Here is a 72089-nt window from a genome sequence, read left to right on the forward strand (position 1 = left end):
TGACTTGATCAAGCAAGAAAGAGGCTTTGTGTTTGTATGCCAAAGACATGAACAGTAAAGAGAAAAAATAATGAGCCCCAAGTTGAAAGAAAAGGAAATTGGATTCTGTAATTTCTTTAACTCATTATTAGCATTTACATGACAGTTATACATATCTCAGAGTAGAATCCTTACATTTTCTGAATATAGTATCTATCCAGAAAAAATTATTATTTTACATTTCTTCCCATGATATCATGCTTAAAGGTATTAAAATCTCTCAAGAGACTGATTTCTGAGAATCCTGGCTCAAAGCTCACCCAGTCAGACAGATCTAAGAGACTCTAGCAAAAATCGTGACTATGGAGGTATAGCTTAAATGGTAGAATGCTGTCCCTGGGTGGAAAAAGCCAGGCAAGATCACAAGGCCATGAATTCGAGCTCCCTCTCCAATCTAGTGTTTCAGATACAATTAGCTTTTCAGATATAACCTAAACTCAGTTCATCTTTGTTTCCTTACCATTGACTCATAATGGCACACGGGATGCTGAGCTTACTTGTGATATTATTTGGCTTGTAAAACATCTTTAATCAGATAAAAACTGACCAATCTTTCACCTGAGCTTTTATGATGTTTTATTTCCTGTCTCATAAGTATCTGGGACATTTGTCTGATGATTCAGGCTGAGAGCCAGAGTTTGTCTTAATAGCCCAAGTCTATAGTGCTTCATATAGACCTGTTAGTGCCAACTCATTGATAAATGGTTAAATATGTTATATAGTGGAGGAAATATACAATAAAAACCTGTAGGAAGGCTACCGTTAAAAAAGAGAGAAATGTGGTGGAAATGCAGAGCTTAAAGCTTCTATATCAATAATAATTACATATTAAAATCATTCAGGGAACAGTTAAAAACATGACTCCTGGATTTCATCTTACAAATTCCAATTTAAGTGGATATGAGGAGACAGCATGAGTTTTTAAAAGCATAGTCAGAGACTTTAGGTGGGTCTGTCTTCATTGAGAAGATTTGCAAGATTGATTCTCTGGGAGAAAAACTGACTAGTTTCACTGAAGTAATAAAACATTTGGTCTCTCCTAAGCACCTTAACACTTTGATCAACTTAGACTTCATAAGTAGAGTAACAAGAGTTTGGATGTGTATATTTGGAAAGTTGCTGTTGAATTTTATTTATTCACTCATCCATTCATTCATTTCCTGGTCCTGAGACTTGAATTCAGGGCCTGGGCACTGTCACTGAGCCTCTTTGTGCTCAGAGTTAGTATTCTACATTTGAGCCATAGCTCTGCTTTGGTTTTCTGGTAATTAATTGGAGATATGAGTCTGATGGACTTTCCTGCCTGCTGGCTTTGAAACACAATCCTCAAGTCTCAGCCTCCTGAGTATCTGGGATTACAGGCATGATCCACCAGAATCCTGCCCACACCAACTTTTTGTTTTATTTTAATCAACTATTTAACGGACCACGTAATGCCCCACTTGCATTCATGAAGGTGGCTACAGCTTCTGTACTCAATCTACTTCTCTCTATCACACAGAGATCTTGGAAATATGATTTGATTGCTTTGAGCTTCAGTATTCTCATAAAATGGAGATTATATTAATAATGCCTATCCTACATGATTACTGATGAGTTTACATATATGGGTACTACTATTTGCTGTATTGTTTACACTTAGAAAAGTTTCTGAGTAAGATTATACAAAAACCAATTTTATTGTAGTTATGCTAATGAAAAGAGGAGGAATTATTTTGTTGCTGGTAAGTTATTTTAAGTTCAGGGTTTATTTATTATAGCAATTCTGCATCAAGCACTGTATTTGGCTTCACTCACATGTCTCCATGGTTTTTCTTGGCATGTAATGAGTCCACTTCTGGTGTGTGAGAGATCTAGCTTTCATTGATTCAGGAGGAAAAACATTAATAAATGCTAGTAAAGGCCAAAGGCTAGTTCCAATTTTAGGCTACCAGTGGCTTTACTTGATCTCAAACTCCTTATTTTATCCTTGATAATAGCTCAGTGCTCTTGGAAAGTAGTTGAGAGGGTCCAGGTTTAATGAACTTGTATTGGAAGCCCCTTGGCCCGGTAATGGGTCGTGCATACACCCCATCAGCAAACATCTAATCTCATGCCACTTGTTGGAATATAAGCTGTTCTCTCCACAGTCACAGACAACCAGTGGTAAGGCAGCCAGGCCCAGACCAGAGGGCCTGGAGGCCAATGCTGGGCCCTTTGCAGCTCTGCTGAATGTGTTCTTGAGTGCATTTGCCAAGCAAATGTTTCCTCTTTTCATCTATAAAGTGAACTGTGATTATTTTCTACATTAAGTTAAACATGGATTAAGTTAATGCAACAGGATCTAGCATCTACATGGATTACTAGACTAATAGCAGGTTCTTAATCACAGTAGTACTGTTGTCTTGCTAGTCCTGCATCCCATATCATGTCTGGGTGGGAAGGTGAATGATGCTAGACAGGGTTTCAGGGGTGGTGAGGATACTACATGCCAGAAATTGAAAAAGGATGAAATGCTGAGTGTGGGGGACAGCAGGTGAACCCTCACATGAGGTTTCAGCTGGAGCCACCCGCTGCCATGCCTATTTCAATGTGACATGCTTCAGTCTTACTACCAAGGAACTATGGTTTCAAAGAGTAAGGGGTATTGTCTCAGTGGTGAGCAAAAAGGGTATGCGAGGTTGCTCTGACCCTGAGTTCAAGCCCCAGTACTGGCACAAAATAAGTAAATGAAAGATAAACAGATATAGACATACATAAATAAAGCTATATTTGTATAATTATACATTTTTACCATATTTATATACAAAACTACAGAATATAATGAATATATTATATTATGTCATATTTTCTATTATGATGTCTATTATATTATAATAGATGTAATATTATAATAGATGTAAAATATATTCTATTATTATGAATATTATATGAATACATTCTATAATATATTCTGTTAAATAATGTACATTTATATTGTATGATATATGTCATGTTATATGAAAGTATACATTTTATACAATATGTACTTATATATCTATTATACAATATAATACAGATATATGTGTTTTGCCTTTATATACTTACAGATCATAGCATATATTATATATTACATAGTATATGCTATATTAATTCTTACCTAATATACAAAAGGCATATTATATACATATATTACATATAATGCATAATAAATTTAAGCAATTTTGAATATGGCTGTTAGAGTAGAAAGGGTAACATCTTTGGTCTATGGATTTATTTCCATGAGCCCACATACATCAGATGGGATAAAATCCTTCTATGTAGAAATGGTCTAGTTTTCTGCCTCTTTGCCATTATTCCAACACCAATCAACAGACGAACTACTTAAGCCCGACTTGGTAACCAATGCTTCTGTGTCTCCCCATTTCTCCTGATGGAGCCATATCACCAGTGACAGCTGTGGTCTCTGCGGAGCATTGGAGAAAAAGTCCATTTCTTTCTCATCTTCATGCCCAATGCTTCTTTCTGTGCAGCCTTGAAAATAACTGCCTATTTGGGTACTGGATTACATTGTGTGTGTGATTCTAATTTGTCCTCGATTTTCAGCCATTTGTCTCCTTTGGTGAGATTGATTCTTAGAGCAATTCTGCTCATTTATGTCAGACTATTTTCTTGAAGTCTACTCTCATTTGTTCTCTTGGACATGCATGGGGTATTTTGGCTAGATTCCCTCCTATTCTTACATAAATACTTCTAGGGTAAATTTCACATCTTTGAAGTAATGCTTCGCATTTCTCAAATGGGTGTGAATAAATTATGAGGGGTTAAAAAAACTTTTCACATGTGAGTGATTTGAGAAGCAAGATTAGGAAAGTTCAGATTGTGATTACAAAGAGAATTCTCCTGCTTTCTTTGGGACCCTGAGTAAGTCAATTAATATGGTCAACCCTCAGTTTATAAATAAGTCTCAAAATTAGAAGAAAACACGGAAGAAAATTTTTCTTTATTTCCTTTTCAACACCCTGTATCACAGTTATAAGGACTGTTTGAAAGGCTGGGCCTAATAGTTCACAGAGTTCAGAAAGTGGGTTTAACTGGAGAGAAAGAAAAAAAATGATGAATTTAAATCAAATGCAGACACAAAGGGTTAACAATGAGGGCCGGGAGTTTGGCCTAGTGGTAGAGTGCTTGCCTAGCATGAACAACGACCCGGGTTCGATTCCTTGGTACCACATACATAGAAAAAAGCGGGAAGTGGTGCTGAGGCTCAAGCGGTAGAGCTCTAGCCTTGAGAAAGTCCAAGGACAGTGCTCAGGCCCTGAGCTCAAGCCCAGGACTGGCAAAAAAAAAAAAAAAAAAAAAAAGGTTAACAATGAAATAACTACTGATGTTGACTGCTGGTAATTTTGATTTCCTTCCAGTTTGGCCAGTGTGAATCAGAATCACCACTGTGATTATTTGAAATTGGATAAGGAAGGGGGGAAAACAAGATGAGGGGTGGGGGTGGGGGGGAATGGAGACCAAGACACGAGAAAGAGTATCAATGTATGTGAAGTAATGTAATTCTATCTGGTGAATATAATGTAACCCTTCTATTAATTACAATAAAAACATATTAAAAAAGAATTAAAAACTCAAAAAAACAAAAAAAAGAAAAAAATAGGTGGGACTTATTGATTTAAGTAAAATTCCTCTTAGATTTTTCCTATTTCCTAAATGTTATAAATACCTATGAGAATTTAAACGTATTAAATCTGACAAATCCAATTTGAATCTTAGCTCTACTATTTACTAGTTATTTAACCTTGAATTATTTAACTTCCACACCTAGTTTTTTTTTTAATTATAACATGGTGACAATGTCTCTTCTTTGGTTTGAATATTAAATAAATATAGGACAAGCACTGAATATATATATATAAGCGTTGAATACACTTATGCATATATAAAAACACTGAATATATATACATATATATCATACATATACTCATTTCAATAACTAGGTGCTAACTTATGCATATATAAAAGCACTGAATATATATACATATATATCATACATATACTCATTTCAATAAATAGGTGCTAACATTAATTTCCATTTTAGATATGTCTGACAATCAGTGGTCTTCTACTTATCCCTTTTGTATAGGTAAAGGCCTATACTATAGATTCCTTTCTTTACCAAATGAGCTTCCATGTTACAGGCCAGGACTACAAAGATAAATTCAGCCTGTTGTACACTGACCAACTAGAGGTAAACTTGTACATCGATGCTTCTCCCTTTCACTGTACCTGGTATGCAGTCTATACTCAACAGTTTTTAAAGTAAGAGGGTTAATGTATTATGTAGATTTCAGCTGAGCAGTGGAGATGATTGAATAAACAAGTTTGCAAAGTGCACTGTAGTGTTACGACTTAAGAGCCATTGTCTCAATTCAGTTTCATCTCATCATACTATTTTGTTGCTGTATAGCTGAATTTCATTTTATTTCTTTATTCTTCATTTTTCCATGATGGCTTTATTACTATTTGCTCTTAAGCTTCCCCAATATTTTCCATGTCTCCAAATGTTTTATCATGTAAAATTTTTATTATTTTGTACTTGTTTTCTTTGCTTGAGGTTGAGGAGAAATGATTTTTATGCCACAGCTAATAACTAACCTTAATTGGTGTCTGCTGCTTTTTAGATTTTCAGCAAATTTTAATGTTATGTATTTATTGTATCTTTTTCTGGTCATAGTGCCAGGGCTTGAACTTAGTGCCTAGGCGCTATCCCTGAGCTTCTTTTGCTCAATGCTGGTGCTCTACCACTTGAGCCACAGCTCCATTTCCAGCTTTTTTTCTTGTAATTAATGAAAATAAGAGTCTCAGAAAGAATTTCCTGCCCAGACTGGCTTTGAACTGTGTTGCCCACCAAGACTGCAGCCTCCTGAGTAGGTAGTACTCCAGAGCCACAGGCTCAAATTTGAATCTTTACAGCCATGATTTTACCAAAAGCAATATAATACCATTCATGAAAGAATAGTACATAACCTGTGTTTTGTTTTTGTATCTGTGGGCATGTGTGAAAGAAGAAATGACAGATAGATGGTAGATAATAGATCAGTAGGTAGATAGGTAGATGGATTTATAGATCAACAGATTGATAGATAGCAAGAGACAAACACACAGAGAAAATAAACACACACATACACTGAATAACATATTAAAAGCCAATTATGTGATATGGTCACAAGGGAAATTATGTTTATATATGTACATTATGTTTATGTATATATTCAATCATAAGTGAATACCTTTAGTCACATATAAAATAATATTAGGTATTAATTTTGAATGTGGAAATAATGGCAGGTACTGATTCAACTGTTTTTATGAAATAGATAAACATTTTTATGAGGTAATTCCAGAATATCTTCCATTTGCCCATGAAAATTCTCAAATATAGTTTAAACAACTTGTGCAAAATTCTAGATCTCATACAGACTTGGTAGATTTAGGGTTCTAATTTCTGCACATTGACTAATGGGCTCATTTTCTTTGTGTAGAAGTTTTAGCTTTCACATTTTTCCTTCCGTTTTTGTTAAAGACAACTTGATCTATCTGTCGTCACCTTCCCATACCCGCTGACAAGAAACATAGGAGAAATGTATCTCAAGTTCTCTGACCTCTCTTCATAAAGATATTCATTCCTATACCCTAGAGAAATTAAATGAACCCAGACCCCTTCTAGTGTTTAAAATTAACTTTTTGCTTTGATACCATTCAAAGATATAATATGTGTCAGGCCAATTAGTATCTTGTATATGGATGGACAAAAAAAATACCATTAGAGGAGACATGAATCCCCAATACTAAAATCTTTTGGGAGTGGAGAGATGAGCCAAGCATGACAACATAATCACAAGGCATGTTTTTTCTGACAATCATGACTAACTCTGCTGTATGTCTACAACACTTATGAGATGAAGAAAGGAAGCCATCAATAAAATTGCAAGCGCCTAGAACATGGAAAATCAGAACTTGAACTTGCTGGCTCATAGACAACTTTGAATGAGAACCCTCACCTGTCTGCCATTCTGTATGTACCTTGGCAGCAAGAAGTAAGACTTACTCTCTCATTCTAGTTGGTAGGCTTGTTCTGTGGATATATTTCTTTTTTTTTTTCTGGGCAACACAAGACTGACAATAGAGTTTCAATTCTGACTAGTTCAATGATTTTGTTTAACTTGGTACAGTGTAGAATGAAGCAATTATTTGCTTTAAGTTCTTAAAAGTTCATTTAGGGGAGTAAATTAAGGCAGAGAATGTAGGCTGTACTTACCAAGAAAAACATATGCTTTGCTATTAAACAATTTATTTGTTCATTTAGAGCAAAACCACATTTTAGATTTAAAAAGATTACATATATATGTGTATATATATAAATATAACTACTTGGAAAATTACTTGCAATCCATAAGGAAAATTGACTCAGCTTTTAAGAGATCAAATGTCTAGCTACAGTATAACTAATAATGTGAAGAGATCAAATTTAAAAGGAACATTTGCAAACAGGAATGCAAATTCCCTCTCAGAGATATTTGTCCATCTTTCTCACAGCAGTGATCTCAATACTCAGAACATTGTACGATAATATTTTAGACGCTCAATCTATATTTGTTAACCAGGTATTTTGGTACCCACCTGTAATCCAACCATTTAACAAGCAGAAGCAAGATCATGAGTCTGAGGCTATCCTAGTCTATAATAGTGAGTTCCAGTTTAGCCTGGGCTATAAACACTCTGTCATGAGAAGAAAAACAATGTTGAGTGAATAAATACACTCTTGAAATGGTATTAGTTCTTATAGAGTTAGGACATAAGTAGTCCACTATAAAATAATGATGTATAGGAGATAAATTATTCATATTATGATAGATATTGCTCCTCAGATTCTATTTTATTTTTGATGGAATTCAGTAAGTCCTATGTATTTTTGTCAGTCCTGGGCTTGAACTAAGGGCCTGAGCACTGTCCTTGGGCTTTCTCAAAGCTAGAGCTCTACTACTGGAGCCACAGCACCACTTTCACCTTCCACCTCTTTTTCTTTCCTTTTTTTTCTTTATTTTTTGTGGGTGTGGCGCTTGCCTGGGTACTGTCCCTAAGCTCTTCAGCTTAAGGCTATGGGCCCTAATTCTGGGCCTTGGGCAGTATCCCTGAGCACTTCAGCTCAAGGTTAGCACCCTACCCTTGAGCCAAGCCCCACTTCCCATTTTCTAGGGGATAGTTGGAGAAAAGAGTCTCATGTCCTTTTGTGTCCAGGCTGGCTTTGAACCTTGATCCTCAGATCTCAGCCTCCTGAGTAGCTAGGATAACAGGCATGAGCCATGGCACCTGGCTTCCACCTTTTTCTATGTATGTGGTACCGAGGAATTCAATGTGGATCTTTGTGCATGCTAGGCAAGCACTCTACCACTAGGCCAAATTCCTGCCCCACCTCCCATGTAGTTGTTTTTGAAGTAACCAAATTTCCATTTCCCCAACACTGCTGAGATGCTAGGAATCCATTTTAAGTATTTTTTTAGTGGTTTTTTTCTTCCAGTTCAGACTTATGGTTCCCAATTTTAAACAGGCTTTGAAGAAAGCATCTCTAATTAATACTGAGTGTTGCAGACATAACCTGATTCAAAGCAAATATTTTGATAGGGATTGACCCACAGTCTCAATTCAAGAAGGTGAAACATAATATACAAGTAATCCTCATAATAATATTTCAGGTAAAAAGCATGAAAGTCTCTGGTGGAACACTCAAATATGTGGTCGCCTCTTTCACTGCCAGGAGAGAATACCTATTACATAGACCCACGTGACTCGACATGGAATTGATGTGTGGTCACTCAGATGTGTTTAGTTAATATTCTTGTTCAATGTTTACTTCTATTGAGACGAGTCTGTCTGGTCAAAAGGAATTACACAATATGAGTTTGAAATAAAAGCAAAATTCACAAATGTAACTGCTTCAATTGTACTTTAGTTTCAACTAAGAACCTTGAGACAAAGAGAGAAGAAACCAACATCATTGTGATATAATTTTTTTTTTACTTTTTAAGAAATATAACTAGCAATGAACAGATTAATCACAGGAGAGAGCAACAGAGATAGCCATCCAAGGACTCATGCCATAGGACACAGGGAACATGAGTCAAATATGCCTGTAATGTAACGAATGTGCACGTGAATCTAAATCTTTTTGAGATTTATAAACACTAGTACATCACTGAGGAAAACAGATTTGTTGCTTTAAATATGATATTTATACATATGATATGTATTCTATGCAGCTGTCAGAAAGAACAACATTGTCCCATTTGTAAGGAAATGGAAAGACTTAGAAAAAATCATATTAAATGTAGTAAGCCAGACTCAAAGGAACATAGGCTCAATGGTTTCCCTCATTTGTATAATCAGTAGAAACGTTGGGCTCTCCCAGCAGAGATTTACAACAGAACAAAACCTAGATACATAAGGCCATATAGGATGACATTAAATGAAAGGATCTCCAGGATATAGAAACAAAAAGCCATATAACGAGTGATTGTTGTCCTTAATGTACTATGTTATCTCTCATCTCTTTTGCTGTCCCTTGGTTATCTCATATTGTTACAATATTTCACCTTGTTATCTGATACATTTTGTATACGCTTAATAGATTATTTGAAATTGGATAAGGAAGGGGGTAAATCAAGATGAGGGGGGGAGGGGGAGGGGAAGAGAAATGGGGACCAAGACATGAGCAAGGGTATCAATGTTTGTGAAGTAATGCACCTTCTATCTGGTGAATATAATGTAACCCTTCTATTAATTACAATAAAAATATATGGAAAATATATAATAAACTTGGGAAATCAAATTTATGAAGAAATAATTAAAATGAGCCATTTTCATGTTACTTGACTTACCTTAGGTTAAACTGTAATTTTCAAGTGTCCAATATGAAGAGCATGGAAGAAATGTGAACATGATCCTAAGTCATTTTAAGGATGTGATGTCAGTAAGCAATAGATGAAGGATCTACTGAAAGAAACTTCTCTCATCTTCTATAATACAAATTGTAACACCGAGTATCCAGAAGGTGCTCAATGCACAGAACTGATGGTAAGAATCAAGATCCTTACTCTAGCCGGGTAGTGGATTACACCTGTAAGCCTATCTAATCAGGAGTCTGAGGTCTCAGGATGGTGGTTTGAAGACAAGGTGGCCCTGGGTGCCTGCTTAACCAATGAAAATATTGGAGTAGAAATTGCCTATGCCACCAATTGGTCAGCACAAAGCCTGGGAGGAGCAAGGAAGGAGCTTCCTGCTGTAATACAGTGCTCAGAGGATGCCCCCACATCGGAGACCCTCTCTTGGAGAATCCCCCTACTTTCCTCTCTGCTATTGCTTCACTTTTCAATAACCTTCCTCTGCTTTAAACACTTCTCTGCAGTTTACTTCTCTCGTAGATGACATCAGTGCCCAATTATTAGAATCCATTCGGTGATTTCCAGTACCTGGAGGCTCATAGCACTTGATAGGAGAAGATGAGATGCAAAAATGACCAGACATGTAAACGAAGGGCACAAGAAACAATCCTTTTCAAATCCGTAAGAACTATTAATGGCTAGGAAGGCAGTGGAATTTAGGTAGGAAAAATGCTAGATCTCCAGTAAGATTATGTGGGTTTGGAGTCTGCCTCTGCTGGTGATTAGCTCTTAGGAAGATGGGTTCCACTTCCCTAAGTCTCACTTTTGCTGGAATGACTCCTATTTCAAAAAGTAAGGATTGTGATTTCACGTAGGACAGTATATGGAAAGTACAAATAGGTAGAAAGAAATTAAAGGCAATCGTGCATATCTGTGGTGCCAGAACGTTTTATGCTAGAGCAAGGGAATTGCCATTTCATGGCCAACCTGGGCTACCAAGGGAGGATCTATTTAAAAACAAAACAAAACATAAAGTTAAAGATAAAAAGGGAAGAAGTTGTCTTACTTTTCGTGGTTTTCACCATTTGCAAAATAAATGCTCATGTATCCAGGCTTAGTACTTGCTGAGTCCGAATAATATGTCTTCTGATTATGCAAAGAAGTTGAGAGTCTCTAATCACAGAACCCAAATATGATTTTCATTATTCCATGGAAATGATAGTAGGTAAAAGATGTACCTAAACGCTTGTAAGCCCTTCTTGTGGTTTCATGACCCCTGAAAAAAGAAGACAAAGACAGATGTGTGAACACACATTGTTCTCTTCCCTCCTCCTAGACTTTTAGAAGCTACAAAATACTATCTGTCTGTAAGAGCCCCACTTTCAGTTCCTCTTTTCCCTGAAGACTCTGTTTCCAATTGTTTGTTAAGATGTCCACTCTCCCTTGGAAGAGTACAGAACGCCAGCCACACTGCTGTCTCCAAAGTAAGGCACAGACAGAAAAGAAATGGCCTTGAACACTTCACGAGTTCAGCGGTCTGAATGTGCTGAAAGAACTCTCCCCTCCCCCCCGAGAAGGCTTCTGAAATGGCTCGTTGGCAAGACATGAAAGAATAAAACTTTGCTCTGGCTGTCTTTAAATATGATCTTTGAAGTAGTGGGTGCTCAAAAGGTGGCCTAACCCTTTGGTTGTTGTTGCAAATCAAAACAAACGGCATTAACAAAAGAAAAACAAAACAGAGAAGGTCAAGAAGAAAAGAGGACACCTTCACATCGCTGAGCAACCAGTGCAGCAACTATCGTAAAGCGCATGCATGACATTCACTTCTGCATCATGACAGAAGCCATCCTGACTTCCACACTGGAGCAGCTGGCTTCCCAATCTTCCTGCCGGCCTTGGCGTACACTGCCTTGGCTGTACATCTTCCTCTGTTGTGGTTATGTCCCACAGTCCCCAGGATTCCTGTTTCCAGGACCCTAGAACGAGTCAATCTCAAAAATTAACTCCCTTTCCAAGATGGTGCCTTCTCTATCTCCAAGATGGAGAAGTGAGATAAAGAGCTCACATCATGCAGGAGGAGTCACTGTCACATCAAGTCACCACCCTGAGATTTAGCCTTGTGACGTCTGGGGGTTGCTCTCCTGGCTAGGACAGCCAGCCAGTTGTCACCGGCACTGCCTGATGATTTCCTGGTTATAGCGTGGTCTCCCTGGATCCCAGCCTTGCCTCAGGAAAGGGAGTTGGAGCTGTGGAATTTTCTGCTTTTCCTTCCATGATACTTTTCTGCTTTTCTGTGCATTATTCCCCTGACGGTTGTCCCCTGAATTTCTGGCTATAAGCAGTTCCCACCATCCACAACACTGCATACTTTACCAATGATCAGAGCCCCTGTCATAGTTGTACAAAGTGACATCAGTTCAGCATATCAGCTCATAAAAGCAATGCCTCTTGATTAATGTCCCCTTCATCATTCTCTCCTATGTGTCCCAAACCTATCTATCATCTGCAGTGACCTGGTTCCATGTTCACATATGGACATTGAATATTATGACCATCTGCCTACCCTTCTTTTTCCCCATTTATCTGTTTCCTCCTACCATCAAATATAAAAGAAAAGGTTTAACTTCCTAGTATTCATTTTGTTCTTCAATATATACTTTTAAATGTATGTAATGTAGCATTTCTGCGTCTCTTCTGCTTTGTAGTCCATTGAGTTTTTTAAACATTTTAATAGAAAACAACCTCAGGAACCCATAACTGCTGCAACAATGATCAATTCTTGGTCAATCTCTACACACCCCAATTTTTAATCTCTATACACCCCAAATTTCTCTTCCTCACTCTGCCTCTTCCCTGCACATGGTTTTGAAGTAGTCATGTAAATTATGCCCAGCCTAACTTCAAACCATGATCTTCTGGACTTAGTCTTCTGAATAACTAGGATTGCAAGCATGAGTACCAATGTTCAGTTATAAATACATTTTACATATTTGTATGTATATACATATATATTTCTAATACATCTTTATTACTTCTCATAGTTGTATATATATATTTCTAATATGTAGGCACTTAATTTGTTTTAACAAAGTCATAAAGTAAGTCATCATATTAAAATTTAAAAAATAAGTAATTTCTTCATTTCCATGTCCATTTCTATTCAATATACCATATTTTTCTTTTTGTTTGAACAAAGGTATGAATAAGTTACTCCTATTGACGTTGAATAATGCAATCTATAATTTCTTCAGCAGGAAATATTCCTACTCCTGTAATTTTCCCATGTAATACTTTGTTCTGCAGAACTTCATAAAGTTCACATTTTGCTGTTTTAACCCTTTAGTCTTATATCATGTGTTTTCCATCTTATACATTTCTCATAAATTGGTGGTTGGATCAAACATAGCAATAGGATTTATGTTCCATTGTTTTGTTAAGGGTTTTTTTTTGGAAAAATAATGGCTTGATTTTCCATTTTGTAAAAAGCAACATTTGGTTATCTTAATGATTGTCAACTTAGTTTCAGAATCCACTCATTTATTACTAGTGTAAACAGATAATAATCTAAAACTGGGTTTATCTCGTTTGTTACTTGAAATATTTCTGTAGAAAGCAATTTTCTGTCCTTTGATGTTTACCAAATGACAAAATTGTTATAGAGACATCAGTACAAATGACTAATTCTTATCCTTTAAATGACAGTTGTCAAATTTGTTTATTAATATCCGCTACCAGTGACCTTTTCTCTTGATATTATGATAAATAAATATGCTTAATCATATTTGATATTTAATATTTTAACACCCTGTATTTATTACTTTTATTGCTCAATAAAACCCCGGTTTGACCAGCAGAACAGCTTCCAATTATCTTTGAGTCCCTTAGCTATAAATGTCTGACTGATGGTTTCCTTGTTGCTTTAGATCTGAGAAGGTTTTTGACTCTGGTTGGGACTTTCCTGTTATTCCAAACAGCACTTTTTTTTTAGTGGGAAATGATATTTGACAAACTTAATCCACGCTCTTGGGGTATGTTTGTCCATTTTTAGTTTCAAGCAGCCTATGTGGACAGGGAAAGAAAAAGAATGCAATATGTGGGGTCTTCTTGAGGAAAAATTACTGAAGAATAAATGGTGAAGTTTTCAACTAAAATATAGCCACTAGAGTTTTATGTAGTGTCTTGGTCTGTCCATACTATCGTAACAAACTTTCACAGGGTGCTTCATACATAAGATTGCTTTTTACACACATCTCGGGAGGGTGAGAGGTCCAAGGTGTGGCGGGGGGGGGTGGAGCGGCACATTTGGGGACTGTTGCCAGCTTGCTCTTGTCTCACAACCAAGCACCCCCTCCCCATCTTGCATTCTTCTACACAAAGACTAAGGCTCTAAGAGAAGATGAGGTCATGGGAGAATGGAGATTCAACACATGTGGAGGGCTCACCTCACTTCCAGAGAGGCTGCCTTTCTGATTCTTCTCAACAAGTGAAGAACTCGAGTTTTTGCCTTTGTTTTTTTCTTTTCTTTTCTTTTCTTTTTTGTACTGGTCCTGGAACTTGAACTCAGGTCTGAGAGTTGTCACTGAGCACTTTTGCACCGAGCTAAAACCCTACCACTTGAGCCACATCTCTGTTTCTGTCTTCTTGGTAGTCAATTGGGGGGAAAAAAGCATCTCACAGGCTTTCTTGCCCAGGTTATTATTGAACTGTGACCCTCAGATCTCGGTCTCCTAAGTAGCTAGGACTACACTAATGAGCCAGTGCTACCTGGCTCAAATCTTTTTTCATAAGTATACAATCTCTTTCAAAATGCTCCATCACTTACTACTAGGACTTTAGCTGTTCCATTTCAACATATGGATTTTCTTGGATAAATTCTCAAGCATAATTATTTTCATGAGGTAAACATTTATATCAAAGCATTTATTTTCTTCGTTAACATGTGTCTTCCTTTCCCTCATAACAAAAATCCTGGTACCCACTATGATGGGATTTGAACAATACACCTTCATTTACTTTGCTGCCTATTGTACATACTCCAGAAAATAAAGGTTAGTGGAGAGAGGAAGAGTGGTTGAATACAGGCATGATATTCATTGTACATCTGTGAATATATAACAAGATAACTCCAGGGCATACATGGGATTGGGAGAGATTTGGGGGGATGATAGAAGGAATGACATTGATCAAAGTGAATTATATTAATAAACCAACATGATGGAAACCCCTTTTATCATGAATTAAAGACTATTGAAGACAGAAAATAAAGTTAAGGCACAACCAGTTTCCATTTCTCATTATCTGAGTGGCCTTTACATCCTCTTTGTTAAATAAACTCTTTATCACCCTAAAATTAAAGTTAAAAGAACATTTTAAATTATATAGCTTATGGTTTATCCCTTATTTATAAATATTAGCATGTATATATTCCTAGATAAATACAGTTTTCCCTAGATTTTTAAATGACTTGCTCTTTCTCTAGTTAATTTTCTTAACATTGTTTCTCATCTTTAAGTACTTATACAAAGGAGGTGCCACATAATAAAGCGGTTTATGAATTCAGTGTGTCTTGATCAGTGTCTCTCCATCAATATTCTTACTCCCTCTTTAACCCACCCCTTCCCTTTTCTTAATTTTGAGGTATATATAATGGATTCTTCATTTCTTCTTCCCTTCCCATTTCACTTCTCTCCTATTAGCTCCACATTCTTCTTAGATACCCCCATTTTTAATGTTGATTTTGTGCTTTTTTCATTGAGATAGAATTATGTCTTTCAGTGGTGAGCTCTAGGACAGCTTCTTAAAGTATGTACAACCTGTTTCTTAGTTTTTATCAGTTCACCATATTGATCAATATTAAAATTAATGTGTCCTATTTTTCCAAACTTTTAAATGGCTTTCTTGTCACTTAGTAGCATCTCGCTATGTCATTGTCTCTTTAGTCTGTCTGCTTACTGAGGGACTCTGTAGAATGAAGAACTCCACAGCACTCTCCTCATAATATTTGTCCTAATATGTAACTTACCTTGCTGTCTCCACTAAAAGACAACATTGAGAATTAATTGGAAAAGGAAGACAGGCCCACCTTGTTCTTTTGCTTTCTTTCATAACATTTTCAATTAAAATAGAAATAATTAATAAATATGCTATACTCAGAAGCATAAATGAGGTAGCTGGCAGAGTTTAGATGACCGAAAAGCATATGTTCATTAAAGTTGAATCTGTATTGCAAACTGATCTTTTGTAACATTAACATATTGTGAAAAGTTTTACATTTCTGTGATCTTATTTTCAAATGTAGTCCAGATTAAATCTTTGTTCTTTTTATTTTCCTAAAAGTTAATCTGATGATTAACGGAAAGCAATTATAAAGTACCTTGTAACTTATGAGAGTTAGAGAGATAATGAGTAATAGCGATGAACTCTGTATGCCTTTTGTAATTTATAAGGTACTATAGTGGGTGAAAAAGAGTTACCCTAAAAGATAATTTGTAGCTCTACTTTGATGAGTTCAATTGCTGTGCATTAGGTCTGGGCTTTCGTGGAGGAAAGTATAAACAAATAGTGTATAAGCCATTGCTATAGAAACCGCTTGGGTATTTTTCAGCCCAATCCTTTTTGACCAAGAATATCATTCACATTGGCTGTTACTCCTTCTTCGGCACTTTGCAGCATTTGTGCCATGGAAAAGATCCAGAAAAAGCCTTCCTCCTCCTCAATTCTGATTCTGGCATTGAATTTGTGCCCCAGACTGAGTCACAGTAATTTGCTTCCAGAAGTGTGATTCCTTTATTAGAAAAGCAAAAAAGAGAACAACAAATTCATATGGCCAACACACTCAAAAATGAGTCTGCATTATAAAGTAAGAAAATATTCTCTTCATACTGTTTACTTTTAATATAAATAGAAGGTAACCAAAGTGAAAGGTATCTGTAAAGATAAATTGTGTGTGTATGTGTGTGTGTGTGTGTGTGTTTGCTTGTGGGATTTTATCCTAACAAATATACTGTTTACAGAATGTTTTGTGCTACAGATAGAGATAGATGATAGATAGAAAAAGATACAGAAATGATGATATCATAGACCATAGATAGATACAGATGGATAATGTTTGTTAGATAGATGATTGATGATAGATAGATAGATAGATAGATAGATAGATAGATAGATAGATAGATAGATGGATAACACTCACAAGAAGAAAAATGAGTATGACAGAAGTTTGTCTCTACCTCATTTCTGCCCTGGCTGCTGTCTTAAGAATTTGACCAGGAGAAAAATTATTATTCTGAACACTTTGTATAACACTGTCTGTCCTCATCTCTTTCTCCAATGCCACCAAAGAAACATTTGCTAATGCTGCTCAAAGGGAAGGTAACTCATACTTTGACTCCTGAACAGGTATTTCTGTCCCCAGAGCCCAGCAAGGCCTTCTGGATGTCTGGTGTCACACTGGAGTGCCAGGCATTACAGCTACTGGGATTGGGTTTTGTCTGAGCATCAGCAGTGAGGAAAACAGCCCAGGCTCCTTTCCTCCTCCCTCCTTTTGCTTTTGTTAAAAAAAAATGTCCCAGACTCTGTACTTAGGTGCCTTTTGGTGATAATTTTTCTTTCATAAAGGCTGACATGCTGCCACTGCCACCTCCTCACAATGCGGGGATAATGAAGGAGAGCTTGCCACAGAACAACAAATTCTGCAGCTAGGAAATTCAGCAGAGGTAGAGAAGGCAGCGCCACCTCTGAGCACGCTGATGCACACTGATAAAACGCAGCCAGACTTGAGTGACTTGCTTCCGGACTTGCACTTGGAAGACCTGAGTAATTACCTCTTATCTCCTCTTCCAACCAGCCTTCAAACATCCAATTTCAGCTGGTCATCTAATTTCAGCCGATTGCTGCAGCTCTCCTGGCCTTCTTTTATTGACTTAATCACACACAGCTCCCTTCCTGAATCAGAGTACTTAAGGCCTTTTTCTCTGCCTAGAATGCTCTGCCTAAAATTACCACCAGATATTCCGATGAAAGATTCTTTAGGTGAATAAGTGCTTACAAAAAAACGCCCTGGCCAAACCGCTCACAGCATGCCTTCAAAAGGCATCAATCATTTTGCTTATAAATAACTTAATTCTTCCACAAATTAGGCTTTCCCCTCATTGTACCCCCAGACACTAGGATATAGGACTTCTTAAGTTATTATCTTCAAGTAAATTGTATTACTGTGTTTCTACATAAGTAACCACTCTGTTGAGTAAATGATCATTCTTCATATTTTGCCATTTTGGGTCTCTAGTTTACAAAGGTCAGTTAATATCAGGAATTATGCTTGAGTTGTACTCAAGAGACATGGTGTAAATAGCTCTCCAAAACATGGTCAAAGTAGCTATTCAAAAATAGGAGTAGAGGACCAAGCATGGTAATTCATGCTATTTGGAAGGTGAAAAAAATAAATGAAAAGAAGATCATAGTTTTAGGCCAGTTCGGGCAAAAGTGTAGTATCTAAAAACAAAAATGAAAGAGGGCCAGGTATGTGGTTATGAGGTAGAATCCAAGTGTAAGACTCTGAGTTCAAAGCTCAGTATCACCAGAGAGGTAGAATGGAAAAAAAGAAAAAGAAAACAAACAAAACCTGAAATAGCAATGTATTCCTACATAAGAAAATAGAAACTTGTAGGGAAGGCCTGAATAGACACAAATAGTCAGAGGGGAAATTAGTATTGATAGGTGGGTTACTCTGAGATAAATTATTAATCATTTCAAAAGACTTCAAGTGATATAAACTTCACTCCTTCATCAAGAGCTATAAAAGAGTATAACTGATAGAGTGAATGTAGATAAAGTTTTATTCATAAGTCAGGTGGATTTCAATTTTGACATTATTGTTTTGTTCTTAACTTGCATGTATATTATATAACTTTTGGGTTCATTTCAATGACAAGGTAAGAGCTTCCTAATTTGGAAAATATCAAATTGAAAGGATTTTTAAGTCATTTTCTGTTGTGTTAGTGGTGAAGTCCTGAAGAGAAGGAAGTCCTGAGAGAACTCTTATTCTACCTTCCTCAGATAAATTCATCTCATTTGTGATGTCCTACAGTTGATTTCCATGTTATGTAATTAAATTGGTAGAAAGATCTAGAGTCATCTCTTCTTCCCTTAGTATTATATTGATGTAAATTTGGTCTGAATTTTCAATTAGCATACTTAAGTAGTTGGTGAGAACAATTTAGTCAAGCAAGCCTAATGACCAGCTGGCTATACCAGCAGCTAATAGAAAATCCATTTGCCCTTAACTCCAAGACAAATGAATATCTCCAGCTTCCTTTTTCCTGACTATTTAACAGCTAGCTTGGCCAACCCAGGAGAATGCACAAGTGGCAGTACAGTTGAGTGGGGGAGGCTGACAACACCGTCCTGAAAATATGCTGCTCTTTTCCTTCCCCTCCTTTTGAGTGTACCAAGTTGCATAAGGACATGGAAGATTACTGACTAGAGACTCATTCTCTTTTTCATTTGTGCCAAGAGCTTGGGATAATGACAAACTCAGTACAGACATTTTGCTGTACAATGTAGCTACTTATTTTGCCTTTCACCACTTGAAAATGGCGAAAGTCTCTTTGTGGTTTGTTGAAAGACTGGATACATTATACACCATTTTATTGCTTTCTTTCCAAATTCTCTATTTGGATATTCACATTTGCAAGAACTTTATACTATGTTGACTTTTATTGTATTTTTTACATTTATTTCTTCATTATTATCTTTAGTTGTGCAGAGTTACCATTTAACAAAAGCAATTTATGGAGTGATTTAAAATTTCCCTTTGAGCAATAATTTTTCTCATCCAAAAGTTCAGTGAGAAAAGTTATGGCAAATTATTTGTCGAAACTTATGACTTAGAAACTGCTGCAATGTCTGAACTCTAGAATCTTGCTCAAAATCATGAATTTTGACATCAGGGACTTTGTTTCAAATTCTAGCCAGCCTACATGCTAACACTATCAGTTTCTAAAACCTTCCTCTGCTTGATGAAGATAGTGATGATGATATTTATAGCATATAAGATTGTTCTGAGGGCCGGGAATTTGGCCTAGTGGTTAAAGTGCTTGCCTAGCATGCATGAAGACCCGGGTTTGATTCCTTGGTACCACATATATAGAAAAAGCCAGAAGTGGTGCTGAGGCTCAAGTGGTAGAGCTCTAGCCTTGAGAAAGTCCAAGGACAGTGCTCAGGCCCTAAGCTCAAGCCAGGACTGGCAAAAAAAAAAAAGAAAAGAGATTGTTCTAAGAAAAAAATTGGAAAAACCACAAGATTTCAACCGCAAAGCACTAAATAAAAATTAGTATTACCATGAAGATTTTTAAACTGGTTGATTTATTGGTTCCCAGTTAAGAGATCTCAAGAGGTCATGAAATAATGACTAATTAACTTGAGAACTGTATTATGGATTAAAAGAATTCCTATAGGCAATAGTAAAATTCACACTCCTAGCAAAGAAAGAAAAGTAGATTTCTGAGAACTGTGGGCTCTAAACCTATACTGTGTTGCATTCATCCTGCATTTAGACATAGGAAAATATAATAAAAATATTATTAGTCTAAAAATAAATGTATCCATTAACCATTGGGACTTAGGTTCTAGTCATTTTCTATGTCAATATTTATGTCTGGACTCTTGGATCATGATCTTCTATACTAAGGTACAGAACATTGTTGCCATTAGTTAATGAGAGAGAAAAATATAATTTTCCTATTTGATTCTATTCCATCAGCTGAGAATGGATGGAAAAAGAACAAACAGCCTTAGGCATAGATTGATTGGATCCATGTTTACGGGAGTGAATTTCTCCACAGAAATGAAACCATTAGAGCCTTGGAGTGAAATAACCCAGACATAATGGCTGGTGATAAGGGATAACATAAATGCTATTGTTTATTTCAAAAGTTAGACGGGAATAATTTTTTTTACCAGATCTCAGATGTCAGTTTGAAATCTGTGAAATTATCAAGAGAACAAAAGAGCCCAGTTGTTTTTACTATACCACAGAACGATCTACAGCTTCAAGATGAGTGTCCAGCACCTGGGAGGCTAAGAGGTAAAGAGTCAATCTTTATGAGATAAATGAGTAAATAATTGCTATCTTTCAGAGAGAGCCCTTTTGGTCTACTAACATGAACTTGGATCTCTGCAGGATTTCTAGAAATGTCATTTGAATGTGGGTTTAGGATAAAGTCAATTCACTGTGTGGTTTTTCCCTAGGGAAACAGACGTTGATCTCTGTGGTTGCCTCTGGAGCAAATAATGTGACCCACACATTTGTGTCATATAACCAGAAAAAGAAAGACGCTGCAAAATTAGATAAATCAAAAGACATGGAAACCTATAGCAGTTGCAGTCTCCACAAAAGTTAAAATTTGAACATTTCTAAATCCAAAACAAAACAAAAATCATTCTTACTTCTCTGGCTTCCACAAAGTTAATATCTAAGATAAATGATTTATGCAGCTAAGATACATACATAAAACTGTTAATATTCCACTATAATTTGATGGATTGAAAGGTAACATTTATAGTCTTGGAAGTTCTTTTTTCTTAATTTCTTTTCATTTGTCCTTCCTTTCTTTTTACTTTTCTTCTAACATCTTTATTTTCTTCTTCCCTCCCTTCCTTTCCTTCCATCCTTCCTTCTCTCCATGCTTCCTCTCTCTCCCTCTGTTCCTTCCTTCCTCTCTTGATTTCTTCCTTTCTTCCTTCAGTTTCCTTGGGGAGCCATGTCCAAAGCCTCAAATCTATCACAAATATTTTCTCCAACATATTTCTTTGGTTTCTCCATAATTTGGTCTCTTGTCACAAGTAAATATCATAACTCAAAAATATTCAAATCTATTCTGAGAATTATGATCTCTAGAGAGCAATAATGGGTTTTAATGAGACTTAGAGAAGACAGACAATTTTTCTAATATACGATTTAAGGAAAATTAGTATCTCTCTAAACAATTGATAAATTAATCTTCAATACAATGAAATTAAAGAATATTTATGGTAATATTAAAATGTTAATTCAAAAACAAAATTCAGTATATATATAATTACCAATGATCAGCCCACTTACAAATAGAGATAACTTTAATCACTCAAATTCTGATATAATCCCAATAAAAATTCAAAACAGGGAATTTCAGAACAATAAAATTTTGGACATTACAAAATTTATATGGAAGAATGATAGAAAAGCAGTAGTAATTGTTTTTTAAATAAATTATTAATACATAAAATACCTTTTAGAAAGAATAGCAAAAGTGTGAAAAATTATTCAGTCAGAATTTTAACACAATTAAAATTTTATAATAATAATAACATAGGAGCAGTTAGCAGTTATATATCAGATAGAAAAATAATACAGTGGTGCCAGATGAGTGATCTCAGAAAAACACATACATAAATACACATATTTTATTGAAAATAAAATTTGTTCCACAACAACTGAGCTAAGTCTAGGAGAGATATGTCAAATAAGAGCAACAACAAAGTGATAACTTTACCTTTAAATGATGTATAAAATCTTTACACCTGAAAAGTAAAATGGAAGAAAATCTATAAAAAATATCTTTAACAGAGGAGAGATAATTTTTTTGCCAATCCTGGGCTTGAGTTCAGGGCCTGAACAATGTCCTTGGACTTTCTCCAAGGTTAGACTCAACCACTTAAGCCTCAGCATCACTTCTGACTTTTTTCTATGCATGTATTACCAAGGAATTGAACCTGGGTCTTCATGCATGCGAGGCAAGCATACTACTACTAAGCCAAATTCCCATCCCCTAAAGATAAAATTTTTAAAAAGATCCAAAGATATGGCTAAAAATTTGATCATTTTATAATTTAGATGAAAACCTTCAGACAACTGCACTGATAAAATTAAGAGATAACCATACAGGGAACAATTTTTTACAATTTTTTAAAACCTAGAAAAATAATTTATTTATGTATACAATGAACAAGTAAAAAATGAAGTGCCAAAAACTATTTGAATAAAGCACTAATGCATGTGAAAACACAGATAACAAGTGCATGGAAATGCTGGTACTCAGAAGCAAACTTGAGAAACTTAGGCTGAAATAACAGCATATCCATCTGAATGTATAATAATAATAATTACTGGTAGGAACTTCAGAAGGAAGACTTTTCATGCCCTGCATGTGGATACATGAACTAGTTCAATCACATTAAAAAGATAATTTATGAACAATCTGGAAATTAAAATTTTAATTGAGTTAAAACTGCATATCATTATATCAGTATTGATAGTACTACTGAATATAAAACACAATCTAGGCCTATATGTAAATATTATTCAAGTCACATTCATTTTAATATCAATGGAAATTGAAGTCATACACATATTTTTCTTTAGCAGATAAGAGAAAGTGAGACATTTGATAATCAGATATTATTAAATAAATCCAATGAAATCTTTTACTCTACATGTAAGTATACTTCACATGAAGAGGTGATATAGCATAGTCACTGAAACTGTACTGAAATGAGAGTAATCACAAGGACACAGTGCATACAGTGACAGGACTGGGTATCTAGTGATGAGTGAAAGAAGAAAATGAAACAGAAGGAAGTGGTAATAGGATTAGCAACCAAAGTGGGATAGGAAAGAAAGAAAGGCATGGATTTGAGATGATCATGTGCTGGGAAATGAGGACTCTAAATAATTAGTCTGTGCTCAATGTCCTGATGTCTCTACTGTCTTTACCACAGACACATCATGAGCATGCTCTGTGCCAGCTCAACTCACTCCTCAGTGGGATGATGAGAGAAGCAGGTTGTCGGTCAATCTCTCCTCTCATCTGGAAGAATGATGATCCGGACTTTCTACACATACTGAGGGTTTTCCCTGTCTATTCACAAGAACTAAGATGGGATTTTTTATATTGCCTGGTTTTACTATCGAAGAGGGCTTTGTTTAAAAAAATGCTTGGCATTTGTCGTAGAGAGATTTTATTTTTCTTCTTGCCTGGGAGATGTTTTAAGACAACTTTATTACTAGTTCCATTTCTGTGTTGAAAGAAATGTGAGGCATGATATTTACCTCCTTTAGCTGACATTTGATTATCAGAATTATTATTATGCTCATAAATCTTCATTATAATAATTGGTGTGTGAATTTGTTTTAATTGGTCATACACTAGGTGCTTTTTGGGGGGCACAAAATCAATGATTCCTACTAGTTCACACTAAGACTTTTGCTCTGTCAACTTTGTCAACCCTCAAGAATGCTTTAGATTTGGATTTATAGCAGTACTCAATGACAGTTATACATATTTCATCGATGGAAAATTAAATGTAAGAGAATCTTCATGTGGGAACTGTCCTGAAGTAGTAACTCTTGCTCTATTATTTCTATTTATTATGTATATATTTATTCATTTATTGTGGCTTGTGGAGCTTGATTTCTGAGTCTGGGTGCTGTCCTAAACTCTTCAGCTCAAGGCTACCACAGAGCCACAGAGCCACGTCTGATTTTCTAGTAGGTAATTGGAGATGAGTCTCTCATACTTTGGTTCCTGGGCTGGCTTTGAACCAAGATTCTCAGGTCTCAGCCTCCTGAGTAGCTAGGATTATAGGCGTGAGCCACCACACCTGGTTATGTTTAATTATTTCTAATGGATATGTTTTATATATATTTTATTGTAATTAATAGAAGGGTTACATTATATTCACCAGATAGAAGGTGAATTACTTCACATACATTGATAACTTTTCTCATGTCTTGGTCCCCAGTACCCTCCCCCCACTCCCATCCCTCATCTTGTTTTCCTCCCTTCCCTATCCGACTTCAAATAACCAAATACACAAATACACAATGCATCAGATAACCAGATGAAATACTGCAATAATATGAGATAACCAAGGGACAGCAAAAGAAATGAGAGGTAACATAGTATATTATGGACAACAATCACTCATTATATGGCTTTTGTTTCTATATCCTGGAGGTCCTTTCATTCTATATGGCCTTATGTAGCTAGATTTTCCTTCTATTGTGAATCTCTGCTAGGAGAGCCCAAGGTTTCTACTGATTATGACAAATGAGGGAAACCATTGAGACTATGTTCTTTGAGTCTGGTTTACTTCACTTAATATGATTTCTTCTAAGTCTTTCCATTTCCTTACAAATGGGACAATGTTGTTCTTTCTGACAGCTGCATAGAATTCCATTGTGTATGAATATCACATCTTGTTGATCCACTCATCAACTGAGGGGCATCTGGGTTGGTTTCATCTCTTTCCTATGGTCAATAGTGCTTCAATGAACATCGTTGTGCTAGTGGATTTAGTATGCCCTTGTTTCTGGACAATTGGGTAAATGCCAAGTAGTGGAATTGCTGGGTCATAGGGAAGTTTTATGTTTAGTCTTTTGAGGAACTGCCATACTGCTTTCCATAGTGGTTGAACAAGTTTGCACTCCCACCAACTGTGTAGTAGTGATCCCTCCTGGCCACATCCCCTCCAGCATCAGTTTTTATAAGATTTCTTGATCCTGGCCATTCTAACTGGAGTGAGGTGGAATCTTGGAGGTTTTTTTTTCAATTTGCATTTCTTTTAAGGCCAGAGATATTGAGTATTTCTTCATGTGTCTATAGGCCATTTTTGTCTTCTTCAGAGAAGACTCCCTTTAATTCTTTGGCCCATCTTTTAATGGGATGGTTGTGTCATTGGAGATTAGTTTTGGAGTGATTCAATTTTTTAAGCTGTTGATATATTTATGAGGCCGTTGTCCATTGTATAATGAGTGAAGACCTTCAAAGGACATAGCTAGCAAATTATCTAATTGATATGTTGCCGGGGCCTACCGGCAGCAAATTGGGGTTCCTGAAATAGGGGGCAGGGACTGGAAAAAATTAGAAGAGAGACAAACACATCGGGTCCGGGAGGTCTGCAGCCCAGGCAAAAACTGCAGCGCCCCATTTATTCTCAACTCAAAGTTTATATCCCTTCTTGAGACCAGGGCACTGCCAGGTGTTACATCCAGATGGTTAATCAGGGAACTGTTGGGGGTTACATTCATATGGTAAATCTCAGATCAATTGAACAGGAGAAGGCCAAAAAACAATAAGACAATCAAGCAATTATCTGATGCAAATCAAAGTACAGTTTGATTCCACTCTTGCTCCTGACAATATGTTTTGAGAACCAGAAGTAGAGTATCCAATTAATCCAATGTGCCATTCTTTGCTGTGAATTTCAATGAACAAACTAAGAAAAACAAAATTACTTTTTTTCCTCTTAGTATCTTTTTAAAAATTGTATTTACGAATTTACACATAGGGGTTTCTATTCAACACACCAATTCCTGAATTTGATGCATCTTGATTCACATTAGTCTTTTCCATCACTCATTCTCATATCTCCCAACTCCATACTCTCCATTTTTAGGATATGTTTGGTATTTGTTTATATCATATTATACAAAAGGTTATTATTATTATTATTATTATTATTATTATTATTATTATTATTATTATTATTTTCCATTCCTGGGACTTAAATCCGATCTTGGGCACTGTTCCTGAACTTCTTTGGCTCAAGGCTAGGGCTCTGCTACTTGAGCCATAGTGCCACTTCTGGCTTTTGCTGAGTAGTTTATTGGAGATAAGAATCTCAGTAACTTTCCTTCCTGGGCTGGATTCAAACTGTGATCTTCAGATGTCAACCTCCTGAGTAGCTAGGATTACAGGCATGATCCATGATACCCAGCTCAGGAAGGGATTTAACTGGTACAACTCCTCATATGTTTACACTGCAGTCTAATCAGACTCACAATTTAGTATCCCAATGCACATATATAAATACACATTTTTTCTCATTGTAGAAAGGAGGATGTCAACTATTTGAAGAAAACATGATATTAGCAAATAAGTCCCATGATGTTTTGTTAAGTCCTGGCTTCTGAATTTCTATTTTGGAAGAATGTGTACTTCATTAAGCTCAAGCATTTAGACAAATGCATAGATTTTAAGCTCTAAAATCAATCCCATGTTAGAGAAAAAATAGTAACTAAGTTTTTAAATCATAATCTAAACAGAGTATTTCATGTTTGTTCAAAAGGTTAAACACAATAACCCACAAATGATTTGTCTATTTTATGATGCACATGGCACATAGATACAGAACTCTGTAATTGAAATAGGGAGTTCGGTACTTGCTGGCATCATCTTGGCCACATGATGGATGGTAGGGGCTGGCATCTTTTTTGTGTGGTGGGGGAAGTTGAAGCCCCCACCTCCCAGGTGATATTGTTGCTTGAATCCCTGGAGGCTCAGGCAGGCCCTTGGCTGATAGATTACTAAACCTATTAGTCAAATGCCTGGGACTGGAAATTTCCTGCCCCCTGACCTGATCCTATTTAGGGCCTGACCTGACCCTATTTAGGCCTGAACCAACTCCATGCCACAAGTTTCCTGTCTCCTGTCTCCTGTCTCTTCTCCAGTCACCATGTCACTTCATTTCAGCTCTCGATTGGTGCTGAATTGGTTTGTTGGTATTGTTTTTGTTCTTTCTTTCCTCTCTGGCCTTTATGGCACAGTCTCCTACCAGTCTTAAGTGTATATAATGACTGCTGGTCTTTGAGGCAGGAGTCCACCATGCAGTCTCTCACCTTTCAATAGATTTGTGCTTTCAACAATGTGGCTTCAGGGGCAGAGAGTGTGGCCTGAGTGGCAGAGCATGCTTGCCTAGCATGCACGAAGCCCTAGGTTTTATTTCTCCATACCACAGCCACAGAAAAGCTAGAAGTGGTACTGTGGCTCAAGTAGTAGAACACTAGCCTTGAGAAAGCTGAAGGACAGTGTCCAGGACCTGAGTTCAAGTCCCTGGATTGGGGGAATAAAAGTAACTTCTCTGTTTTCTTGTCTTACAACATACTAACTACAAAGTTTTTTACTTCCCCTTAATGTCTTATATACTTGTTGTCACTTGAGAGTTTATGGCTTGTGACAGAAGTGTGAAGAAATAAGAAATGTTAAATGCCAGCATGTTTCAGAAGGTGAAGTGCTAAATAGAAAAATATTTTCAAATTTTATTCTTTTACATAAGTCAATATTTAGAAAATATGGTAATATCATTTAACCTCCATAATTGGAATCATGAAAGATTCCTTTCCATTTGTATGGTATTTAGTTGCTCATTTGTAGTCGTTGTTTGAAAAACATGACAGTATTTCAGAACATTCATCAACCAGCTTACAAGTAATATTTTTAGGCCAGAAACTTTCTAAAAGCATGAAATTCTTTCCACTCAGCTTTGATTTTCTTATAAACAGTCATTATCTGGAAAGGAAATATCTCATTGTGGACAAGAAAAATAATTGTGAAAGACTGATTTGTAAATATTGAGTCAAAAGGAATATAATATTGCAGAGGTAAGAAGCACAAATCCAATATTCTAAGCATTTGTAAATATATATATATATATGTATACATATATTCAGATATGACTTCTAACAAAAGACACATATTTACAATTACATGAATCTTGCTCAAGAACTACATACCAGCTAATTAGCATAATAATCATTTATGAATAATCACTTATGAATAATCATTTATGAATAAACTTTTGCTTCCTGGAAACAGTTGAATATTTTCATCTAATGAAATTCCTGCTGGAAGGGAGAATTTCTTGGTAGTTTTTGGATGATACGGTGACAACTTACTTGTTCTAAATTAAAGCACTTTGGCAAAGACCTCTCCCTTTAGCATTTTCACCTATTTATTTATGGTATACTCAGAATTCAAAGTTGAGATTTATTGAACTGTAGTCAATTCCCTAAGGGGATAGCAATCCCTGTTAATGCATGAATACCCCAGGTATTAGCACATACCTATTGTTAAAATCTTACCTGGCCATCTCATCATTGCATTCATTGTTCTGGGGTTATCTCAATGGATCTCCTTATGTCTTTGTATGTCTTAGGAGTGACATCCTTGAGGGATCTTCCTTCTGAGTTATATATTCAAGGATGTTTGTACATTCTGCTACCTTGGATTAATGTCTTCTGTCAGAACTCAAGTTTACTTTCTGCCCTGTAAACAGAAAGATGGGTTATACCATAGCCAGGTTGAATTAGGTTTCTTTGATGTAGAATCTAAAAGACTGGGGTTTCAGGGCTGGGAATATGGCTTAGTGGTAGAGTGCTTGCCTAGCATTCATGAAGCTCTAGGTTTGATTCCTCAGTACCATATACATAGAAAAAAACCTGAAGCGGCACTGTGGCTCAAGTGGTAGAGTTCTAGCCTTGAGCAAAGAAGCTTAGGGACAGTGCCTGGGCTCTGAGTTCAAGCCCCAGGACGGGCAGAAAAAAAAAAGAAACAAAGAAAAAGAAAAAAGGCTGGGGTTTCCTGTGTTTGAGGATGCTCATCAAAAGTCAAGAGTGTCATGTGTGCAGCATCCATCTGGACCATTCTGCATCAGCTACAGGGGACTTCAGAGTCAAAATGGTTTCACATTTAGCCTATGCTGTTGTAGCACTGTGTGTAACAAAGTCTGTCTTCATGGAGAAGAGTCTCATGTTTTTTTTAAGCATCTCACATTTTTTACCAGCATCCATTGTCAAAGAAGGGCGATTTGTTAGCTTAAAGATATGGTATTATTGCAAATGATTTAGTTCTTGATTGACCAAAGTGTGACACAGTGTGTTGGAGATAGGAGACCGGGAAAGAAGGATCTGTAATGCTGGGTGGTCTATGGAGAACACATACACATGGATGGCCTTCCACCCATGGAAATGGAGAAGAAGGAAGTTCCAAATGAAAGGACTAGGGAAAAGGATTACTGTGAAAGGGATGGTGGGAGGTTTATTAAGTGAACAATCATATAAATGCTTTTAGTTCTTTAGCCTGAGACTGGGAGAGGCCTGGTACTAAGGCCTACTGACCTAAAATATAAAAAGAGAAGGTTCTGTTGCCAGTGTATGACTCTGAGAAATGCAATGGATTGCAATAGAATTAGAAAGCAATGTTTACTGTAATAAAGAATAGGCTGAAATCTAACTGGGGCGTCACAGAAAATATTGCAGTATACTTCTAATTGGAATCCATGTCAATGAACATTCAGGGAAGGATACATGGGTGCTATGAGCTTTCCCATAGCCACTCCAGCCTCAGTCCCTGCAAGCATCTGGAATTACTTTCTTTTCAGATCATGACAGCCTCTGGCTCAAAGTTCTTACAACACATGCCCACATTTCTGAAAATACACTCACCTTCATTCATCATCATTTATACAAGCTTCAATTACTTGGCCCTTACTATCTCTCTCAATTTGTCTTTGATGAGAAATCATCCCTCCTCATATTCCTGATCCTCTCCTGACAGATCAAACATTCCAGGAGCCAGGGATCTTCTTTATCCTTGGGACTTAAGCCATCTCCCACTTAAAACTTACACATTCTAAAAGTCATATTAAAGTGTGTGTGTGTGTGTGTGTGTGTGTGTGTGTGTGTGTGTGTGTGAAGCACCCTCTCTTGGCTTTTTCACTCAAGGATGTCACTCTACCACTTGTAGACACATCCACTCCCAGTTTTTTTTGTTGTTGTTGCTGTTGTCATGGAGCTGGAAATCTGGGCCTGGGTGCTGTCCCTTAACTCTTCAGCTCAAGGCTAGTGCTCTACCACTTGAACCATAGAGCCACTTTCAGTTTTCTGGTTGTTAATTGGACATAAGAGTCTCTCGCAGACTTTGATGACTGGCTGGCTTTGAGCCGTAATCCTCAGATCTCAGCCTCCTGAGTAGCTAGGATTACAGGCATGAGCCACCAGAGCCCAACTCACTCCCAATGTTTTGATGGTTAATTGATGATAAGTCTCACAGTCTTTTCTTCCTGGCTTCAAGCTACAAACCTCAGATCTGAGCATCCTGAGTGACAAGGGTTACGGACATAAACCCTGTGCCTGTCTAAATGGTGCTTTTAAATAACTATCTTACTTGATCACTGTTAGAAATTAAAATTTCTTCCTCATATATATATACATGTATGTACACATATATATGTACATTATATACACACATGTATATACGTGTGTGCATTATATATACACGTATGAAATTATGTGTAGATGTACATAATATATATACCTATCAATGCACAGTCTACCTACATAATCACCTCACATTAAGTCATCTGTTGTCAAATGTTTTAGAGCAGGTGACATTAGCATTTGAGCATTTTGTCTTCAGTTACATTTTTCAGGAGTTTATCTTTCAGCAAGCCATCTCTGACAAAACCATGGTCCGGTGCTACGGAATATAAGGCCGAGCTGATAATCTCATTAGAAGAGAGATGAAGCTTGCCTGGTCCTAAGCAAGCCAGCATACCCAGTTTTCCCCTGACACATGATGCGAGATGGGAAATTCAGAGAATTCTCCATTCCCTCCAATATCTCATTCTCCAAATATTTTATGCCCCAAGACTCACTGCATGCTTTTCTTCTGTAGGGAAATTGTGAGACTGCCGTTGTGCCTCAGTCCCAAAGATTCTCTCAGCATTGTCTCCTTTTCAGGGTCTCAGTACAAGCTTAATATATCTGTGGCCCCTCACACCAGGGCCAGTGCCTGGCTCCCCTAGATGCTCTGTAAGTCTCCATTGGATTAATTAATTCATGACTTAAGGAAGGATATTTTCTAACAAAAATTATAAATATATTACATATATTTATGTAATATATAATATATGCAATTAATATAATACCAGATATTGTATTATGTATTATACAATATATATTATTTATTTATATAGGTAATAATATAATAAATAAATAGTATATTTCACAGTAATGCATAGTTATATAATATATAATAGAGTATATTTTTATATTTGTTTACATATACCATGTATTTATATACTATATTTATATGTAATACAATATATTATATATAATATATACATTATCCTATAACATATAAATATATAGAATATACTTTTTATACTCTATAATCTATATATCTATAATGTAGTATAAATTGTACCATTTATGTAATCTGTAATTTATACTTGATATTACAGATTATAAATGTGTTACACATACACACACACACACACACACACACATACACTGGAGAATGAAACTTGCACTGACTATCTGACTACAATGAATCCAATAAGTTCATAGTTTTCAACTCAGCGGTGTTGTGACACATCACCTGGTCCTAATCTTATTCTCCACTAAATATAAAGGTCTTGGCTTTTATATAGAAAACAATATCATTCTATATTGAAAATTTCCCAAGGAAATCTCAGCTCCTTTTCTTTCCTCTGTGATTTAATTTTCAGAACACGGCTTGAACTCAGGTCATCACTCATGCTGAGCTAGCTGCATCCCACTTGAAATATGTCCCCTCTAGATTTTTGAGGAAGGGTCTTGCTACATTTTCCCCAATCTGGCTTCAAATATGACATAGAATGCCCTGCTTAAGAAGCTGGGATTGAGTGTACTATTACAACGATGGCTTCATGGCTTTCATTTATTTTTTGAATGGAAATTTATATTTCTCCTGAAGGCAAGAAACTAAATTGCCCATCTTTCCAGCAGCCACCTGAGATACATATTTTACTTTCCTCTAATGTCTGGCAATTAAAATGGCTTCAATGTTCTGCTCCGGCCTCCAGGAACACCTTTAACACAATACTTCTTTAATTTGCTCTGCTAAGGAAGTCTTCACATTTCACTAACCTGAGTACCAATCTGACCCATATTTTCCCACAATTCCTTTTTGCACCTGCAGCATTTCAGCCTTAGACATTGGAAATCTGTCATGGAGGCTTTTGTTGATGTTGTTGTTTTGGTTTATTTTGTCATATTAACTCTGTGGACTTTTTCATATTTATTAACTGCAACCTCATTCTTTTTATAGAACCCGCCTCCTTTACTAATTACAAGGAAAATCCCTTTGGCTGCTGTGATCCCATCTGCATGAGGAATAGAGATTCAAGGATCTTTGGTTAAGAAAAGCCTGAGACAAAATATTAGACTATCCCAACCCAGCCAGATTGGGAGGTAGAGATTGGAAGGTTCGTAATCGACGGTCAGCCTTCCACAAATTCCAAGACCCTACTGGTACAAATAACTGAAGCACAAGGAAACTAATACATAATTTTTTGCTCTGTCAAGGATAGAAAGAAACTTAAATAAAACAGGAGTCATTTTTCTTTCAAGAATAGAAAAGGGACTCAGAGTTTGGCCTAGTGGTAGAGTGCTTGCCTAGCACGCACGGAGACCTGGATTCAATTCCTTGGTACCACAAACATAAAAAAGCCAGAAGTGATGCTATGGCTCAAGTGGTAGAGCTCTAGTCTTGAGAAAGTCCAAGGACAGTGCTCAGGCCCTAAGCTCAAGCCCAGGACTGGCCAAAAAATAAAAATAAAAAATAGGAAAGAAGTCAAGAGTCAAGCATCAGTGACTCACACCTGTAATGCTAACCAGTCAGGATACTGAGATCTTAGAATGGAATTTCAAACTCCACTCCTGGAGAAAATTTCATGAAACTTTCATTTCCAATTAACCAGAAAAGAAGCTGTCAGTGAAGCTATGCCTCAAGTGGTTGAACACCAACTGTGAGCACAAAAAGCTAAAGGATAGTACCGAGGCCTTGAATTCAAGCCCCAGTGCCTTGACACACACACACACACACACACTCAACAGAATGTCAAAGGAACTTTAAAGAAGATGAATCATAGTTTAGTTTTGAATGCATTACAGAATATCACTGGCTCAGACCTCGGATGTATATTCTGATAACTACTACCTCGGGTCCTAGGACTAAGAACAATATGATATAGCCAAGCTAGAGTGAGTGCAAGACTCTGATTTCATTATCTCTGATTTCAAAACAAACAAACAAGGGAATGAATGCCTTCCAGAGAGAAAGGCAGGCATTGCTTCTGCTGAGGATTATCTGTGGATATTCCCAGGTATTTCATGTGTGCTTACTAATTAAAGTTGTTGCTTAACACAACAGAGGTTTCTCAACTACTTTTTACTGTAGTACTTGGGTTTGAAGTCAAAGCCTTGCATCTGGTACTTGAGCCATATTTCTATCCCTCACCATAATTTTCCCCCTCTTGATAGCCCATCTGTTATCTATCTTTTCACTTTAAATGAAAGGAATGAAATAAAAATTCTCACCTGTGCCATTTTTCCCAAACCCAACTCTTTAGACATAACACCTTTGTTTAAAAATCTGTGGATTCAGCATAACAGCACCCTGCTGATGTTTCCCCATTCACTCCTTTGCCTTTTCTCCTCTTAGCTAAATTTCCATGGTGACTTCTTTTTATAGTGACTTAATATTTTATTGTTAATTTGGCAGAATTATAGTGGCTCCTCTGATTGAAGACTAACTACACCTATCATTACAAAAGAAAATATTAGTGCCCATTATAATGTTACACTATGAAAACAGAGGTAATTCTGGCATTTTTAATTTATTTTTTATTGTAATGCATGAAGGGTTTACAATTATATTTGCCAGAGAGGAGATGCATTACTTCTCATACTTTGATACCCCATCACATGTTTTTATCCCCATTTCCCTCCCCTCACCCATTCCCAATCATCTTGTTTTCCCCTTTCTCTTTCCTATTTCAAATAAATAAATAAGTGTGAGCTCTGCTTTGAAGACCTTATAGAATTCAGCTGTGAATCCATCTGGCCCTGAGCTTTTCTTAGGTAGAAGGTCTCTTATTGCCATTTCCATTTCAGTGCTTGAAATAGGCCTGTTTAGTTGGGTTAGTTCTTCTTGGTTCAGTGTGGGTATGTTAATATTGGCTAGGAATTCATCCAATTCTTCTAGATTCTCAAATTTGTTGGCGTAAAGGTTTGAGAAGTATTCCCTCATGATACTCTGGATCTTGGTAATTTCTGTCGCATTATTACCATTTTCATCTGTGATTTTATTTTGGTATGCTCCCTTTTTTTTGGTAAGATTTGCTAAGGGTTTGTCAATTTTGTTAAATGTATACAGTATGCCAGGTAACAAAGTCAGATACATTAACAATATGAGATTAACCAAAGGGCAACCGAAGAGAAGAGAAATAGCATAGCACATTAAGAACAACAATCACACATTATATGTCTTTGTTTCCATATCCTGGGGGTCCTTTCATTTAGCCTCATCCTATATGGCCTTATGTATCTAGGTTTTGCGCTATTGTAATCCTGCTACACCCACTCCAGTGGAGTCTGTGCAGCATGGAGCAGAAAGAGCTTGAATGGCTGCCAGTCCTGAGGTTCGCACCAATGGTGATCAGGCCTCCTGGAGGTCCCTGGCAGAGACCGGGATATATGCGTGGAATTCTCATAATGCTGGGTGCTGGGATTCTTTTAACACTCTTTTCATTTCTGATAGTTGATGGTATGGCAGTAATATTCTGTGCCAGCTACTGGCCTAAACAATTGATTGAGCGACTAGATGCTCCAGGAACTAAAAGTGCATGCCCGGCTACTCTGGCGCAAGACACATCCACAGCAGCCTTGATGACCTCAATGCATTCTATTAATAATAAGACAGAATTAGAAACTAAAATGGAAAATATGATCTTTGAATTAGTAATAAATGTTAGTTTGCCTGAATATGCCTTTAATGCGTCTGCATTACTTGTGTAAATGTTGCAAGTACATAATGAATCATATGGGAAAGGATTAGAAGGGCTAGAGTACCGTGGTGTGCTCTAACTGAACAGCAACAATGGACTCTTGGGTTTAAGGTTTTACAATTCCTGGCACAGGGTAATAATTACTGACTCAGAAACAGAATCATAGGAAGAACTAGAATGGAACAGATAGTAAACAAACCTAATATTGATTAATGCCAAGGCGGATGACGCCTAACCACAATGTCTGACATATTAACCATAGCTCCTTAGAAGGGAGGGAGAAGTTTCTTTTCTACTCAGAAAAATGTACCCTGTAACCATTCTTAAACATGATTGTAATCTTTTGACCTTATGCCAACTGAAAGAAAACGCTCCTACTTTGATTGTATATAATCTCACATTCAACAAGTAAAGCTTCGCAGCAGACTTCAAACCTCCCTTGCGTTTGTGTCTGTCTGTCATCGCCAAATCCATTCCTGACCTGTGAATCCAGACTTGGTCTCCCCGCACTCCCGCTGAGTCAGTCTGCGGCATAATCCTCTGCTAGGAGAGTCTTAAGATGTGTACGAATTATTACAAATAAGGGAAACCATTAAGCCTATGTTCCTTTGGGTCTGGCTTACTTCACTTAATATGATTTTTTCCCAAGTCTATCCATTTCCTTACAAATGTGGCGATATCATTCTTTATGATGGTATTTCTTATACCATAGATTGTGCATTCTGTGGGGAATCCTGGAGAATGATTTTTCTAATACTTTCAGAAGTATGTGTTAAGGAATTTTCTTTTTCATTTGTCCTTGCTTATCATTTAGTTTGAAATGAAGTCCACCAGCTAACCCCTTGACTACACTGACCAATAGGGAAGTAACTGATTCACTAACTTAATCATTTTCATACAATACCAGAAACAATACACTACTGACAAATAAAAATAAAAATCATTTACTCAGGGAGGCTCCTGTCCATTAAGGATAATGTTGCAGGTGTGCTACAGTCAGCGTGGCTTTCTGAATGGATAGTTACAGGGCTCATCCGTTCTCTTTTAAATGACTCACATGTTCAAGTTTTTAAATAAATGAAAGCCCAGCCACCGGCATATTCTCTGAGCTGTGATTATTAAATAGAGCAGGCATGTTCAGAGATGGCTAGCACAGTGAGGAAAGGAGGGAGACAGCAAAAGGAAATTGGAAGTGTTAAGAATCTTACCCATGAGTCACATCTTTCTTCTCTTTGGTCTTATCACAGTGTGAGGTCAGTGTGCAGTTATTTTTTTTGAAGACAAAGAATAAATGAAAATTGAGTCCAGCATTTTGCTGTTAACGAAAAGTGGGTTCTAATAAGCTGAATTATACCAGGTAAATAGCATATTTCACCTGTTTATTTTTTCTCGTTCATCTTACAAATAAGAAAGGCACCAGTGTTAAAGTCACGATGAGAAGGTGAATTATGGTCTAGATTAACTGGTTATGTTAATGTTTACAATGAGTCTATCACGGGCAGATTTTGTGGGATCTAATTCATGCTATCACAAATGCTCGGGTACTTGATCAGGCTGCAAAGTGGACAGAAATTCTGTCATGCATTAATTACAATTTAAAAACTGCTATGGTAATGCATGATGTTAAGTATAGCAATTTACTCTTTAAATAAAGCCTTAAAGTTTTAGACTTATAAAAAGGATATTGGAAATTCCTTTACCCTACCCTATATTGATATTTTACCCTTTCTTTCAATTTCATGATTACTTTTTTTAATCTTTAAATAGTTGTGAATAGGATTTCACTTTGATATTTCTGAGTCCAATCAATCTTGCTCAATTTTCCCTCATTGCTCCCACCCCATCTAAACGCTTAGAGTTTCCTCACTCCATTTTCACACAAGAGCATTGGCTGTCACTCTTCATTCACTTCCTCACCCGCCCTTAACCCCAACCATCTCAGGCAAAAGGCATTTCAGCTTTCTTGTATTTATTCTGCCAAGCTGTAAGTTAGTTGTTCAAAGAAGTTCCAGTATGGACGTCTACTGATGCATACATCACAGGAAGCAAATTGTTTGTATATATAGCAGATAGCCCTGTATAGCATTTTATTACTGTTCATATTTTAGATCTAATTTCCATATATGAGAGCAAACATGCACCTTTGCCTTTCTAAGACTGATTTATCATATTGAATATGATTACTTCTAGGTCAGCTCATTTCTCCACAAATGATATGATATCATTCTTCTTGATGGCTGAATCAAATGTGATATATATATGTGATATGCATATATATCTATGCATATACATATATGTGTATATAAATGCGATATAGGTCACATTCAATACATATATATGCATATATATACATGGCTGCACATATGTGTCTATTTATGTGTGTATGTGTATATATGTGTATATACATATATACAGATGTACATAAACATATATGTGCACATATACATATATACACATATATGTACATTATTTACTTTATCGTTTGTTGTTAGGCGTCTATCTAATCTGTTCTCATAATCTGACTCTGGCGAATACTGCTACAATGAACGTGTCTTTCTTTTACCCTCACTTTTTACCTTTTGCATAAATGCCTTAGTGTGGGATTCCTGAATCACAGGTTGGTTCTATGTTTAGGTTTTGGAAGAATCTCCCAGCTGCCTTACATAATGGAGAAATAGGTTTGCATTCCAATCAACATTGTTATAGACTTTCTTTCCCCCTACATCCCTGCCAGCATTTTGTTTTGCTAACCTATTTTAATTTTTCATTGTTATTTTACAGGTGATACACAGAGGAATATTATGTACACAATATTGATTATGTACATAAGTCAATATGTCTTTTTGGACAATGTCACCCCTTCAGCCATGTTCTCCCATTTTTCCTGGCCTCCCCACCCACAAGTTGTGTGTTCATTTCCACATAGTGTCGAGTGAGTACCATTTCTCTACCTCCCTTTACATTCCCAAACACAGGTAAATGAACAAACAAGACAAAAAAAGAAGAGAAACTTTAAATAGCAGCACAGAAAAAGGCTTCTTCTTTCCATTTTCTGGAGTTCATTTTGATATCTCTTATTTTGTACAATCAGATGCTGATAGTCAACGTGCCTTTGTGTTTCTCCTCTAAGAGTATTTGATATTTTTATGCCATTTTTACTGGAGTATGATGGAATCTCAGTGCTTTTTTTGGTTTGGTTTTGCCTGAAAGGAGCTGTACAAAGTAGTTGTTTTGATCTGCATTTAGTTATGGTCACAGTATTGAACATTTTCCAAAACTTATTGACTACTGTTGCTTCTTTTAAGAAGTCTTTATTTAACTCCTTTGAACACTTATTAATTGGATTACTTCACTTCCTACTAATTAGGGACACTAAATGAGGCATTCTCAGCCTGGTTTACTCTACCCATGCATGTGGATTTTTAAATTTCTGTAAGGCCCTTTGTAATCCTGCAGAACCCAGGTCCTCCTTTCTCTGCGGTCCTCCACCTGGCAGGTACACGGGTGTGCTCAATTGAAGATTTGTTCTTCAAGGCTAGCACATGGCTCACTATTGTCAAATGAACATTCTTTTCATTCTTATAATGACGCAGTTCAGATTCAACTGATAATTTCAAGTTCAACTACATTATTAGTAACTGAATTTTTTACCCACCACTCCCAATACAGAGTAATGTTTCTGCTTCAAAAAAACTTCCCCTCTTAAGATAATGGAGAACAGCTCTTGAGAGTGTGATGTTCTTAAATCTAATGTTTAAGAAATATACTACATTAATTTGAAGATTTTAGGATTATAAGAAATCAAAAGTTGACATAGGTTAAGTTTTTGTACATAACACTAACACTCTTACTGAAATCCTCAAGTACACACAAAATAGTTGATAGAGTTCCTAATATGATTCTTGATATGTTCTTACAAGTCTGAACACATGTTCAAAGAACACACTGCTCAATTAATTTCCTCTTTCATTGCATCTCAGTGCCATTTATTATTTATTTATTCACACTTTTCCCCAGTGGAGAATGTTTAGGTATCAATGCATAAGATGTAGCACTTTATAAGTGTTGCATAATATAAATTTCTACCTTGAAACTTCAACAGTGCATTTAGGTATGGACATCTGTGAGGATTTTGGTTTATGGAACCCTCATGAAAAGAATGAAATAACCAAATTATGCTATGATTATTTTATTGGAACTTTTGCACCATTAACAGCTACTGGGTAAGAGTGAGTTCTCCCCTGAGGGAGAGTCACTGCCTTTTGTTCTGAAAGACTGAATATTTGCCCTTGCTCTAGAATTCATGTATGATCCATTGTTTTTCATGAGATACTGTTTGGAGGTAGTACTGAGAATAAAATATCTGTGATTAGATCAGTGCCCTTGGTGAATGGGCCTAAGACATATTATTTCTCTAATATTTCGGGCATAGCATGAAGACAGTCATCATTAAACCAAGAGGAGAGGACTCACCCTGAGCTAAATCCCCTAATGTCTTCAGCTTTGACACTGAAGTCACTAAACCTGTAAGCAGGTTTTTGTTTAAGGTTTTTATTTAAGTCTATGGAGTTTATGCAGGAGCAGGAATAAAAGTGGACTGACTTTGAGATTGGAGGAAGTTGAGATTCTTCTCTGAGAAACTTTGTGAGGACTGGAGGTTTGCTGCTATGGGTTATGACAGGGTCACTGGAGGACAAAGCTCATCTGTCAAGAAGAAAGCTTCCATGAAGGTCACATCTCACCAAGGCCGGCTTTCCACAGTTTTGCAGTGGCCATGCAATGAATCACCTGGTCGACCTTGGTCTCTTCCTTGGGGAGCCCATTAGGACCTGAGCATCCAGCCTGGGGAGGGAGGTGAGTGCAGACATGTGCAGTGGAGGGGAGTTGGTGCTGTTGGTGGGAGAGGCTGCTGTGCTCTTGCAGGGCTGGGCCACCCTGAGCAAGGCAGAAAGGAGAGGAGACCTGCCAGAGAAGGAGTCAGAGGGAAAATCCCCCTCCTCCCTGGCTGGAGTGAGGAATGGTCAATTCTTCTCAAGTAGCTAAACTTGATCAAAACAATTAACATAATTAAAGAATAGGAAACACTTGGATTCTGAGTTGTGCTCATAGGCGTGTATTGCCTTACTGATTGTGAAATTCCATCTGAAGTGATTGTGTGTGTGTGTGCGTGTGTGTGTGTGTGTGTGTGTGTGTGTGTGTGCGCGCGCGCGCGTGCATGCACCAACCCTTGTGCTTAATCTTAGTTTCTGGGTGCTGAACCTAGATTTTAATTTTATTTTTATTTTGCTCGAGGTTCTAGAGCTCCTCTACCACTTGAGCTTCAGCTCCAGTTGCAGCTTTTTGCTGGTTAGAGATAAGAGTCTCATGGACTAGCCTACCTGGGTTGGCTTTGAACCTTGATCCTCAGATCCCAGCCTCCTGAGCAACTAGATTTACAGGCATAAGCCACAAGCACTCACCCATCTGAACCATTTTAAAATAAAATATATATCCCACAATTTCCTACTAATGGATTATCTAAACTCTTTAACTTACATTTTTCCCTTGCTAAGGAAGATGCCACAGGCAATCATAAAAGCTAGAGTAAGATAAATGGACCCAGTAAGAAGACAAAAACAGATGCCTTTTCAGCAGACTTTTTTTTCCAATTTTCTTTAAAACTGCTTTCCATATGTCTGGAGTAGAAATGACTTTTTATTAATAATAGATACACATCTTCTATATGCAAGATTCTCATGTTATATTCATAGAAAGTGTCTTTTACAGGTGAATATTTGGTTAAATAAATTGAGAGAAAATTTCCTGTGTCTTTTTAGTTCTAATGATCCTTTTGTATTTTATACAACAAGTTCTATCTACCTTATTTATTTATTTTTTTGTGGGCATTGTTCTTGAGCTCTTCAGCACAAGGCTATCACCCTACCCCTTGAGCCACTTCCAGTTTTCAAGTGGTTAATTGGAGATAAGGATCTCATGTACTACAATACCCAGGCTGGCTTTGAATCCTGATCCTCAGATCTCAGCCTCCTGAATAGCTAGGATTATAGGTCTGAGCCACCAAGCCTGGCTTCTATCAACTTTATTTAGGGAAATTAAATAAGATAAAGTTAGTCAATTAAATCTGCCATAGTTCTTTTTACTTGCCATGTTTAGAATTCAGAAGCAATTCCGTGTGGAAGCTGCATGTGCAGGGTTTTTTGTTTTTTTGTTTTTTGTTTTTTTTTTGCCTTTGCTACAGCTTTGTCCTAGATTCCCTCTAGTCAAAGTCAAGCTTGATTGAGATGTCTTAGAAGATGACCATTTTATTCATTCAGTTTTTAATCATATGAACTTTCCCTTAAGAATTAATCTAGAATAATGTGAGCTAAAGCATGTGAACCAAAGTCATTCCATTAATTGAGATGAATTTTCTTATAAAGCCATACTGAATTATAAAGAATCACATCTATAAAGCAAGAAAGATCCAGAGAATTTTGTCTTGCTATATTATTCTTCATTATCTTTATCCATTCTCCATTTCTGGTGATAGTTAAATTTTAGCAGAGAGAAGTTAACATAAAAAGAGGCCTAATTCAATTAACTAAATATATTGTAGTCTAAATGATTGAAATAACCTTAAGTGAGTGAAATATGATGTGTACTATGTCATATAACATAACACTTTTCAGAGAGACTAAATTGCTTCTTCTACCATATTATTATTCATGAGAAATAATACTTGCCTTCAAATATCCAAGTTTGGTTCTTTAAGGAAAAAGGAAGTCCTTAATTATCTTTGCCAGTGACACTGCTGGAATGTTGGTTTCCTGTTGTTCTGAAATTATAGTCATCAAGCAAACTTCAAATGTTAATTTCACTACCTAGGTAGCTTTTCTATAGGGAGGAATATTCTGACCATTAAATGAAGACATTGATTCTTTTGAAATATTTTTATTGTAAATGACTACAATTAAATCCCTACTTTAAGTTTCAATACCCTTGGGCTTCATTAGCTTGAATCTATCTGAGGAAAGCTGATTAATCCTCACTGCAGAGATAAAACAATATTGTCTGTCTCTCAGAACAGAACGGAGGCCTAAAATAATGAGTTAGTTTGAAAGGGTCCCTTTACCTATGAAAGTGGGGACTTTGATTAGTGGTTCAAAGAGCAAATATGGCATGTTTAAAATGCAGTTCCTTGGGAGCAAAATCTGTATCTGTACGTCACAGACTGCACTCAACAATTTAAAACAGCCACATTTTCTCAACATAATATTCCTCAGAAAGTCTACCGTAGGTGAGCAAACTCCAATATATTCCAGCCATATTCCCTTCTAACTGGCAGAAAAAAACATCATTAAGCTACTACCTTAGAACCAACAGAGGATGCTATGGTGGAAGCTTTCAAGTCCAAGACTGAGTATTCAGTGTGGATAAGTGGCTGGCTCACAGAAGAGCTCCGGTGCTCTCTGTGACAGGAATACAGATCCCATTCACGAATGTGGAGTCTCCATGAATAAATCACCACTGAAAACCCAGCCTCAGCACCATCACCCTGGGAGTTAGGATTTCACCACATGAGTTTTGAAAGAGTGCAGAACATCTGAATGACCCACGTAGAGAGATGATGGGTATCAAAGACCGGAATTGCTATGGATGGCCTGTACTGTATATAGAGATGGGAACCATGTTATTGCAATTTCAAAATAACTGGAAAGGACTCATGATATTTCGGCTCTTAGTTTATTATCTAGGTTTCAATGACGACAATGACATTCTAGTCCATAAAACTTTGTACCACCTTGTTATATTTGGAGGGTTGGATGTATAACATCTAGTTTCATGAGTCAATTTGACTGGGTCATAGAGTGTCTCTGGGCCTGTGTGTCTCTGAGACTATTTCTGGATGGAATTTACACTGGAATAAGCAAAGGGGATGGATTAACACAATTTGTCTAACCCGATGTGAGTGGGTCTCATCAAATCAAAAAGACAAGTGAGAGAACCAGCAAGATCATAGTGCTAACTCCTGCATTAATGCTGGAGGTGGAATCTGGGACTTCCTGGATTTTGTACTAAGTCATAACTACATATCAGCTCTCTGGATTTCTGATTTGTGGAGTTCAGATCATTGGATATATCAAATGCCAAAATCATAAGAGACAATTTCTTACAGTAAATCAATCCTGATATCTTTGTCATCTATCATCAGTATCCCTATTCTCTTTGTCTCAATCAACCCTATCTCCATCTAGGTCACAGATAGATGATAACAGATCAAGATGTAATATATTTACATCTATCTATATAGATAGGTAGATATGATATTTAACATAAGATCTTTAGGATATATCTCTCTATCAAACCTTTCTATAACCATCTATCATTATTATTAATTTCCCTTATTTGGAGAACCTGAATGCATATTTTGCTACCAAGTGAGGTGTTTTTGTAATAATAACCTAAACATGTAGAAGTGGCTATGGAACTTGAGTGGAAATTCAGTAGTACATGCTAAAAGTGTGGATGCTAAGGTCAATTTTGCTCAGCCTCTACCGAAAAATGAAGAAAATTTTGCTGGAAACTAAAGGGAAAATTAACCTTGTAATAACTAACCTTAGAGAAAATATCTCAACTGAACTTTGTTTTGATATTTTATGGAATGTAGAAGTTGTGAGAAGTAAAATTGGCTGAGCAATTTCTAAGGAATATATTGGATCAACAGCTTCATTCCTCCTGAATACTTATGGGAAAATGAAACAAGTGAGAAAATAAAATGAAAAATAATATATTAAACAAAAATCATAGCTTTGAAAATACTCAACCCTTCCATATTCCAGACATTTAGGAACATTCTCAAAGTTAGAAACTTAGAAACCTTATAAAGAAAAGTTAAAGTTGGAAAAACACTTGATCACTTGCAGCATTATATAAGCACAATCTTTGTCAATTTGAGTGGAAATGGATAGAGAGAGTGTAAAATGAAGGAAGACTATCACCCTTCTAGGATGATGAAGCTATTTGACTGCAAATGTGCTATTCACGAAGAAGGAAAATGGCTCTGAGAGATTCAGATATTATCAAAACCACTTCATCAGTTTCAACAGACTGTGAGGCTTCCATGTAGGATGGAGCTGATAATTTCAGTGGATTGGGAAATAGAATGTGAAGCCAAAAACAATTATTCTTGAACCTCAAGATTGAATGGAATTTTCTCTGCTATATTTGAATGTGTTTGAAGCTGTTACATATTTGTTCCATCCAATGTATACCTTTATAGAATAGAAACATTTGTCATGCACCTGTCTTACCATTCATTTCTAAGCAGACACTTGTCTACTTCAGAGGAAAAGAATTTTGTTCCACAATGAATCATCCCTTGAGTCTAACTTATCTCTGATGATATTTAGTGGAAACGTTAAACAATAGAGCTTATGCTGAATTGACTTGAGGCATTTAAGATTAATGGAAATAATGAATGGATACATTTGAAGTACAAAAATAAATTGTATAAAAATTAAACATTAAAATTAAATATAAAAATGAAGCATAAAGATGAATTCAAGCCCCGTGACCCACACAAAAATAAATAAATAAATAAATAAATAAATAGGAAATAAATTTAGAAGTATTAGTTGCAGAATATTATGGTCTAAACTGTGTCCCTGAGAACCAAAGTTGAATCAATAAGCACAATAATATGTTGTTTGAGGGTGTGGTCTCTGAGAAGAGACTGGGTTTCCAGGTAGTCTCCAGATGGAATTCTAGAATCCAGAAAGACTGTAGTGTCTGCCTCTCTTCTTGTGAGGATTCAGAGAGGAGAAAGCCACCTGTAAACCAGGATCTAAGCATGTTTATGTCTTAAATCCGCAGCTTCCAGAATCCTGATACAGCAAATATCAACTCTAGTGTAAGTTGCTCATGTGTAGCTTACAGATAAGGCAGCCTGAGTTGGCAAAGTGGCGCTTTCAGAGCCTTTGGCATGCAGTATTGACACTTGGAAGGCAGGACAGAACAAAAGTTTAGATTCAGAAGTAATTCCAGAAGAATGAGAATCCTCGTTGTCTATCAATACTTATCAAGTCGGCAAAGAGATGAGAAATGGGTAGGTAGGGGTATTTATTCAAAGAAATGTTTGAAAGTGGAATGAAGAATAGGTAAGTCAAATAACAAGTTAAAAAGAAAGGTTATTTCAGGAAGATAAACGATTCCATTATTAATGTACCAAAAAACAACTATTGATATATAAATTTACCAATAAACAATTCATAATACTAAAATATGATAGACCCAGGGGAGAACTCAAGCAATATAATTCCTTAGAAAATCTAACTCACATTCCAACAAAACAAACACCAGGAAAAGGTATTCAGAAGGCTATAGGGTGGGGAGTGCAGGGATAAAAGGAAGGGGGCCAGATGAATGAAGAGAAGAAGGGGAAGAAAATTCAGTTATAAAATTCAACACATGTTATACATAATTAAGAAAATTGAGACAAGTGGTAAGGTTGGAAGGGATGGGAATAATGATGGGGTGACATTGATAATACAAATATATTGTTAATTTTTATTTTATACTCAGTTGTTGAAGAGCTAAAAGGGCCATTAAGAAAGGTTGGAAGACTTGAAATGTTTTTGTCACAGACATGACCAGGAAGCTTGTTCAAAAATTTGAATAAAGTTACCTTCACAGCTAAGAAGAATTCAACAGACATGATATGTCACAGAGAACTACCAGAGCTGTGACCTGGACTTAATTAATAGCATTATATAGTCCAATGATCATTAAAATGAGACTATCAGCTCCTAAAATATCATTCATAAAGCCATAATTTGAAAAAAAACCTTTAATATGTCTTTTTTGTATTCATATTTAACTGATGTTTGGGGACTACTTTGAAAGGTGTCAAAAACCTAGTGTGTGTAACATATTAACAATTATACATATGAACAATTATAAATACATGCAATTGTACATATGTGAATGTGTGTAAAAATGAAAATGATTCATTGGTGATGATACTGACAATTCCCAATCCTTGAAAGCATCTTCTATTCAAGATGGACCCATAAGGTGTGAAAGGGAACATACCTTGTGAAAAAGTAGTGAAATGGTGATTTTTGTTTCTGTGCTATAGAGAGCACATCTTTGAATTGAAGTTTGTGATGAAAGTAACAGAATATAGGTGAATATATGGATCTTCCTGTATGATATATTGGTCAAAAGTTCAGACAAATTGAAAGCAATTTCATTTAAATTAAAAAGCACAAAAAGATAATCTGGTGATTAGAGGTTTTTTTTTGTAATAACTTATTGGAGTTTTTATTTTGATTCAATCTGCCTCACTGTAATTTGCTGTATCACTAGCTAAATTAAGTTTAGTTCATTTTCCAGAGGAAAGAGAATGTCGGGAACAAGTCCTGTCCTTGAAGCAACCTGCTGATATCTTTGTCTGCTTGGGAAAAGTTTGTATACTCATTAGGAAATGATGAGTAGCATTCATGAGAAATAGTGTTCTCAGGAGTCCTATCTGGGGCCTACATCACAAGGTTTGGAGGAATGACTGTGTGTTATCGAACCCAGCCTCCCACCCAAGGAGTTCCAGCTGAAATCAGGTAACACAGACAGTCCTTTGTGAAAAAGAAAGCAAAATAGAGGAGAGGAACACCAAAGACCCTAGTGATCCTGTAAGTGGGAACAGGAGGGGAAAACTGGGGGAGAGCCAGAGAAGGGGTGACATTGTACAAAAAGAAACGTACTCTTTACCTAACTTAAGTAACTGCAACTCCTTTGTAATAATAATAAAAAAATTCACTTGATCATATACTGAGAAAAAATAGTATGTATTGACATAGAGCAAATAGATTGGCCCATTTCAAAAAGTACCATAAAAATACTATTGTGTGTTTTCTTGATCATTTGTATATTCTTTTTTAAAAAATTATTTTTTGTCAGGGTGATGTACAGAGGGTTACAGTTACATATGTAAGGAAGTGAGTACATTCCTTGATGAACATTGTATGTGCTTTTTTGAATTCAGCTTAAATGTGAACCAGTGATTCATGATATTGAACTCAACCCCAAGAACTAGTGTGCTACTTGGACACCTTTATCTGATTTCCATGAAGCTGTCTTAATGATCCATTCTATCATGATGCTTTTGTTCTCTTTTATCATGTTTTACTCCATATTCTGTCATAGATCACATTTATGCAGTTAAATGTACTATTATTCATATTTTTATTGTGACTTCCACCTACATAGAATGGAGCTAGCAATGCTGTAGAGGAAGACATTCTCATTCTCTTTCTTCATTCCTTGCAGGTAACCTACTGATACATTTACATGGTATTTTTTCCATTTTATAGTAATTGTAAAAATATAAAAATGTATATTTTAAAGTATTTCTTCTTTGTTCTTTTAAGCTCGCTCTTTCTTTCTTTCTTTCTTTCTTTCTTTCTTTCTTTCTTTCTTTCTTTCTTTCCTTTTTTCTTCCTTTCCAAACCTGAGGCTTGAAATCAGAGCCACGGCACTGTCCCTGAGCTTCTTTTGCTCAAGGCTAGCACTCTACCACTTGGACCACAGTACCACTCCTGGCTTTTTCTGTGTATGGGATACTGAGCAATTGAAACCAGGGCTTCATGTATGATAGGCAAGCACTCTACCACTAAACCACATTTCCAGCCCTGCACTACGTTCTATAAAGTATATATGCGGCTTATAGTGCATGCAGAATCATGTGACACGGCACAGGATTGCATTCTCGATGGACTTGCACATGTGATGATAATTGAATCAAAAAAGTCATAGTTTCTGTATAACAGCAGATTTATCACATGTGTTGGGGGATGCTGATTTAAATAAACCTACCTATAGCCAGTCTTATAAAATATAAAACAAGCAATCACACATAGCCATAGTTCCCAGTAATGATAATTAGGGGCGATCTCCTTGGTTCATGTATTTATACATTGTCATTATTTTATACATTCTATTTCAAATATGAAATAATGAGAATTTTGAGCATATATAGGTTATACATAAATAAGAGTATGCAATAGATACATACACCATAAGACAAGGCCTTCGGGAGGAATTGTAGCATTCGGACTCATATCACAGGAGCCAATGGTTACTTGCAAGAGATTTCCTTTTTGGTCCTTTCTGTGGTAAAAGAGAGTTCAAGCTCTAAAATAAGTAAATAAAAAAAACTAATAAGGAGAAACTATACATAAAAGAATAGAATACATAGATTAGTAGAGCTTTCAAAGTAAGCACTATGAAATAGACAAGTTTTAAAAATTCACAATTAAAACCATTATTTAGGGCCAGGAGTTTATCCTAATGGTAGGTACTTACCTAGCATGCATGAAGCCCTGGGTTTGATTCCCCATTACCACATAGACAGACAAAGCCACAAGTGGTGCTCTGGCTCAAGTGGTAGAGTACTAGTCTTGAGGAAGCACAAGGACAGTGCCCAGGCCCTGAGTTCAAGCCCCAGAACTGGCAAAAAAACAAAACAACGCCGCCCCCCAATAACCCATCATTTAAATAACAAAAACCTATTATTTATCAAGTAAAAAGTTACAGCAATCTAATATCAATTCATTATTAAGAAGTGGGTTTTGCTTTGGTTGTGGGTCTTGAACTTAGGGCCTGAACACTGTCACAGAGCTTCTGAGCTCCAAGGCTAGTGCACTAACCCTTTGACTTACTGTACCATTTTCAAACGTTTGGTGATTCATCTCCAAGTTCAAGTCTCATGGACTTTCCTGCATGGGCTGGCTTTGAATCATGATCCTCACATCTCAGCTTGCTGGGTAGCTAAGATTACAGGTGTCAGTCACCAACACCCAGTCTCTTTTTAAATAAATGTGGTGTTTCTTATGTATATGGACGTTACAAAGTCAACAGTGGTAGATGGCACTCAGACGCATCCTATCTCCTGCTATCTCTTTTCACTGACAAGCAGCTACCAGATCATGAGTTCCAGTCATACGAAGTCTTGTATCAAGGTAGCTTACAGTGTAAATTTTGATTTAGTTTTCTTTCTTTTTTACTGGACTTCTTCTATACTTAGATACCTTTAGACACACAAGTGCCATTGCATGAGAATCACCTATGGTGTTCAGGAGAATTGCATTTTGCTCAGTGTGGCAGTCTAGGGAGACAGGTGTGCATGGACAGTCCCACCCGGGTTGGTGGGTGCACACAGCAATGAAATTGCCAAACTCAGTTCTTAGGGTAGAACTTGTATCTAATGCATAACTTGATTAAAGGGTTGCTCAGGACTGACTGTCCACCATGTGTCTTCTACATTTTGCTCTTGAACTTTTGTGTTACTTTCAGCCTGGAGTTAAGAAAAACCTTATTGTGTAGATGGAACTGCAATGTCTCTAGGAATTGGCTTACTGGGTTCTAAAATATGCATACTTTTAGTGCCAATAACAAAGAAGGGAGATATATGCAATTGCTTTTCTATCAGCATGAAAATACTAATCTTAGCATTTTACCTTTTGTTGAACACAGCAGTGTAAACAGATACCTATTTTGGTTTTGTATCACTAATTACCTATCACTCTGAAGATGACTTCATGGACTAAGATCCTTAATCACATGTTATGATCAGGAAGTTCTTGCTCCTTTTCAGAATGATTTGCAAGCAAGTGAATTAAGTTTCAGCTAGTGTGCCTTCATCAATTTCAGACTTGAGTCTAATCTCAGCCTATCACTGATCTGTTAATTTCATTGAAGAAGAAATTGCAATTTTGTGGCATTGTCATTAACCATTTTCTTTTAAACCCAGATAAATTAGGAAATTTATTTACCAGATTATTATAAGGATCCCAGAGGGAGCTATGACAGTGATTTTCTAAAATAATTTTATGACACCTGAAAAGTTTGTCAGTAACTTATTTCTTTGTGTTAATATGGTTATTCATTTTACATTACTGGGCTTTGAAATCAGTTTGAACTTGTGGTTGCTAGGCAGGCACGGCTTGAGCTATGTCCCCACACCTTTCTGGTTTAGTTATTTTCTGGATAGGGTCCTAAATTCTTTCCCCTAGAGACAGCCTTGAACCAAGAACCTCCCAGTGTGATGTAGCTAGGATTACAGTTAGGAGATGCTTTACCTGGCCCCATGTATATAATATAATCTTCCTATTGACACACATGGATTCTTAGTCCATTAATCGGAAAGATACATGATTAAAGTTTAGGGTTATTTTTAATTTTTTGGAATAATCTTGAATAATTTTTAGCTACTTTAATTTTTATCTATGTCTTTATATATAAACAACATATATATAAACAATATTTGCTTTTATATGCTTTGTGGTGTGTGCTTGTATGTGCGTGCATGCATCTGCATGCACACATGTGCTCATTCTGTGGCATTAAAAACTGTCATAATGGGCAGGGAGTATAGACTAGTGGTAGAGTGCTTGCCTAGTATGAACAAAGCCCTGGGTTCAATTCCTTAGTACCACATACATGGAAAATGCCAGACCCAGTGCTGTGGATCAAGTGGTAGAGCACTGGCCCTGTCAAAGTCCAGGCCCTAAGTTCAAGCCCCAGGACTGGCAAACAAATAAATAAATGAAAGCAAGCAAACAAACAAAATCTGTCCTTGCCTTTTGTCACATTTGGAGCTCTATAACTTAGCCACAACTTCCACTTCCAGGTTTTAGCTGGTTAATTGTAAAATATAGCTTCTTTGACTTTTCTGCCTGGGTTGGCATCAAATTACTGTTCTTAGATCTCAAGCTCCCAAGTAGATAGCCTTATATATGTGAGCCATCAGTATCCATTTATACTTTGGTGTTTTCCTAAGGAATTTAATTCCTTTCCTTTTAAGTTTTTCCTTCTGTGCACTACTAGGGCTCAGGTCCTAATGTTCTCACTTAACTTTTTCCTTTCAAGGCTGACACTCTACCACGTGAGTCTTACCATTCTTCTGAGGTTTAGCTGGTTAATTGAAGATAAGAATCTCATGGACTTTTCTGCTCCTGTTGGCTTCAAACCCCTGATCCAAAGTTCTCAGTTTCGCCACCAGAGTAGCTAGGAGTAAGAGCAGTGCCTGATGGTATATTAATCTTCTTGACTTTTCACAGTAAGCTGTTTTATCATCATTAACCAATAACAAATTACAATTTCCTTAGAACTTCAGTGGTTTATTGTAGTGGAAAAAAAAAACATAACTAGTGTGCCCATCCTTCTCTTGTTTCTTATTTTAACAATGGATTTTATTTAAAATTTTATTAGAACACTTGGCATCAATTTTTTGGATTAGAACTTGTACCAAAAAATTAAAAATCTCTTCCTTTTATATTTTTTAATCTGAAAAAATGCTCACTTAATCTGTCACACTACATTTCAGCTACTTTTCTTCATCTTCTAATGAGTTGACATTTTTCTCTGTGGCCAATTATAGGAAAACTCTTTTGCATATTGAATCACTCTAAAATTATTGAAATAAGTAATACTTGATTATGAGGTATTATTATTAATAGATCACCAAAATTAAAAATATATAATGTGTCATACTTTTATATCTTTTGTTAATACATCAGTACAGACCCAAAGTAATGGGGAAGGCCAGCAGATTATTACTGAAGCCTTCAAAAACTGTAAGCAAATAATATCTGATCAACCTCAGCTATTTATTATAGAGATAGAAAGGCACCAGCATATATTGTTTCCTTCCATGATTTTCATAGTGGGGAGGCAGGGGTGGAGAGGAGACTGGGAGCCTGAACTCATCAAGGCCTGGGCACTATCCCTAAGCCTCTTTGTGTTCAAGGCTAGTGCTCTACCTCCATTATTTCTTTTGACCAGCTTGCTGGATTGAAATGAAATTACCTATGTAATCCTTTTGATGCTTCTTATTCTCCTTGTGTATGTAGCTCTTACTGCTTTTGAGCAGTTGCCATTTCTTAAGGTCACATTTCCATTCTGCACTGTGGCTCTCATGAGAAAGCTTGGCTGAACAGAAGATCATCATTAGATGATGTTCCAGCCAGCTTACTGTGTTTCTCTAGCTATCAGGAAACAATCAGGAGCTCTAGGGCTCCACATTTGATTCTTTAAGGTCTATCAAGAGCAAGCCTGCTATGGAAGGAGAGAGGTCTGTAGCTGAGCCTGTGTTTATTTATTTCGGGTAGTTAAATTATGTTAAAGATTCCTTTTATAATTAAAATGGTATCTGTTCTCTTTGCAAAGCCTTTTAGAGTTATACTGCCATGTTCTTTTAACATGAAGTTTACCAAGAGCTACAGAGCAAGCTTTTCAGTACTGTTGGTAAGTTAAAACCTACAAGAAGTGTGAATCCATCATTATGGTAAGAATAACAGAATCCCTTGTAAACTGTCTGCCAGTAGATGGAAGAATTGTAAGGCAAATTTTCCAATGTTAAAAGCTTTCCCATTAGTCAGTGAACTTACTGCAGAGGGATTTGGGGCTCCCTGCTATGCATCGGAGTCAGGCTGCTTTTCTACTTTGCCATCCCACTTCAGGCTCAGAGTCCTCTCTGGCTGTGACAGAGAGAAAAATGGAAACTCACAACCCCCAAGTCTTTCCATGTGAGAGGGGCATTGTGAGGGAATGTAGCAGGCATAAGATATAAAATGCATTTTGCAAGATTCTATTGTGAATACAGACAACTCCCTTCCATTCTGTCATGCTTTAGTTTCTAGAGTTCATTCAGAAGTTTTACTAATTCTTTGATTGTAGGGATTAGAGATTATATATAGATTCTGCATATACATAGAATTATATACTATATAATAGGTGTATTACATGTTATACATAATGTATATATTTCTCTCTATATACATAATCTATCTGTCTGTTTATCAATTTATCTATGCATCCTTAAACTGGAACTGTATTCTTACCATCTGTATTAGGTACATTTTTAATGCATTTCAATCAACTTAATTGCTAAATAGTTGATAGAAATGATAGAATCAACTAATACTGCAAATGCTAAAAAATCAAATCAAATCAAATTAATTCACAGCCATATTTTCTGTTCCAGGTACATGCAATTAAAAAAACTTCTCCTTTTTTATTGTATTGTGTTTGGTTCCATACTCATTTAGTAAATGATGTAGGCTCAATTGTATAGTTCCAGGGATGATTAGAATATATCTGTAGAATGATATCTGGGCTCCAGCAATTGGGTTGTAGTTTATTTTCCTTATGTATTTCATTCTTGCACTCCTGGGAATGAACCCATAGCCTTATGCATATGAGGAAATCACTGTTTCAATGGGCTCTGTCACCAGGCCTTGTTTTTGAGACAGGGTCTGGCTATAAAATTCAGTCTGGCCTCAAACTCATCATCTTTCCTCCAAGTGCTAGGATTACAGGCTTGAATGTCCAGATCCATAGCTTGCAGCTTTTCTTCCACACTGCTTGGCCTTTAACCACCATCTGCTCATCCTCTGTCTGCCACTAAGCTTGGATGACAGGCACATACCATCAATAGTATACTTAGCAAGCATTATTCGAGGCTAGCCACAGACCACAATCTTCCTCCTCTCAATCTTCCAAGTAGCTAGACGTACAGATGTGCGCCACCAATATGACAGCATTTCATATAAGTATTTATAGAATATTCACAGAGATTTTTGGTGGGGTCAAGGTCCAGAAGGTCCTAGAATCAATCCTCTGTGGATATCAAGAGACTAGATGTGGTTAGTTATATATATTTATTTTCTTATCATCTTGCTGAAGTAGAAATTTGAGGTCTGTCTCCAAATTCCCACTATATTTGATATAGAGCCAAAACCTGAATATTATTGATCTGTAATTTTATTTCTTAATTCAAACATATTCAGCCGGCACCTATACAATAACTAATACTGAAGAATTTTGATAAACAGAAATGGAAATTGCATGTGCTTTTACCTTGACTCCAGACTGAAAAGGTAGGCCCAATTCACGTATTCAATGGGATTTGAACTCAGAGCCTCCCACTGCCCCAGACACACCATCTCATTCTGCATTTGTTTTTTTGTCAAACAATGTCTCCCATTCCTGCTTAGGCTGCTCTGGACCATGATCTTGCCATTTCCACACCTCCTACCATAGCTGGGATGACTCCACCCGGCCATCCTGGTTTGGGTTGGCTGAGATTATAGCTCATGAATTTGTTTCTTGCTCAGGCTCATGTCGAGTGTGATCTACCTTGACCTCTGCCTCACATGTTTCTAGAACTACAGGCCACCATACTTGCCTTCTACATTAGAATTTCATGCTTCAATTTCTCTGCACTTTCAGATTTACCTGGATTGTTTCTTCCAAGAAATTTTTTTTTCTCAGTACTCTTTATGGGATCCTTCCATACCTCTTCTTATATGCTTATAAGAAGTTTTGCTTATAAGCTGTGGCATTTCTTGAGTAGTGGATATCAGTTATACCAACTTTCATGCTCATGTGGTGTTTTCCACATGTTTTCACATGATTGTGTTAAATTCCCACATTTTAATAAGGACATTATAGCCCAATCTAATAAACTTATTTTTACTTGATTTTATTTTTACAGTTAACATTCATCGGGTAGTGGATGCATTACTTCTCAAACATTGATACCCCTTCTCAGGTTTTTCTCCGGTATCACCTCACCCAAACTCCTCCCAATCATCTTTTTCCCCTTTCCCTTCCCTATTTCAAAATAAACAAATAAACACATGTACAATATACCAGGTAACAAAGTCAGATATAGTAACCACATGATATTAACAATAAGGGGGAAAATGAGAAAAGAAATAACTTCACATACTACATTAAGAACAAGCATCACCTCTCATTTCCATGTCTTTCTTGCTTTTTATGTGATAATATTATGACTTGAACTTAGAGCTTTGACTTGCTAAGCAAGTTCTCTACAAATTGAGCCATGCCCTCAACCATTTTTGCTTTAGTTTTTAGAAAACTATTATTCTATTTCAGATAGGGTTTTATCTGAATGAAGGCCACTTTGGGCCATGATCTATGTTTACCCTCTGCCCAGCTGAGACTTACAGGCATGGGTTAGCAAACCTACCTTGTTTGTCAAGATGTGCTGTGATTATTTTTCCTGACAGGTCTGTGATTCTCACATCTCTGCCTCCTGCGTACAAGGTGTTAGTTTTCATTGATTTCATTGGAACTATTTTAGCTGGACTTCGTATACATTAACTATGGTAGCCTAAACAAAAGGTACAGCTCTGTACTGATTATTGAGCAAATAGGATTTCATGTTTTGTCTACCACTGTCTCTCCCTTCTTTCTTTATGTCTTATTTATCTCTGTTAAGATAGACATCCTCAACTTAGAAAAATGGTACTGCTATTGCATTTACATGTTATATGACTCTATCCTTCAATTCTTTCTTTCATAGACCTATTTCTAAATTCAGAGGTACAAAGAGTAAACCAGTTTCTATCAAGAAACTAAGTTTATCAATTCATCACAGCCATGGCACTGAATCACTGTCTCATTCTCTAGGAAGAGATACCGAGGACACTGTGGGTAAATTGAGAGGAGAATTTTATAGTTTGCAATTGAGGATACTTTTTCTAGTACTGTCTAAATATTCAGCTTTTAAATGTCCAAACAATGCGATGGTGATTGTAACTCAGAGGTAGAACACTTGCCTATCTTAAAGATCTAGTTTCAATCCCAGCACTGAAAACATTTTTTTCATCTATTTTTCTTGATCATTTATTTACCAGCTAAGATTATTAATGCATATAAGATATCTAAAAGACATGTTAAAAATACATCATGACATAACAATTATTTCAAGACTGGTAAGATGTATCTTAAACAATAAGAGGAGTATCTTTTGGCTTTTCTATTCAGGCTTGTTTAATAACTTCTGTCTGTACTGGGATATAACTTCATATACATCACAATACTTGTTTTATAATTGCAAAAAAAGCCTTGTTAAATATATGCTTCAGTGTAATGTTATAAAAATACAAAGTTCAGGAAAATACATAGAAGTTTATCATTGTATGACTTGAGGAGTTACTGTGACTGTTTTCATTTTGTTTATTTTTGATGTTCTTTTATATTTGCCAGTCCTGTGGCTTGAATTCAGAGCCTGGGCACTGTCATTTCTCAAGGCTGGAGCTCTCCCACTTGAGCCACAGCACCACTTCTGGCTTTTTCTTTGTATGTGGTACCAAGGAATCAAACCCAGGGCTTCGTGTATGCTAGCCAAGCACTTTACCACTAGATCACGCTCCTGGCCCCTTCTGATGTTCATTTCAAATCATACGTTGTACATTTTACTTAAAATAATGTAAGAAAATATTTAATGTTCCAGTAAGTTCCTAGGGCAAATGAAAATCTTTTTATTTGTCTTCGTCAGGGTTCTTCTTGGACGTCTGGGAGGGGGGTGACGTGGCGAGGAAGCCCACAAATAATCCCGGGAACACAGAATCCAGAGACCAGACTCCAGGTGCAGATCTAACTTTATTATAAAAAACGTGCTTGCTTATAGACAGATCACGCAATGGCCGCCACCTCATCCCAGCAGCAAATAGGGACCTTTCTGATGCAATGGTCAGCCAAAGGTGTCCTGAGACACGTCCCATTTTCTGGGAGTTTCCAGAAGCTCCTGCTGGAGGCAGAAGCAGCCAGGGCCCTCTGGTTCCAGACTGCCCACATCACTGGGCATTCCCAGCGGTGTCCGTGCCTGAAGGGGTTTCTAGGGGTGTACGTGGCTGATGGCACAGGGTCACAGAAGTGCAGAGAGCAATCTCTAAACCACCAGCCAGGAGGCCCCACATTTATTATATAAATTATCCCAGTATAAACATTGCTACAAAATCTAAATACCAAGAATGTGATTCCTTTTGTATCCTCCAGTACTCTGCTCCTGTTTTCTTTGCTGATTCTATTTGTTTTTAATTTGATGCATATTCATTCACAAGTGCTTGCTATGTGAATTTGTAGAAACAAAATTTAATGTAAATGTAAATGGACCAGATAGTTGAATTATTTCTGTGTGTACCATCAACGACTGGGACTTCAATTCAGGATCTTGCACACTCACTTGGCTACTTTGTTCAAGTCTAACTTTCTACCACACCTTCACTTTCAGTCTTATGTTGGTTTATTGGAGATAAGCATCTCAAGGCCTTTTCCAACTGGGCTGAATTTGAATTACAATCCTTAGAACTCTTGAGTAGCTCAGGCAACACGTGTGAGACATCCCCAGTCTTCCTGATTGTGGCTATTAATTCATTTAGATCAGAACCATTTCACATGATGAAGTAGCACTCAAAACTGTGAATGTACTAGACATCAAAACGCTCCTTTATTCATGAGTTTGTACATTATCTTCAAGTCTTATTGTTATGAAACACAACTACTCTATTCCTTCAGAACACTCATGCACTGGACTTCTTTTGACCACTTTTCCATTCTTGGAGACTAATTTTTCCATACGTAACATTGAAACAGGTATTTCTCACTCATTTGATATGCTGCCAAAGATACACAAGTCCCTGTATGAACAATTCTTTGTCCAACCGTATTCACCTTCACCTCCCACTTAATCTTGTTTCCCATCTGCTGATTCTCTTGGACTGGTTCTTACATTATTTTCTTCCCATGTCTACTTTCGCCCACTGGAAGTTTGTAACTGTTTAGAATATCTTATCTCTCATTTTAAACTCAGTGTTTTAGTAATTATACCTGCTACATGCCCACAGAGTTTCAGCTCCTGGCAGGTTCACACATGAGATTCAGACCAGATGCTTCCCGAAACGTCAATCTTTTCTTTTTTCCGTCACTGTGGTCTGCAGCCCAACACAGTCATGATTTCCAAGTTCATCAGCAATAAATAAAGTTTGCATGGAATGTTTGCATGTATGTATGTACACATGCATGGAATGTTTGCATGTATGTATGTACACATGCATGCATGTATGCATGTATGTATTTGCCAGTCTTGGGGCTTGAACACAGGGCCCTGAGCTTTAGAGATCAAGGCTAATGCTCTACCACTTTAGCCACATCTCCACTCTCAACTTTTGGCCTTCTTAATTGGGAAGAGAGTCCATGGACTTTCCTTCCTGGGCTGGCTTCAAGCCTGTGATCCTCAGATCTCAGCTTGCTAGGATTATTAGATGGGAGACACAGTGGGTGCCCAGTGGTTTTGGTATGATTTATAATGTTAATCTTACATTATTTTCTCAATAGTAGATCCACTTCTGTAGGGGATTTCTTCTTTTTTTCATATATTTTTTTATTGTAACTAATAGAAGGGTTACATGTTATTTGCCACATAGAAGGTGCACTAATTCACATACATTGATATCCTTTCACATGTCTTGGTCCCCATTTCCCTCCCCCCCAACCCACCCCTCATCTTGTTTTCCCCCCTTCCCTATCCAATTTCAAATAGCCAAATACAAATATATCTGATATATCAGGTAACAAGGTGAGATACTGTAACAATATGAGATAACCAAGGGACAGCAAAAGAGATGAGAGATAACATAGTACATTAAGGACAACAAACACTCACTATATGGCTTTTGTTTCTATATCATAGAGGTCCTTTCATTTGGCATCATACTATATGGCCTTATGCATCAAGGTTTTGCTCTATTGCAAATCTCTGCTAGGAGAGACCAAGGTTTCTACTGATTATGATGAATGAGGGAAACCATTGAGCCTATGTTCGTTTGAGACTGGCTTACTTCACTTAATATGATTTTTTCTAAGTTTTTCATTTCCTAACAAATGGGGCGATGTCGTTCTTTCTGACCGTCAGATTTTTAAAGCATTTCTTGAAATATATCTGTTATTTCATAATTACAAACTGCTTCCAATGCCTAATCATGATTACTTAATATGTTTCTCAATATGTTATTTATGACATTTTAAAATATGTAGTATTCTACTGTCTGAGCCATTATACAACCAAAATAAATGTAAGAATGCAATGGTTTTAGCAAATCTTTCCTCTGATGATTTTAGGCTGGAATGGCTTGACACCTACTTACGTATGAAGGAGTATGAAATGTGCTCCAGGTGTCAGATGGAGTATGGTTAAAAGTTATATTGTGGAAGCTGGGTGCTGGTGACTCGTACCTGTAATTCTAGCTGTTTAGGTGGCCAACAACTGAGAATTTAGGTTTGAAAATAATTACCTCCAAGTAACCAGCAAAGGATGAAATGAAGCTGTGGCTCAAGTGGTAGAGCTTCCAGTCAGAGTGGAAAAGCTGAGGAATCATTCCCAGGCCCTGAGATCAAGGCAAGTACCAGCATACATTCTCTCTCTCCCTCTCTCTCTCTCTCTCTCTCTCTCTCTCTCTCTCTCTCTCTCTCTCTCTCTCTCTCTCTCTCTCACACACACACACACACACACACACACACATGTACATGCACAAGCACACATACACACAATTAATGATGTGAAATATTAACATTAACTTTCTCTTATATAGTTAAATGAACAAAAGCAAGTTATTAGTCAGATAAGACAGATAATATATGATGCTCTGAGTGAATCATCTCTCTCAGGGTCTCCATCTAGATTTAAGCTAATAGATGAAAAGTTCCTCTCTTACAAGGAAACAGAATGGCTGGGAAAGCAAGGGCTACTAGCACAATGACAAGGCCCTTGATACAGTGAGTTTCAGTAGCATGACAAAAGATATCGCTTATCTGCAAATCTGTTTTCCATGTTAATAAAACTGATTATTTAATAATAACTTGATTTCTGGGCTAATTTATTTTAGCCATCAAACTTCTGCCATTTAGCTACTTTGAATTAATACCATTTTAATAAGAATTAGTGAATCATGCTAATGTCAGTCTTTCTGTATTACTTCCCAGAGTTGAGGTAACCTCATTTTAGAATCTCTCCATGGCTTATCTTCAACAATATTTCACAGTTCTGATTTTGCCCTCCCTGCCCTTCGTTTCTCTCGCTTATCTGATTTTTATTTCTCTTTACTATAAATATTCCTGGCAATTCCATCTTTAAACTTTCTCTTCTTTTCCTTGTCTTCTAATGGCAACAGAAATGTATGCATTCATTGGTTCATTCCTTCGCTCATTTACTCATTTAAGCACCCATTTACTCACTAATAAACGTGTTTATTCTTGTATTCATTCTTTCCATAGATATTCATTTGCTACTCAACATGTGCTAACATTTGTTGTTGCATATTGAAATGTAATTATGATAAAGGCAAGTTTACTTAGTTAAATCAACCAAGGGATCTGAAATTTAGAGTTGATGTAGATACAAGTAATAATGTGCAGAATTATTAAGTGTTTATCCAAAGGAAGTTATGCATATGCTATGCTTCATTTCAACAAAACTTGAGAAAGTATATATTAATTTCATGACTTTGAGGACCTCAGATGTAACAGGGTACTTGATCAGAGAATTAAAAGGATATTTAACTTAAAGTGACTTTTAATACACTCATGGGGAGCAGGAGGTAGAGGGCGAAAGAAGCCCCTGGCAGTATCATGAAATATTGAAGACTATGTACTCTAAGAAGCACAAAGGGAAGTTGTGCAGAGACATTGCAGGGGTGGTGGAAATGAAGAATCCCTCAGCTGACTAAGGGCAATGACTGATCTGAGTTCTTTCCAAAGACCATTGTCTCCTTAATGGAGACTAAACAAGCAGACTGGTGTGACTTATGTCTAGCAATTGGGTTCATAAAACATTCAGATAGAATGATTGTAAGACATGAAGGAGAGTTGTCATTAAATATGACTCTGAATGTTTCTGCCTTGAGCAATTATTTATGTGGTAGAACCATTTGCTGGGAATAGAAGTCAGTAACAACATCAGAGTCCTGCAGATTCTCCTCACAGTTCTGGAATACTTAGTATAGGACTGTGATATCTGACATTTAATGTGGATTTGGCAACCAGTTCCTAGTGCAGCTGCTGCTTCATTTCATACTGTGACCAAAATTTTGGCTCATGTTTGGAAGGATATAGTATGTGATGAACCACACAAGACCTGAGGCCTGAACTAGCAATGCGAGGACTCAGAGCTCTGAGAAGGACACTGATCGGTTAGTGGCATTTAACACCTACAGGGAAGTAATTTAATGTTTCTGAAACCAAAAGAGGACAATGAAATCTGGGACCTATTGCCACTGAAATAGATGGGCAGATCCAGTGGCAGGATATATGTTTTGATATATATAAATATATAAATTTATAATGCTATATACAGCATATATCCACATTGTATAGTATGTATAGATTATACATGTACACACTGAGATACATTGTGCATTTAAAGTGTATGCATACTGAGATATATGCATTGAGAAATACATAGAGGAATATATATATTCAGATGTACATATATCCATGCATATGTATGTCAATTTGTGACACAAATAGCAGGTGCACATATATCTCAAAGGACAAATCTTTTTTTCTGGGGAGTGGTCAGTCCTGGGGCTTGAACTCTGGGTCTAGACACAGTCCCTGAGCTCTTCAGCACAAGGCTAGATCTCAGCTTCCTTATTAGCTAGGATTACAGGTATGAGCCACCAGCACCTGGCTACAATATTTCCTTTTATTCCTGCACATCTAGAGACCCCGGTACCTAGCATTTGTAAGGGCTGAGATATGTCTGGCAAAGAAGAGATGGAGTTTATCAAGTGTCAGGTGCAGAATCATTCAGCAGTTTACAGCCTGTGGTGGATCTGAGTGACAAAAGCAGAATTCAGGTACCTTCATAAGGCTATGCATTCCTATTTTTTATTGTTATTATAAAAGTGGCATACAGAGGGTTACAGTTACATAAATCAGGTAAGTGAGTACATTTCTTTTCGTATAACAACAGCCCTTCCTGCGTTCTCTCCCAGTTTTTCCCTCCCATCGCCACACACACTTTGTAGACTTCATTTCCAACACAGTATCTAGAGAGTACCATGGCTGCATTTGTTCACTTTTCTGGTTTTTGCGTGGTTAATTGAAGGTAAGAGTCTCTTGAGACTTTTCTGACTGGGATTGCCTTTAACTGTAACCCTTAGATCTTAGTCTCCTGAATAGAATTAAGGCATGAGCCACAGCTATGTGGCTTGTCCCACCATTTCTGTGGGTCCCTTAATCCTCCAAAGACAGATAAATGAACAATTATGACAAAAAAGGAAACAAAAATAGTAACACTGGAAAAAACCCTCTTGCTTCCATTTCCTAGAGTTTGTTCTCATAAATCTCATCTTATATGCTCCGATGCACATAGGTATTGTGCCTTTATGTTCCTCTCCTAAGATCCTTCCCTGTTCTTACTCTGTGTGAATTACTACAGGCCGGTGTAATTGATCATGTGCAAGTATTTTTTTTAATTTTATAGTTATGTTACCGAACTTTATCTTAACGCAGACTTTCTAATTTAAGTCTCTAGCCAGGAGAAATACTTAGATGCATAACAGAAATCTTTCATAACATGATAAAAGCCAAATTCCTGGTTCTCCAATATCATCTCCCACACTCTCAGTGTATGACTATTGTATGCTTTTTTCTATTCTCTATATTTTGGGCTAATAATAGGGCTTGACCTTAGGACCTGAGCCACAACTCACTTTCTGTTTTCTTTGCTGGTTAATTGGACATAATAAATTGAATATCACAAATGTTCCTTCCTAGGCTGGCTTCAAATGATGCTCCTCAGATCTCAGCCTACCAATTACTACGTTGCAAATGAGAGCTACCAGCAGCCATTTATTAAAGTAGAATTGCTATGTGTTAAGATAAAACCATCTTAAGTTCATTCCTGGCTTTTCATTTTTATATAATCCATGTTAATTTTACCTTCTCAAGATGCTTCCAGAATGTTCCTCTACCTTCCGGGCTCCAGGCCATTAGTCTGTTGTACTCAGATAATTGGAATCGCTCCGCTTTTCCAATACCCTGCTTCCCACCTGGCTCTTACCTCTAAGAGCCAAATTGTTGCCAAGTTGAAATCACCTCAGTCTTTTTCTCCCAATGCACAAGTGAAATCACCTCACTTGTCTCCAAGATTTCTTCATTCTGTGTAAGAGCGAGGCATAATCTCTGATCTACAGCACCATAAAGAGTGTTCAATCCATTATCTATCTTACTCATTCCATCTTTTTTCCCTTTCCAATCTTTTTATTCCTTAACAGTTCCTCCTGTTTTTTGCGCAGTCTTTGGTGTGTGTGTGTGTGTGTGTGTGTGTGTGTGTGTGTGTGTGTGTGTATGTGTGTGTTTGTGTGTGTGTGTGTGTGTGTGTGCATGTGTGCATGTTTTCTGGTATTGGGCTTGAACTTAAAACCTCACTCTCTCCCTTAACTTTTTGCTCAGGATGGTACTCTCCTAGTTGAGCCATAGCTCTATTTCCAGCTCTTGGACGACTAATTGGAGATAAGAATCTTGGACTTTTTTTGCCTCGTCTGGTTCTGCATTGTAATCCTCAGATGTCAACCTCTTCAGTAGCAAAGATTACAGAGGTAAGCTACCAGATTCCAGCCTCTGGGCACTATAAATGCTGTCTTGACCCAGCTGTAATACACTTAAGAGTTTCTAAGACAATGTCTGACCCAGTCATTAAGTAACTACTGACTGATTGAAAAGGTCAAGAAGGTCAACATCCCAAAATTAGGAAGACAGGAAGGATGATAAAGATTAAATTAAAAAAAAAAAGACTAACGGGGCAAAGGCAGCATGTTTGACCTGAGGGAAAAAATTGAACATTGTTTCCAAACCAGTGATCAACACCTTAAATCATGTTTCATTCATCTGAGGAGCTTTCACAAAATTCCAATACTCACCATATATCCCAAATCAATGAAACCAGAAGCTCTTGGAGAGCACTCAAACATGGATAGAAATTTAAAACTTGCAGCAGTATTCTTTTGTTTCAGGGTTGAGAATCACTTAGCTTTAACTTCTTGTCTATGTATTAAAATCACCTAAGGGGCTTCAAAACAGTAAGAGTCCATGCCAGGAGCTGGTGACTCACCAGTAATCCTAGCTGCTCAGGAGGCTGAAATCTGGAGGTCTTAGTTCTCAGCCAGCCTGGGCAGGAGAGACTGTGAGACTCTTATCTCCAATTAAGCATATAAAAATCTGGAAGTGGAGCTACTGCTCAAGTGTTAGAGAGCTAGTCTTGAGTGAAAATCCTAGGGACAGACACTGATTTCAAGCTCCAGCATAAGAGAAAGAAAGAGGAAGAGAGAGAGAGAGAGAAAGAGAGAAAGGGGGGAGGAGAGGAAACCTGCTCTTGTGTTTTTTAAGAGTTCCTATATATTTTAATATTTACACAGAAGTAAATGACTCTGCAACAAAATCACTATTCATTTGTTTGTAATTACAAGAAGGGTGGAATTGTGTCAAGCTGTTATTTACAACATCATAAACTTATTTACTTTGAAATTTTTGTTTGTGAGCTAGAGTTTCCCTGTTTATCCCAGGATGGTCTGAAGCTTGAGCTCCTCTCCTCACCACACCTTGAGTGCTAAGATTGCACCACCACTGGCTTCATCTTAAAGTCTTTTTATTAAATGGAATCACAACATTTGTGAAGGTTTAGTGACACTGTGTGTGCAAGTTAACCCTGCAATTAGAGTCAGGTTTATTCCCTTTTATTCATTTGAAAAATGCCCTTCATAGAGAACTGTTCTCTTGTCTAATTTAGTTGTATTTTCCCCTTTCCAAATTGTTTAGTATTCAACATAGACTTGTTGACCTAATTAATTTAATGGGTCTTTATCTACTAATAATTGAGTAAAATGTCTTTAGTCCCTCCGTAATCTTAAATACTGAATTACATAGATTAAAATAATCAACAAAGTTCTGCCCTGAACAGCAAGGGTGTTAGTATAAAAAGGTTCTAAAATGCATGGTTTAATGTCAGATGTTAATTGGTGTGAAAATATCCCAATAGCACATGCTGACACTGCATTTAAATTCTTGTGCTTTACTAAAACCTTCACTTGTCTGACCACATAGTGTAAAATGCAGTTAGAACACAAAGAAATAAAAGTATCATTATGCACTTACAACAAGGGATTCACTTTAACTAAAGCATCTCAATTAATATTTTAATATGATGCATATTAGCCAAATTTTTATTATTTGCAACATAATACATATAAGATTATGATACAGTATATACAGGACATGGCTATCTTTGTGGATATGTATTTCATAACATTTATTAACCAAATTTATTGGGCAATGATATCATCAGTGAACACTTATTAACAAAATTATTTTGAGAAAAATGTACCAGAGGGTGTAAATGCAAGGTTAACAAAGAAAGTTACATACTGCAGAAATAGATATTGGCAAATATGAAGACAAACTCAAGATGTGATTTTATAGGAGGAAGAAATCAGGGAATGAGCTAGAGGGTTAAAATTGATTGGATTTCAGTTATGTGTTGAAATGTAATAATGAAATGTCATCCCCCCCATACTGATATAAGCCACAACCCTGAGCCCCTGCAAAAAAAGAAAAAAAGGAAATAAAAAGAAAATGTACTTGGTATGCAACTGTTTATCATATTTCCACTATTAAGACTAAGGCACTAGTCTATCAACTTTCATCTGGGCTATTGAAATATCCCATTCTCTAGTTTGCTTACTTGTCTTTTTTTTCCCCCACTGTATAATATACTCCTCCTGCAGTAGCTAAGGCAATAAATATTTCAGCTATATAGCAGCACAAATGAGGGCATATATTTTTCCAATGGTGTCTTACCCAATTAGAATAAATTTTGACCACAGCTATAAGAAATAGATGGCATTATATTTAAGATGTTACCATTGGCAAAAGATGGATAAATGCGGTGTAAGACTTCAATATTTTGGCAATTCTTTTGGGTCTTAAACGAATTCCAAAAAAATGGGGCCAAAATGTAGAACATACAATAAATAAAGATGCTGTTCCTTTACTGAAACAAGAAACGCAAATGAGAGTGGGATTTTAGAGTTGCTGAGAGGAATCTAAATGCCAGTGTGGGACAGAGATGGTATGGATTAAATATGGACAGAATATCACTATGTAGCTTTGAGTGCCATCCTGCTAGGGTGAGACTGCCGGAAATGTATTGCATAATGAACCAGGTAAGGAACCATAGGATATGTGGACCCCTGCTCTTCTGAGAGACATCTGGGCCAGCGCAGGCAGGGACCCTCCCATCTCCACCGCATACCTGGGGGCTTTGGAGACGGTCACCGCTCAAGTGTCCAGACTGCCAGAACTATACGATTTTGAGGCCCGTGCAAATAATAGAGAGAAGCAGGAGGGCAGCTAGCACTCAAAAAGAAACATTGCTTATTTAAAGCCATTACAATTCACATTTTCTGCAAACACTGTAATGTTAAGCCAAACAAGACAAACTTGAAGCCAGATTATGCCCAGACCTTTTGGCTGGAGATGCTAGTGAAGCATGTGCATCCACTAGTTTGCTAATCTCTGATTAAATAATGATACGCAATGAGCTTATTATGTTACACTCTGGATTGCTCATATTTTTGGAAATACATTTTGTGATATGCATTTTTTAGTTGATGAGAATGCCACACAAAACAGGGTAGTAGAATAACAGAAGGAAGTTTCATTTTTAAGCATGTTTTTAAAATTACATTACAAAGAGCAATTCTTGTGAAAAGTTGATTTTTGTTTAAAATCTGTCACTATAGAACAAAAGAGGAAAATAAGGCCACAAAGTGGCATTTGGAGAATCTGTTTATTACGTCAAAATTCTTTTTTATTCCATTGTGGCCTGGCTTATTAGAATTTCTATTCTTCTGAAGGCACAAATTCTTCATTGGTTACATTAGTTTTAAGCACAAAGATTTTAATTTATCAATTCAGATAACAAATTAGTCAAAAAACAGGGGTTTGAGTCATGAAACCTAAATAGATTGTACAATTATGATTGGAATCAAATACTTTATCTTTTATGCTAATCTTTTTGACCCTGGTGTCAAGGTGGCCTGAAAGAAATTATTTCTGTCAAGATTCCCTCCCACACTGATGACATAGAAGAGGCTTAGAAGGGGCCAATTTTTTAAAGGTCAGATTATAAAGTGTTTAATGAACACTTTATAGAGTTCATAGAGTTTAGAGTTTGTTCTACAAACTCGAGATGTGTTTGGATGCTAACCTTGGGCTTAAGTGTTTCTTACTGATAAAACTTGTTATCCTGCTTCTTCAAGTTCTATGTCATGTGGTCCATTTCTACAGCTCCAGTCACGTTTGCTCTTTTTTCCCTAAGTATTATATTTATAAAACCTACTCTAGATTTCGATCTCACGTTACTCCCTTTGCCTAGAATATATATGTCTCAAATGGATGACTTCATGCTACTCACATGCTTGTGAGATATTGCTGAATCCACGAAGGTTTTCCAGGATACCTAGCACTGGTAGCACAGCAGCTCTGTCTAACATAATATGATTTAAATACCCACATTTGTCAACACTATTTTTAAAAATTGTTCTTTGTGGCCTCTCACATTTTTTTATTGTAATTAGTAAAAGGGTTACATGATATTTGCCAGATAGAAGGTGCATTAATTCACATACATTGATACCCTTTCACATGTCTTGGTACCCGTTTCCCTCCCCCCCCACACCCCCCACCCGTCTTGGTTTTCCCCCCTTCCCTATCAAATTTCAAATATCCAAATACAAATAAGTTCAATATATCAGATAACAAAGTGAGATACTATACCAATATGAGATAACCAAGGGACAGCAAAGGAGATGAGCGACAACATAGTACATTAAGGACAATAATCATTCATTATATGGCTTTTGTTTCACTATCCTGGAGGTCCTTTCAATTAGCTTCACATTATATGTCCTTATGTATCAAGAGTTTGCTCTATTGCAAATCTCTGCTAGTAGAGCCCAAGGTTTCTACTGATTATGACGAATGAGGGAAACCATTGAGCCTAAGTTCCTTTGAGTCTGGCTTACTTCACTTAATATGATTTTTTCTAAGTCTTTCCATTTCCTAACAAATGGGGCGATGTCATTCTTTCTGACAGCAGCATAGAATTCCATTGTGTACAAATACCACAACTTGTTGATCCACTCATCAACTGAGGGACATCTAGGTTGGTTCCATATCTTTGCTATGGTGAATAGTGCTGCAATGAACATTGTTGTGCTAGTGGATTTAGTATGCCCTTGTTTCTGGACAATTGGGTAAATGCCAAGTAGTGGAATTGCTGGGTCATAGGGGAGTTCTATGTTTAGCCTTTTGAGGCACTGCCACACTGCTTTCCATAGTGGTTGAATGAGTTTGCACTCCCACCAACAGTGTAGTAGTGATCCCTCCTGGCCACATCCCCTCCAGCATCTGTTGTCATTCGTTTTCCTGATCTTGGCCATTCTAGCTGGAGTGAGGTGGAATCTTAGAGTTGTTTTGATTTGCATTTCTTTTATGACCAGAGATGTTGAGCATTTCTTCATGTGTCTATAGGCCATTTTTGTTTCTTCTTCAGAGAAGACTCTCTTTAAGTCTTTGGCCCATTTTTTAATGGGATGGTTGTTACTTTGGAGATTAGTTTTGGAGTGATTCAATTTTTTGAGTTGTTGATATATTTTAGATATGAGGCCTTTGTCCGTTGATTGGTTGGGACATAGCAAAGGCAGTACTCAGAGGAAAATTTATAGCGCTGAGTGCCTACAACAACAAGTTGGAAAAATTGCAAACCAACAAGTTAATGTCTCACCTTAAGCTCCTGGAAAAAGAGCAACAAACCAACCCTAATCCCAGTAGAAGAAAGCAAATAATTAAAATCAAAGCAGAATTAAATGATTTGGAATCCAAAAAAACTATAGAAAGAATCAACAAAACAAGGAGTTGGTTCTTTGAAAGAATTAACAAAATTGACAAGCCCTTAGCAAATCTTACCAAAAAAAGAAGAGAGCATATCAAAATAAACAAAATCGCAGATGAAAATGGTAATATCACGACAGAAATTACCAAGATCCAGAATATCATGAGGGAATACTTCTCAAACCTTTATGCCAACAAATTTGAGAATCTAGATGAAATGGATGAATTCCTAGCCAATATTAACATACCCACACTGAACCAAGAAGAACTAAGCCAACTCAACAGGCCTATTTCAAGCTCTGAAATAGAAATGGCAATTAGAGAACTTCCACCTAAGAAAAGCCCAGGGCCAGATGGATTCACAGCTGAATTCTATAAGGTCTTCAAAGCAGAGCTCACACAAATACTCCTCAAGCTCTTCAACGAAATTGAAAATGAAGGTTCCTTACCAAACTCATTCTATGGAGCCAGTATAACCCTGATCCCCAAACCAGACAGAGATTCATCAAAGAAAGAGAACTATAGACCTATATCTTTGATGAACATCAATGCAAAACTTCTCAACAAAATACTGGCCAACCGTCTACAACAACTCATCAAAAAAATTATACACTATGATCAAACTGGATTCATCACAGGGAGGCAAAGCTGGTTCAACATACGCAAATCAATTAATATCATTCAACACATCAACAGGAGCAAGGACAAAAATCACATGATTGTCTCAATAGATGCGGAAAAGGCATTTGACAAGATCCAACACCCCTTTATGTTAAAAGCTCTGGAGAAACTAGGTATCCATGGAACATTCCTCAATGTAATAAAGGCTGTGTATGAGAAACCTACTGCTAGTATTACACTTAATGGTGAAAATCTAAAGCCATTCCCTCTAAAATCAGGAACGAGACAAGGATGCCCACTCTCTCCACTACTCTTTAACATAGTACTAGAATTCCTAGCCAGTGCAATAAGGCAAGAAGCAAGCATAAAGGGGATCCAAGTAGGGAAAGAGGAAATAAAACTATCCCTCTTTGCAGATGACATGATTCTGTATTTAAAGAATCCTATAGACTCTACTCCCAAACTCCTTGAGCTGATTCAAAGCTTTGGAAGAGTAGCAGGCTATAAAATTAACCCTCAAAAATCAACTGCCTTCCTTTATGCCAACAGTGAGAGGAACGAGGCAATAATCAGGAAAGAAACTCCTTTCCCAATAGCCTCAAAGAAAATAAAGTACCTAGGAATTAGCTTAACTAAGAATGTAAAGGACCTTTTTGATGAAAACTTTAAAACCCTAAAAAAGGAAATTAAAGCAGAACTAAGGAAATGGAAAAACCTCCCATGCTCCTGGATTGGAAGAATCAACATTGTGAAAATGACAATCTTGCCAAGAGCTATCTACAAATTCAATGCAATACCCATCAACATCCCAATGTCATTCTTTAAAGAAATAGAAGAGGCAATCGAAAATTTCATATGGAATAATAAAAGACCCCGTATAGCAAAAACACTTCTTAGCAGAAAGAACAGCGCTGGAGGAATTTCAATTCCAAACTTTAGACTCTATTACAGAGCTATAATTCTCAAAACAGCTTGGTACTGGCACAGGAACAGGCCTGAAGACCAATGGAATAGAACTGAGGACCCAGATATTAAACCACAGACCTATGGCCACCTAATCTTTGACAAGGGAGCCAAAAAAATAGAATGGAAGAAAGACAGCCTCTTCAACAAGTTGTGCTGGCAGAACTGGTTAAGCACCTGCAGAAAACTAAAGCTGGATCCTTCTTTGTCACCTTGCACTAGAATTAACTCCAAATGGATCAAAGACCTGGAGGTAAAAGCTGACACACTGAAAACTCTACAGGAAGGAATAGGAGATACAGTAGGCCTCCTTGGCACAGGTTGAAACTTTCTTAATAAAGACCAAGAATCACAACAAATCAGAGAAAGGCTGGATAAGTGGGACTGCATTAAACTGCAGAGCTTTTGTATGGCAAAGGACATAGCTAGTAAACTAATCAGGAAGCCTACAGAGTGGGAGAAGATCTTCACCGGCCTCTCACATTTTTATGCATTTACAAATACCAGTTTAAATAACATAAGCATTTAATAAATAAGATGAGTGAAGCCCCACTAAATGGCATGCTCAAATATGATTATCAAGAATCTGGTAATAACATCTCCAAATTTTGTATTGTAAAGGAATTTTAAGAAGAAGAAATTATTTTAAATGGGGGCAATAGAGGTAGAGTTTTGAGTACCTTTGAAGAGAAGGCCCTGCAAAGACTGGGTCAGGGATTGGAGAAGAGTGGGCATGTGTGACAAGATGCCAGGCATGTCAGAATTCACTGGAATCCAGAAGAGGAAAAGAACAATCTCTCACAGTAAATCAACAATGCTTTATTTAAGTATTTGGACCTCTCTCTTTCTGAAAGTATTTTCCCTGAGATTCTGTTTTCCTGTATTATACTTGAGGACACTTAACAACATAGTATTTTTTTCTCACAGAAAACTTTGTCTTTTGGTGTGAAAGTTTACAAATTCTTCATTTTCAGAATGGAGAGCTGCAACAGGATCTATGTAAAGTCTACTCTGCATTTCCCCCAGCTACACATTAAACCTCTCCTCTTTTTCCCATTAACAGGTACAGGATTCCCATTGTGGGACTATTTTTGGTTTACTTTGTTATTTAGATTG

Source organism: Megascapheus bottae, chromosome 8 (assembly GCF_031878675.1).
Source record: "Megascapheus bottae isolate mThoBot1 chromosome 8, mThoBot2.hap1, whole genome shotgun sequence".
Taxonomy (NCBI): Eukaryota; Metazoa; Chordata; class Mammalia; order Rodentia; family Geomyidae; genus Megascapheus; species Megascapheus bottae.